This window comes from Coffea eugenioides, chromosome 11 (genome assembly GCF_003713205.1).
Source record: "Coffea eugenioides isolate CCC68of chromosome 11, Ceug_1.0, whole genome shotgun sequence".
Classification (NCBI taxonomy): domain Eukaryota; kingdom Viridiplantae; phylum Streptophyta; class Magnoliopsida; order Gentianales; family Rubiaceae; genus Coffea; species Coffea eugenioides.
The window spans coordinates 32535195-32606070 of NC_040045.1; the positions used below are offsets into that span (position 1 = coordinate 32535195).

Consider the following 70876-nt stretch of genomic DNA (forward strand, 5'->3'; position numbering starts at 1 on the left):
TTTTGCATATTCGTGACCTCTTCAAAGAGTCACTCTTGGACATCACAATTAATGCGATTTGCACCAATCAAACTTTAAAGAGACATATTGACCCTTCGGATAACCATTAGATCTAGGTTTGCATTCATATAGTGACATCTAAATTTGATAAATTTTTAAGTTAAAATAAGAAAACTTTTGACTAAATCACGCAACTAGCTTTAGGCTAGGTTGAAAAGGTAGTTTGGATTTTATCCTTGTCTTTCCTTCTTCAAATGTGACTTCCGAACACTCTTCTCTGATTTTCGAAAACTTGAAGTCGTTTAAAAAGGATTTTTTTACTTTTTTGTTCAAAATTTATTTTAGGTGACTTGGTACACCTTAATTCAATACCAAATGGCGACTCCTATTTTTCATTAAAAACTCTTTTTAAACTATTATTTTTGGGTCAAAATCGTCGCACTTTTTAAGTCCCATTTAGGCCCATTTTTCTTATTTATTGTCTAAAAATCAAAAACTCATTTTTCACACAAAATTAATCAAAATTCATTTTTTATAAAACATGTGATTTTTTTATTTTCTCAAAAAATGGGGCGCGACATCTTGGCGACTCCACTGGGGAGGAATTTGAGAGTCTGAGCATTTGATTTAGTCAATTTTTTTCTTTTTCTAACCTTAGTTTTAGGTTGCATTTTTTTTCCTTTTCGGACTTTTTGCATCTACCACGCACGTAATCACTTCTTGCACACCGTGTATGTGATGAATGGGTTGTTTATTTATTTGCTTTTACTTGTATCGCGCTTGCATCTTGGGAGGGGGGTAGCCACCCTAGAACCTTCACCCGCATTTGATGGTATTATAATCCCTCCTCTCAAAAGAAAGCACCTCATACGTGCATGCATGACTTTTACCCTATTTTTTCTTTTTCTTTTTACTTTTTTTTGACGTTTCTCACATCTCCTTGTAGGATTAGAATCAATTTCCTTAGGTAGGCGGATGGTGTGCTCTGCGCCCATAGTGATACCTAAGGGATCACTCAAGCCACCGATCAAAGGCCTTGGGGTTGATGACCCTTCGCCTCTTGGTCTGAAGGCTTGGGAGTCTAAAGCCATATCGAATCTAGATGCATTAGTAAGCTAAATCTCATGCATCCATATTAGAAATACCCTAGAGTCAACCTTACCCAACTAGGGACACTAGGCATGAGAGGAGGGATTCTACCTGTCTTTCCTAATTTCTCTTTTTGCTTTTTATATCAATTGATTGTCACAACGTGTTATGTGTTGAACTAACATTTCTTTGTTTTCTTGTCTTTTACATTCACAAACGTTAGGAAAAAGAGATCTAGCATGATACTCTTTTAGAATCTACCCTCTTAGATAGGCTATTGCACGTTTAAGATTCCGATGTATTGCATTTGTAGATTAATAATTGCACATCATTTTAGGCCCTACCCTTGGCATACAAAGGGCCCCTTTAGGGCATGTTTTATTGCATATTTAATTGATTTGATAAATTGGCATCATGCATAAACTTTAGAAGGGAATGCCACATAGGAAATCCTGTGTTAGGAATAAGCCACCTTGTGTCTCGGATATGTAATCCAATGAGACTTGCACGTTTATATTTTTGTACCATCCAGAGGGGTAGTGCACAAGATAAGGTAGGATCCAATCTTTCCTATGATAATAGAGCAACTTTTGCACTTTAGAATATAAGCATCTAACAATCATCTTTTGGCTATTTTATTAGAATTGGTAAAAAATCCCTTGCGTAAAGGACATTAATTTGAAAAAATTCACAAATAATTCCTCATTGTTGAGATGGTAAATATATTGAGGCCAAATCTTGATTTTAGAAGGTTCATAGACTAATGCATCGCAATGAATTTTTTACCAATGGACAGACAATTCAATCGATTTTTAAATAAATCATCAATTTCATTCAATCCATTTTATCAATTCATTCATTTTTAGGATAGTCCAGTTATTTTTGAATAAATCATTAACTTCATTTCATCTATTTGATCAATTCATTCACTCTTAAAACAATTTAGTCATTTTTGAATAAATCATTAATTCAATCAATTCATTCATTTTTAGGACCATCTAATTCAATTCACTTGACCAGTTTACCCATTTTTAGGGTAATTCAGTCAATCTTTGAATAAATCATCAATTTCATTCAATTCATTTGACCAGTTTACTCATTTTTAGGGTGATCCAGTCAATTTTCGAATAAATCATCAATTTCATCCGATCCATTTAACCTGTTTATTCTCTCTTAGGGTTTCGGTCTATCGTTCACTATTGTCATTCTTTCAAGAGTAGGCACTTTTAAACATTATTTTATGTGTCGATCAAAGTAATCAATCCGTTCGGATTTTGTCATCATTTTGTTAGGACAAATATCTCCTGTCACTCCAATTGGCCAAATTTTTCAAATTGTTCTATTCAATAAGTTGATCGGCTCCATCGGGTGTTGTACAGTGCCTGCTCTGAAGGATTGCATTTTCATGCTAAGCTAACCCTTAGCATAAAAGGGTTCGCCAATAAGACATGCATCTGAATTACCTCAATATATACTAACTCGTGCCTTTTTCTTTTTCTTTCTTTTCGTATTTTGTCAACAGCTGGTCAAAAAAGAATTTAAATAGGATTTTTTTCTAAATTTTCAGGTAATTGCAAACATAACTACACAAAAAAATTCCATCATTACACGATCACGTAACCGAGTTTTGAAAAATAATGTAAACATGAGTGCACATTCTGAATCATCCAGTAGGCCTGCAACGAAGCCAACAGCGACACCGCAAATTTGGGAGTTCAATTGAGCAAGATGTTAAACATATTCAATGAATTGAACAAAGAAATAACAACCCAAAGGCTCATAATTGATCAGCTGGTTGCTAGCAGTGGCGGTATCCAACACGATCCCATGCCTATCAGCCAACCTGAAATAGAACACCAACCACCTCTTCTGTCCCATATCCAAGTTACATTTGCATCGTCCTTTGCAGACATACCCGAAAAGACTTTCACCCATTGCACTTCCAGTTTTTCATATACTTATCCCCATAACATCCAAGTCAACCCGGCTAGCATTCAAATGCCTCAGAAATACCTAGATTCTCAAGTACCTCATCACACCACCACTAAGCCATTCATGTTGGATGCTGCTATATAAGGGAAGGTGGAAATGGGTGAATCCTCCGCCCCTATAGACAAAAATTTGTTAAAAAGATTGGATAAATTTGATGAATTCATGAGAAAAAGTCAAAGATTGAGCAAGCCTGGAGACTTGGCTTATAATGAGTTGTGTCTTTTTCCAGACATGCAATTGCCTTTGGGTTTTAAAACACCCAAATTTAGTAAGTATGATGGAACTGGTAACTCCAAGACGCATTTAAAACTATTTGCAAATAAGTTGGGAAAGCCAGTAGATGATGAAAATTTGCCAATACGTTTAATCCCCGAGAGTTTGGAAGGCGATGCTCTGGATTGGTATTCCAATTTAAAGCCTGAAGAAATGAAAACATGGTTGGATTTGTCAATTGCCTTCGTGAGACAATACGAGTACAATTGTGAACTTGCTCCAACGAGGACCACGCTTGAAGGCACTGAAAGGAAATCATCCGAAGATCATAAGACATATGCCAAGCGATGGTGAAGATTGGCAGCCAAGGTGGAACCTCCGATGACAGAAAAGGAAATTGTCTGTACATTTATTAAGGCACATGACCCACCATATTTTGAGAAATTTTTTGCATGATCGGGTGTTCATTTGCGGCAATTATCAATAAGTTCGAGGAATATGATGATTATGTCAGGGCAGGAAAAATTGTCAATATATCGGCCTTAAAATCACAGTTTGACGCCTTGCAAGGTCATAATAAAAATGGAAGGGAGCCTCAATTCAAGAAGAATGAAAGAGAAAATGCTTTTGTGTGGGACCAAGGTCCGTCTTCCCGACCCAGATTTTAGCAATACCCCACATATTCATCACCCTATCCATATTACCCAAACCCACATCCTATTTACCATGCCACTATCAATCACCCTTGACGTCAGCCGAACTACGCAAACCTACCTATGCTACCCGTCCCAATTTTTCAACTTAATCTTCAAATTCGATCTCGTTCTCCTTATAATCCAAGACCTGTTCAACCAAACAACCGAACTTATTCTCTGAACAGAAAAATTCGAAAACCAACCCCATATCAAACTTTCACCAACCTGGGCCGACCTATCGATCAATTGTACAAGCAACTTAAGGCTGCTGGTAAAATTAGCATGGTGCCTTCTCAAACCTACCATAGGGGCATGCCTGTTGGTTATGATCCTCAGGCCATTTGTGCATATCATTTTAGAAATTCTGACCACTCTACCGACAATTGTCAGGCACTAAGGCATAAGATCCAAGACATGATTGAAGGTGGGGACATAATTTTAAGGGAAAAAAATGAGTCAGGATCAAGTGTGAGCAAGGACCCTCTTCCTGAATATAAAAACACTTTAGGGGCCATTACCACTGACGAGGAGTTCTGAGGAGCTTGCGAAATACATTGTGGGCGAGAATGAAGTAATCGGAATAGTCCAAAAGCCTTTCGTACTCGAAGGAGCCATTCAAAACTGGACTGCAAATCACGTTCTCTCTCGAAGGAAATTTTGATAAATCTAGGGGATTGCCTTTGGTCAAGAACTATGAAAGAAATCATTCAAATTGATCATCTTTTGCCTTTCAGTTTCGTAAATAGTTTTGAATTAAATGTTTTTTCAATACAAGTCTTATATTAAATAGCGTATTATGACGTTTTGTCCTTCTTTTGAAATGCACAGTATTCATTTTTCAATTGTTTTACTTATGCATTGTTGTATTTATCTCATTCTTTTCAGATGGCCAAAATAAAATATATTGACCCTTAGCATATCACCGTTTCGAAATTTGATGACTTCAACTTCGATATCTCTCACGAGTTTTGGAATTGAAAATTCAAGACGAGAGCGATAACAAGGAAGAATTTGAGTCTTTGTTAAAGAATCTTGAATAGCATGAAGAGAAATACAAACCGAACTTAGAAAAAATAGAAATCATTAATATTGGCACTGGGGTCAACGTCAAGAAAATAAAAATTAGCATTCATTGACAGGTGCCGAACCTGTGCAATAATAATAAAAACCTAACTACCACTAAACGTAGGCAATAATTAATCATAGGTACTGGAGCAGAGACTCTAAGTGTGCAATGGGTTACTTGATTCACGCTATTCCTTAAGAGTTTGCTTAATCCGATATACCAGAATTAATTAATTGATAAAATTTATTAACTAGTAGACAGTGGCAAGCAGGGTCGTCTCCTCAGGAACTGGGGATATTTGTCTCTTTGCAGTTCCAATTGATAAAATGGGGGGTTTTATCGAAATAAAGCTAAAAATGATTAAGCAATTCACTAAAACAAATTATTAACTAGCACGAATGTAAACAAGAATTAAATCAAGAATAGATAAATTCTAGTCAAGAATACAGCTACTCAGACACAGTTCACTCACCCGATTATTGATACAAGGGAGGTTCTCTTAATTTATTAATAGGCTAGTTATAATCGCCGACGAACTCTAACAACCAATTTTTCCTTAATTTATTGATAACCAAGGTACGACCATTGATTACCCCTAACCAGAAAATACTCCTAGATACGACCGTAGGAATTAATTTTCCAATTGCATTAAGAATTAGAAAAATCTAACCCCAATCAATAACACGCTACGAGGGTTACTTAAATTAGATTGCACATTTCCCTAGTGTGTAAACACGCCAGTTGTCACTAATATTAATCAATCAAATAATTACGAATTTAATTAACTAATTTGGCAATAGATTAATAAGTTGCATTGAACATCGGGCCCTTGACATTCAATTAACAAAATAATCCCACGAAATTCAAATAGACAACGTGCAAATATTAACAAATTAAGGAACGCGTGAAAACTAATTAGATCTCACAGATATTCGGGATTGCGCCGTCGAATTGATCCTTGACTAGATGAAAGGTTTAGCCACGCCTCATGAGAAACTCGCCACACAATTCAATTGAGTTCAAAAACATCATATTTCTTCGCTAATAATCAAGAAGCCAAAGCCGTTTTTCTATTCGGGACTATTGTCAAACACAAGGCACGCGTGAAAAGAAAAAGAAAAAAAAACTAAAACATTCCTCAAAAGCTATCCTAGCCTCTGTACGTTTGTTTCTAAATAATTGACTAATGCTTCCTATCTCCGTGGTCCCCGCCGAATTGAGAGTAAAAGTACCAAAAGTGAGGCCCTCCGAATTTCCTCTTGTTTCCTCTTGCTAGTAGGACTCTCGTACCAGCCACTCTTCATCAGCCAAAAGCAAGAGGAAATCCGTTTCTTCCTTCCTTGTGGGCCAGGTCTGTTGAGCTTTTAGGAGTCTTAATTTTCTCCAGAAAGCCCCTCCTTTTTTATATTTTTCTGTTCCACTCCCTGAAATTGAGTCCAGATACCAAATATGAGTAGATGTTAACAATTAATATAATACTTGGCATGGACAAAGGGAAAATTAATAATAAAATTGCTAACAATTAATACCTTATTAATTTTCCCTACACCTGAACCATGCTTGCCCTCAAGTATGAGCACAGTAATCAAACACCAAACATTGACAATGACTATTGCTCCAACTATCATAATGCCAAGATACCAAGAAAAACATATATCAAGCATCATAGGTCAAGATCCAAGAAAAATCACCCCAGTTAGTTTCTAAATCACCAACTCCTTCAAATTAAAGCAAACTAATCTAAGAAAAGGGAATGGTTGCTCACATTCATAAGCAAATGGTCCAACTATTAACCAAAATCTCAATATTAAATTCACAAATCGGCAAGCTGACTTTTTCACACACTAAAACGATCTTCGCCTTTTTATCACGTTTTTCTACTTTTCTCTTTTTTTTCTTTTTTTTTCTTTCCTATAACAATAAAAGACTTAGTCTCTAACCATTAGAGCCTTTTGACGTGAACTCCAACATTTGTTAGATGCAGGGGCTCGGTTACTCAGCTTCAATCGCTATAAGACCACGTGCTCATAGTGATCACTACTTTTTGATGCGAAAATCGACACTTTAGGTGAAGATCCCCATTTATTCAGTAGTAACCACTAGCGGAGCACAGCCAACTCTTATTTACACCCATATAGCACAATAACTAAAAAAAACACAAACATAACAGTAGTTAGCCGCATATTTTCAAACATGGAGATCTAAAGTTAATAACTGGACCAATTCACATGAAAAATGCCAACAATCATTCCCTATGCCTAGACAAGTTAACCAAAAATTAGAGGAGTCAAACAATTATTGATATTCACCAAAGAGATGTCCCTGAACTCAACCACATTAACTTGATACCCTTTTATTATTAAAACTTGGCAAGAGCAGAATTAGAGGCAATAGTCCAACATCAAAACTTGGTATTCAAATAAGAGTTGATCACAAATAAAATAAATAGACGAAAAGGAGATAAATATCAAACTAAAAACAAAGGAAAAACACCTAAAAATCGAAAACTGAAAATACTAGCATCAAAACTGATCCCCCCATACCTAAACCACACATTGGCCTCAATGTGATAATCTAACAGTAAAAGGAAGGATAAGGGCAACGGTACTTCCCTGAAGTCGTCAAAACAAGGGCGGGTCGGGCGGGAATTCAGGAGCAAGACCTGCATGGTGCATAAATGCTGCCAAATTCTGCGCCATGTTATGCAAGTTAATGTTAATGTGGGTCACTCGAGTCTCCAGTCTTTCAACTGTGTTCCGGAGTTGGAGCCAGTCGTCGGCCCTTGGGGTGGGTGGGGAAGGAGCGGAGGTAGATAGGCCGGGATTACCGCCATCAGTGGAGGAGCGGGCAAAAGATGACCGAAGGGGGGCGCGTAGCAGTCCCGGGGAAACAACCTCCCATCCGTCGTCGTCCTCCCGAACCAAACCCATTTTCTCTAGACAAGAAATGTCCAAAGGCTCCATTTGACAGGCAACATGTAAATCATGGTTAGAAAGATCAAGCACATGCAAATTAACAGCCAAATGAGTAATGTATGACCCAAGAATTAGGAGGCGATTCTTTTTAGGTAAAATAGATTTGAATTGAGAAGCGAGCCAGCACCCAAGATTAACTTTAATATTGTTATGCATGCACCAAATAAAAAAAATTCTGACTTAGACAAAACACTCGAGCTATCTCGCCTACCGGAGAAACTATAGGCCAAAAAATAGTGGATATAGCGAGACGCGGGGTCCTTCAGATAGCAACTCTTAGACAGACGAGTGTCATATTTAGCACGGTCTACGGACATATCCTTCCAACTATGTCGATAGCGGGAGAAAAAGGACTGTACGTAGTCACATGCACTCTCAGAATATTCACGAGAGTCGGCATAGGCCTGATCAATAAAACTAAGGACAAGATTGAAATCAGTAATGGAATGGTGGAACTCTTGACCCATTAGTCTAAAACGGATGACATTGGGAGTAGAAACTGTGTAACCCGTGGGGAGATCGAACTCGAATATGGCATGGAACTCCCTAATCAACTCGACAAAAACTGGACGGTCCACAATATAAGTATAGGGACGCCACCCAATGGCATCAATGAATCAGTCAAAATCGACCCAAATATTCAGAAGACCTAAGGTGGCGGCGTCCCGATAACGGCAGGGAATAATTCGCCGTTCACAACAAGCAGTATATCGCTACTTGTCGGCGGCCTTGGTGAAGTTCAAATTACCCCCAAAATGTGCAGGGTCAGAAATATGGATGCCTCTTTGCCTCCCAAGGGGAGCCCTTCTCCCAAAGGAAGAAGGATCGTGTGAGGGGTTAGAGGCGGGAATAAAGTGCTGAGGTGGAGGAGGCTGAGAAGTTCTAGGTGTCCTAGACTTAGAGGAGGATCGTGGCTTCATCATAGGTGGCCGTTATCACTCCAAACAACAAGAAACTAAAGCCACCAATAGATGCAGAAACAACATTCCATATGAGTGAACAATAGCCCCCAAGCAACAAGCAAATGCCCAATAAATATAACTAATGTCAACAATGCAAGGAACCCCGGCAAAGCAAGTAAATTGAATCAACAAGAAAATCACAGCGATGGCCTCCAACAATCACAGAGAATAACAAAATTTTGCTCACCCCAAAAGCTCAACAACTGTCACCAATTGGACAGTCAAATACACAACTCAACCTACTAAAATTAGCAAATGACCCAAGAAAATGGCACTCCAGCAACAGCAGTTCAGAAGTTGGACAGAAACAACTCAACCATAAATGTCCAGTAGTCGATTAGGCAACCAATAACACAGGAGTAACAAATATTATGTAAACTACCCTCACCAGTACCACTGGTGTACGCACAGGGAAAAATTAAATCAAATGGCCAACCCATTGCACTTGATAAATCCAAACACACCAAGCAGTACCAAAAAAAATGAGCAGAAACCAAAACGAGAAGCAAATGGCAACTAACTCCCAAATCACCCCCAAATAATGCACCAATTTTACTCAACGGGACTAGGGACAGTGCTAGTGTTCGAATAAATCAACAAATGTTTCCAATTCAAGAAATCAACAATTCAACTTAACAGCATTGAGGAAGCTCACAACAGCTACTGGAGTATCTCACGTAGCAAATGAACCACAGAGCCTTCAATGGAGCCCAAAAATTGACAACTAAGAATGCAGTAGACTAAAGGGCAACTCGAAAACAGAGGGATTCAGAGATACCTGCCCACTGTCCAACGGTGTCGTTGGTAGCAGTGGGTGACGGAAGCGGCAAGGGGCGGCGGCAGTCCGTGGGTGCGCGCGATCGTGGCTAGAAGAATAGGCGTCGGCGCGTCTCGCGGATGGAGAAGAAAAAACGCACGGGCCTGTGCGCTGGGGAGATGAGCTCGTCATGGGCTGGACGAGCGGCGTTACGGGAGAGGAAGAAGGAGCACTGGCTGCATGCGGCTGAACGAGGGGTGGCACGCACTAGCGACGGAGAGAGAGAGGGGGGGTCAGCGCTCGTCGGTGGTGGGCGGAAGTGGTTGTCGGTGAGCAAGAGAGGGCAGTCGCGCGAGGAGAGGGAGTGATGCGCGATGGCGCGTCGGCTACGGGAAAGGAGAAATGCGGCGCGCCTGATGTTTGAGGCTAGTGTAGTGCGATGGAGGGAGACAATGGCGGCGGACGCGAGCTGGTGTCGGTCGAGTGGAAAGAGGAGAGGGAAAGATTTGGGGGTTGTGGTCGAAAGTACAGAAGGAATAAGAAAAAGCATGGGCAGCGGGGAAGAAGAGGGAAAAAAGGAAGAAGAAAGAAAGAAAAGAAAGAAAAGAAGGAAAGAAAAAGAGGAAAAATAATTTTTATTTTTATTCTTGATATTTTCTTTGTTTTTGGGTTGTCAAATACAGCGTGGGTACGCCAAGATTATAAAACGTCCACTGACCTCAGGAGTCACTAACATGGCGTGGGCACATCAAGATTGCATTTCCTGCCAATGTCGCGAGATGTTGAGATTTGACCAACATGGCGCGGGCACGCCAAGATTGATAAACGTTCATTGATCTCAGGAGTCATTAACATGGCGTGGGCATGCCAAGATTGCATTTCCTGGTCACAGTGGAGGAAAATATTAGGATCGACTACCACCCAACTGAGAAACGACAAAACGAAAGAATTGAGCAACAAAAAACAACAAAGAAAACAATATTTGGATTGCCTCCCAAAAGAGCGCCTTTCTTTAATATTTTTGGCTCGACATAGTCCGAAATTTGCTTAAACTAAGCAAATCGGGTCTTCCAGTTGCACCATCTCCACCCGTTCAATTAGAAACCCTTCATAATACGGCTTGAGACGGTGACCATTCACTACAAATTTCTTTTTCGTTTTCAAACTCTGGATCTCTACTGCATCATAATGAAAAATATTAGTCATAACAAAAAAACCAATCTAACGAGAACGTAATTTGCTTGGAAATAGTTTCAATTTCGAGTGGTACAGTAGAACTTTTTGCCCGCAGATAAATGTCTTCCTAGAGATCTGTTGGTCATGAAATATCTTATTCTTCTCCTTATAAATCACCGCATTCTCGTATGCTTCATTTCGAATATCCTCCAATTCTTGTAATTGCAATTTTTTTTGAATTCTGCCCTCCTCGATATCCATATTACATTGCTTGACCGCTCAAAATGCTCTATGCACGAATTCGACCGGGAGGTGACATGACTTCCCAAATACCAACCGGTAAGGGAACATTTCAATGGGTTCTTTTACACCGTCCTATATGCCCATAGTGCATCCTCCAACTTGATACTCCAATTCTTCCTATCGAGCCGGACCAACTTCTCTAGAATTGACTTGATCTCTCGGTTCGATGCTTCCACCTGACCATTTGTTTGTGGGTTGTAGGATGTTGAGATTTTGTGCAAAACACCGTATTTCCTGAAAACTGTAGCAATCGTCTTGTTACAGAAATGACTACCTAGATCACCGATAATTGCTCGCGGCATCCCAAAACGGACAAAAATGTTAGATTTGACGAATTCTGCAATCACTTTGGAATCGTTAGTGTGGGTGGCCTTTGCTTCCACCCACTTCGAAACATAATCTACTGCGAGCAATATATACAAAAAATCAAAAGACGAAGGAAAAGGACCCATAAAGTAATACTCCAAACATCAAAAATTTTAACAAAAATCATTAGGGTTTGAGTCATTTGATCTCTACAAGAAATATTACTTACTCGTTGACACTTATCATAAGACTTACAAAATGAGTAGGTGTCCTTGAAGAGGGTCAGCCAATAGAATCCGCTCTCCGGCACTTTACGAGTCATTCTCTTTGGTTCAAAGTGACCTCCACACGTAAAAGAGTGACAATAGATTAGTATAGATTATAATTCATCCTCACCTACACATCTTCTGATGATTTGGTCGGCACCCTGCTTCTAGAGGTAAGGATCATCTCAAATGTAAGACTTTGCATCACTTCTCAGCTTGTTCCTCTTTGTCTTAGGCCATCATGTGGGGAACTTGTCAGTGACTAGAAAATTAACAATATTTGCATACCAAGGCAAAGATAAATTAATAGAAAATAAGTACTCATCGGAGAATGCTTCTCTCAGTGGGAGGTCGTCTTCGACGAGTTGCACTCGACTCAAGTGATCTGCTACCAGGTTCTCTGCCCCTTTCTTATCTCGGATCTTCAGATCAAACTCTTGTAGCAATAATATCCACCGTATCAGCCATGGTTTCGCCTCTTTCCTGGTCAACAGATACTGCAAAACTGCATGATCAGAGAAGATAATAACTTTAGCGCCTAGTAAGTAAGACCGAAATTTCTCTAAAGCAAAGACAACCGCCAAAAGTTCCTTTTCGGTGGTTGAATAGTTCAATTGAGCTCTGTTCAAAACTCAAGATACGTAGTAGATGGCGTGAGCTGCCTTTCCCACTCTTTGACCCAGCACCACGCCCACTGCATAGTTGTTGGCATCACACATGATCTCGAACGGCAGGTTTCAGTCGGGCGGTTGGATAATGGGTAAGGAGGTCAATAGCTCTTTCAACCTGTCAAATGCCCTCTTACATGCTTCATCGAACTCGAAGAACACCTTTTTTTGCAAAAGTTGGAACAGAGGTGCTCCAATTTTCAAAAAATCTTTAGTATATCTTCTGTAGAAACCTGCGTGACCCAAAAAAGAACGCACCTCCCGCACGCTTGCGGGGTAAGGTAAAGTAGATATAACATCTACTTTTGCCTTATCAAGTTCAATGCCTCTAGATTACACTACATGACCCAAAACTATCCCGTGTTCGACCATAAAGTGACATTTTTTCTAATTAAGTACGAGATTAGTTTCTATACACCTTACTAAGATTAATTTCAGGTTATCCAGACAATTATCAAAACTTTCACCATACACACTAAAATCGTCCATGAAAATCTCAATAATCTTTTCAACATACTCTGAAAAGATACTTACCATGCATCTTTGGAGGTAACAGGTGCATTGCACAACTCAAATGGCATCATTTGGTATGCAAACGTTCCGAACGGGCACATGAAGGTGGTCTTCTTCTAGTTCTCGGGTGCGATAGTAATCTGAAAATAACCTGAAAATCCATCCAAAAAATAATAGTAAGCTCGACATGCTAATCGCTCTACCATCTGATCAATGAAAGGATGGAAAAAATGATCATTTTTCGTGACGGCGTTCAACTTTCGATAATCGATACACTGCCACCACCCGCTGGGCTTTTGAACTGGTACGAACTCACCCTCTTGGTTTGACTCCACCGTCACTCCTGCCTTCTTCGGAACCACTTGTACTGGATTCACCCATGAGCTGTCTGATATTACAAATATAATTTCGACGTCCAGCAGCTTTAAGATTTCTTTCTTCACGACCTCCATCATCATCGGATTCAGTCGCCTTTGAGCCTGCCAAACAGGTTTAGCACCCTCCTCGAGTCGAATCCGATGCATGCACACCACGGGACTAATTTTCTTAATATCGGTGATGGTCCATCCTATCGCCTGTTTATGTTCCCGCAGCACTCGAAATAGTTTGTCTTCTTGAACTTCTGATAAGCTCGCGGAGATGATCACCGGGAGTGTCTCCCCCTCACCCAAGTATGCATATTTCAGGTGTTTTGGCAAGAGTTCAACTCTAAAACAGGTGCCTACACCACAGATGGAAGTAGCCTTTGATGAGGTTCAGGTATAAAAATGGGTGCGAGATCATACCTTGTTCTTGTAGGCGGTAACGTTCGCAATAATCCAATCACACATTTGACCTCTTCGCTCAACTCCACCCCAGAGGTCGTCGTTGACTCGAGATGCGTGGTCAAGGCGACTTCCAACTCATCCCTGTCTTCAATTTCAAAAACTTCTTGTACAGTAAGGTCAATAATATTTATAGAAAAAATATAACTAGCATGTGATTCTGAAGGATATTTTATGGTTTCAAAAATGTTAAAATGAACAATCTCACTATCAAATTTCATAGACATGGTGCCCTTATTAACATCAATTTTGGTTCGAGTTGTGCTCAAGAAGGGTTTATCTAACAGTAAAGGTGATGGGTCGTAGGAGTGTTCATCATCCATGTCAAACACATAAAAATCAACGGGAAAGAACAATTTATTAATTTTTACTAAAACATCCTCAACCAACCCATCAGGATATACATTGGTTCGATCAGCCAATTGGATTATTATTCCCGTGTCTTTCAAAGGACCAAAGTTCAAAGAAACATATATGGATTTTGACATGACATTAATTGAATCTCCTAGATCCAACATGGCCCTACCAATCAACGTATTACCTATTCTACAGGGAATAGTAAACATACCTGGGTCCCCGCATTTCTGTGAAAGCTTCCTTTGTAAGATTACTGACACGTTCTCCCCCACTATAACTCGTTCATCTCCTTTTAACTGTTTTCGGTTGACACACAAGTCCTTCAAAAATTTTGCATATTTGAGTACCTATTTGATTGCATCCAGCAGGGGTATGTTGATCTCCACCTTGCGAAAAATCTCTTGGACCTCTTTCTCCTTGTCCTGTTTCTTTGATTTTTCCAATCTGTTAGGAAAAGGAGGTGGATTAGTTTTAACTGTAATGATTGGATCCGAGGTTACCTTTGGATCTTTGGTGTCTCTGCCCTCCTCTTTCAACTCTTTCTCAATTCGTTTCTCGTCCTTGTCCTTAGGAATCACCGGGTCAGGTCCGTGGACCTCCTTGCCACTCCTCAAGGTCATGGCGCTCACATTCTTTGGGTTCAACTCAGGTTGAGATGGCAACTTCCCTTGAACCTGGGACTCCAAACGGTTGATCGTGATGGTCATTTGATTCATTTGATTTTGCAATGATTGCACTGTCCCAGTTGATTTCTCATACTTTACAGGTCTGAATCCGTCTTTTGTTGATTCGCAAGTAGTTGCTTCATCATCTCTTCCATGGACGGACTTGAGTTCGAAGGGGGTGGTGGTGGGCGAGGTTGGTACTGCTGCTGGTACCCTTGCTGCCTATTTGGTACGAAATTGGACTGCATGTTCCCTCCATATCTAAGGTTGGGATGATCTCTCCAACTAGGATTGTTGGTGTTTGAGTAAGGATCGTACTGCTTTCTTGGTGCGGGCTCATGACCAGCCATGTTCACCTGTTCTGCAGTTTCTTCCTGAACCAGTGAACACATCTCCGTAGAATGACCCACGGCAGTGCATACCCCACATACTTTGGCTTGTAAGGCACTTCCTACGGCTAGTTGTCGCACGAAAGATGTCAATTCAGAGAGTTGCTGTTGTATAGAGGATGTTTCTACCTCATTCACCTTACGCATCGGGATGTCCTCTCTTAAACCAAACTGTTGTGAGTTCTCAGCCATCCCTTCAATCAACTCCCATGCTACCCGAGGAGTCTTATTCACTAACGCCCCTCCACTTGCAGCATCGATTATGCTCCTGTCCCTGAAGAGTAACCCCTCATAGAAATATTGGATGAGCAGTTGCTCACTTATCTGATGCTGAGGGCATTTGATGCACAACTTCTTAAACCTCTCCCAGTACTCATAGAGGGACTCACTTGGGTGTTGTTTGATACCGCATATCTCTTTCCTTAGGTTTGCAGATCGAAACACCGAAAAGTACTTGTCCAAGAATTTTTTCTTCAGCTGATCCCACATGGTGATACTACCTAGTGGTAGGTAGTACAACCACTCTTTCGTGGAGTCTTTCAAAGAGAAGGGAAAGGCTCTCATTTTTATCTGCTCTTCTGTAATTCTCGGAGGCTTCATACTGTTGCAAACAACATCGAATTCTTGCAAGTACTTAAAGGGCTCCTCACCTGGTAAACCATGGAAAAATGGTAAGAGATGAATTATGCCAGATTTTAACTCAAAAGATGTGTTATCATTTAAACTTGAAAAAGTAATGCACAAAGGCTGTTGAGTTAAATCAGGAGCAGCGAACCCCCTTAATGTTCGTGCATTTGCCATGGTAACTTCCTCTTAGTCTGAATCACTCGAATGGTCACCCCGCAAATTTATTGACTCCATCTCTGGATCCAGTCCTTAAGGTGCAACACTAGGTTGCTCCTCTCTGAGCTATCTAGTTTCTTTCCTAGTTCGGCGTGCAGTCTTCTCTACTTCAGGATCGAAAATTAATTCGCCTGTACGAGAAGAACGAGCCATAAACTAGAAAAAATCAGCCAATTGGATTATTATTCCCGTGTCTTTCAAAGGACCAAAGTTCAAAGAAACATATATGGATTTTGACATGACATTAATTGAATCTCCTAGATCCAACATGGCCCTACCAATCAACGTATTACCTATTCTACAGGGAATAGTAAACATACCTGGGTCCCCGCATTTCTGTGAAAGCTTCCTTTGTAAGATTACTGACACGTTCTCCCCCACTATAACTCGTTCATCTCCTTTTAACTGTTTTCGGTTGACACACAAGTCCTTCAAAAATTTTGCATATTTGAGTACCTATTTGATTGCATCCAGCAGGGGTATGTTGATCTCCACCTTGCGAAAAATCTCTTGGACCTCTTTCTCCTTGTCCTGTTTCTTTGATTTTTCCAATCTGTTAGGAAAAGGAGGTGGATTAGTTTTAACTGTAATGATTGGATCCGAGGTTACCTTTGGATCTTTGGTGTCTCTGCCCTCCTCTTTCAACTCTTTCTCAATTCGTTTCTCGTCCTTGTCCTTAGGAATCACCGGGTCAGGTCCGTGGACCTCCTTGCCACTCCTCAAGGTCATGGCGCTCACATTCTTTGGGTTCAACTCAGGTTGAGATGGCAACTTCCCTTGAACCTGGGACTCCAAACGGTTGATCGTGATGGTCATTTGATTCATTTGATTTTGCAATGATTGCACTGTCCCAGTTGATTTCTCATACTTTACAGGTCTGAATCCGTCTTTTGTTGATTCGCAAGTAGTTGCTTCATCATCTCTTCCATGGACGGACTTGAGTTCGAAGGGGGTGGTGGTGGGCGAGGTTGGTACTGCTGCTGGTACCCTTGCTGCCTATTTGGTACGAAATTGGACTGCATGTTCCCTCCATATCTAAGGTTGGGATGATCTCTCCAACTAGGATTGTTGGTGTTTGAGTAAGGATCGTACTGCTTTCTTGGTGCGGGCTCATGACCAGCCATGTTCACCTGTTCTGCAGTTTCTTCCTGAACCAGTGAACACATCTCCGTAGAATGACCCACGGCAGTGCATACCCCACATACTTTGGCTTGTAAGGCACTTCCTACGGCTAGTTGTCGCACGAAAGATGTCAATTCAGAGAGTTGCTGTTGTATAGAGGATGTTTCTACCTCATTCACCTTACGCATCGGGATGTCCTCTCTTAAACCAAACTGTTGTGAGTTCTCAGCCATCCCTTCAATCAACTCCCATGCTACCCGAGGAGTCTTATTCACTAACGCCCCTCCACTTGCAGCATCGATTATGCTCCTGTCCCTGAAGAGTAACCCCTCATAGAAATATTGGATGAGCAGTTGCTCACTTATCTGATGCTGAGGGCATTTGATGCACAACTTCTTAAACCTCTCCCAGTACTCATAGAGGGACTCACTTGGGTGTTGTTTGATACCGCATATCTCTTTCCTTAGGTTTGCAGATCGAAACACCGAAAAGTACTTGTCCAAGAATTTTTTCTTCAGCTGATCCCACATGGTGATACTACCTAGTGGTAGGTAGTACAACCACTCTTTCGTGGAGTCTTTCAAAGAGAAGGGAAAGGCTCTCATTTTTATCTGCTCTTCTGTAATTCTCGGAGGCTTCATACTGTTGCAAACAACATCGAATTCTTGCAAGTACTTAAAGGGCTCCTCACCTGGTAAACCATGGAAAAATGGTAAGAGATGAATTATGCCAGATTTTAACTCAAAAGATGTGTTATCATTTAAACTTGAAAAAGTAATGCACAAAGGCTGTTGAGTTAAATCAGGAGCAGCGAACCCCCTTAATGTTCGTGCATTTGCCATGGTAACTTCCTCTTAGTCTGAATCACTCGAATGGTCACCCCGCAAATTTATTGACTCCATCTCTGGATCCAGTCCTTAAGGTGCAACACTAGGTTGCTCCTCTCTGAGCTATCTAGTTTCTTTCCTAGTTCGGCGTGCAGTCTTCTCTACTTCAGGATCGAAAATTAATTCGCCTGTACGAGAAGAACGAGCCATAAACTAGAAAAAATACTAGAAAATTAGAGCAAAAACAAAACAAAAGAAAAAAGAGCCCAAAAAGAAATAAATAACTAACGCCGATCCCCGACAACGGCGCTAAAAATTGACAGGTGCCGAACCTGTGCAATAATAATAAAAACCTAACTACTACTAAACGCAGGCAATAATTAATCCTAGATACTGGAATAGGAACTCTAGATATGCAATGGATTACTTGATTCACCATGTTCCCGAAAATTTTGCTGAATCCGATATATCAAAATTAATTAATTGACAAAATTTATTAACTAGTAGACAGTGATAAATAGGGTCGTCTCCTCAGGGATTGGGGATATTTGTCTCTTTAAAGTTCCAATTGATAAAAGGGGGGTTTTATCGGAATAAAGCTAAAAATGATTAAGCAATTCACTAAAACGAATAATTAACTAGCACGAATGTAAACAGGAATTAAATCAAGAATAGATAAATTCTAATCAAGGATACAGCTACTCAGACACAGTCCACTCACCCGATCATTGATGCAAGGGAGGTTCACTTAATTTATTAATAGGCTAGTTATAGTCGCCGACGAACTCTAACGATCAATTTTTTCTTAATTTATTGATAACCAAGGTACGACCATTGGTTACCCCTAACTAGAAAATACTCCTAGGTACGACCGTAGGAATGAATTTTCCAATTGCATTAAGAATTAGAAAAATCTAACCCCAATTAATAACACGCTACGAGAGTTGCTTAAATTAGATTGCACGTTTCCCTAGTGTGTAAACACGCCAGTTGCCACTAATATTAATCAATCAAATAATTACTGATTTAATTGACTAATTTGGAAATAGATTAATAAGTTGCATTGAACATCGGACCCTTGACATCCAATTAACAAAATAATCCCACGAAAATTCAAATAGACAATGTGCAAATATTAACAAATTAAGGAACACGTGAAAATTAATTAGATCTCACAGATATTTGGAATTGCGCCGTCCCGTTCATCCTTGACTAGATGAAAGGTTTAGCCACGCCTCATGAGAAACTCGCCACGCAATTCAATTGAGTTCAAAAACATCATATTTTTTCGCTAATAATCAAGAAGCCAAAGCCGTTTTTCTATTCGGAACTATTGTCGAACACAAGGCACGCGTGAAAAGAAAAAGAAAGAAACCTAAAACATTCCTCAAAAGCTATCCTACCCTCTGTACGTTTGTTTCTAAATAATTGACTAATGTTTCCTATCTCCGTGGTCCCCGCCGAATTGAGAGTAAAAGTACCAAAAATGAGGCCCTCCGAATTTCTTCTTGTTTCCTCTTGCTAGTAGGACTCTCGTACCAGCCACTCTTCATCAGCCAAAAGCAAGAGGAAATCCGTTTCTTCCTTCCTTATGGGCCAGGTCTGTTGAGCTTTTAGGAGTCTCAATTTTCTCCAGAAAGTCCCTCCTTTTTTGTACTTTTCTGTTCCACTCCCTGAAATTGAGTCCAGATATCAAATATGAGTAGATGTTAACAATTAACATAATATTTGGCAGGGACAAAAGGAAATTAATAATAAAATTGCTAACAATTAATACTCTATCATTCATTTGAATAAGAAGCAGGAAAAGTGTTACAAGAAAAAGGGCAAGCCACGACTATTCGAAAAATGAGATAAAGTATTGAAATGGATTTTGTCAGTACAAGAGGAAGCCAAAGGCAAGTTTGCAACAAGTTGGCAGGGCCCTTTTATTGTCAAGAAAATATTGCTTGGTGGAGCATTTGTTCTCGCAGAAATGGATGGACAAGTTTTTCCTTAGCCGATCAATTCAGATACGTGGAAGAAATTCTTCATCTGATAAATGGAAGTTTCCTTTCAGGATTAATGCGAGGAATGGAATGAAAGTCAGGCCTTCTTCCTTCCCAATTAAACATTTTATCCCTAGTTATCCCTTTTTGAACTTTCAGAATAAATTACTTCGTTTGACAACTCCTGAGAATCGCAAACTCCACACTGGGGCAAGTTTAAATTGGAAAGAAAAGTTTCAAGAGGTGAAAAATGTTAGAAGAACGAAAGAAAATAAACAAAAGAAAACCTCAATTAAAAATAGATTGGAACAAATTTTGAAAATTTCAAAAAATGAATGAAAAAAAAGAGAACCTCAGTTGAGAATAAATTGAGACAAGTTTTGATTTAACCCTAAAATAGGGTTGGCGTAACAATGCGATTTCAGATCATTTAAACCACTTTTGAAAATCCGCCTTCAAGCCTTAATCTTTTCTTAGCACCTCACCAGAACCCATTACAAAAACTGAAAGTCCTAACTTCCGTTCTTTGCATCATTTCTTTCAGGAAATTTTCTAAATCACATGACAAATAATGTTAATACACCTTCACCAATTTTACAAGGGAAGGATTGTCGCATTGATATCATCATTTCTTAAAACACATTTCTGAGTTGATAAGGGCTATCGATAGGATTTGTTCATCAGATGAAAACCCAAAATGGCACCTTTAAAAAGAAAAAAAAAAAGAAAGAAAACAGGAAAAAGAAAAAAGAAAAAAGAAGAAAAGAAAAAATGGAAAATGGAAAAATGAGAAAAAGAAAATAAAAAGGTGGAGTGGTAGCCTTAGTGAAAACCCGAAATGGCGCTAAGGTAAGGTTTTATAAGGAGAGGTGAGCTTGGAATGAAATGGCTGGAGACTCAGTTCATTAAAATTTCTCTTCACATTGTGATTCTGTTGCCAACATTGAACTTCGGAGGAACGATATCCAAAGGGTCAAACGTGACATTTTGTTCGAGAATCAAAGCGTTTTGGTTCATCAAACATAAATTTTTATGTGTATGGCTTCATTTCTCTAAAATTAATTTTCTATCAATAAAGGTCAATCGTTGCTTTCATATTACTTGAATTTTCATCATTTTTGTGTAAATAAAATATTTTTCTTGTGTTTTATGGTCTCATTTATCTCTTTGGGTTTATCAAATGACAATTCCTCTGATTTATTGAAATTGCCTGTGTGACGACCCCACCTCCCCCTAGGGCGAACCAGAGGGTTCGGCGGACCGCCTGCCCAACTCTCGCCAGGACTCACTCACTCACTGCAACCTCAATTAGACTACAATATAAATCTCAAATATTACATCAAATTTTCCAAGAATTACATATCATAAGTGAAGCGGAAACTAATTCTAAGCGTGGAACGTACGCATACATCCACTTAAATTCCATACAGTCACACTAGCCCAACTATTACACAAAATAAATCCCAATCTAAATTGTACAAGATATATGCCATCCAGTTACACAAATAATGTAATACAAGTACTTCCTTTGCCTCGATCCCTGTGGGGATAAGAAAACATTTGGGGTGAGCTAGAAACTCAGTGAGTGAACAATAAAATCCAGAAATCAAATAAGCTTTACAATAATGCATGTAAATGATGTCATGAATCAGTGTTCAAAGATACGTATATTGCTCTTTGGAGCCAGTGAAATCCTTGTACTTAAATATCCAACGCTTCCTTAGATCAAGTAATAGATAAACAGAAATAAGGAGCCATCATGCTCCAAAGAATGCGTAAACAGTAATGGAGACGTTGGTTCTAAGCACAAGATCTTCCCAAAAACTCATCGGAGCCAAAATGTCATGGCACACACACATACACAATGATATGCACTCGTGTAATCAATGCAAGAATTATTTCAAAAGTAACTTTTGGGAAGTAGTTGAGAGATCACTCACCAACCACAGCGCAGGAACTATTCATCATACCTCATTGTCATGCTCAAGTCCAAGTCCTAGATTACAATGATCATGTCAAGCAAAAGAAAGTCTAAAACCAACAAGTTCCTATCACCTTTTTGGCATTTTATTCACAAGTAAAGCTACACTTAACCACTTGAAGCGAATCTTATGGCGTTACAAAGCTAAGACGTATCCCAACATTTCCTATGTAGACCTCCAAAACCAAATCATACATTTTCAGGGTCAAAACCCGAAATGTTTTGCAGGTAACCAGCTAACTCATGTATCTACAAGTTCCATGTTTTGAGCAAGGGCCGATTCAGTCTCTTTCAAGGTCAAACGTACGTGCAAAAACAGGACAGATTATATGCACACATAAGTGAAACGGCTATACCATAGCAACTTATAACTTAAACGATCGAATACAGTCGAAAATGGTCAAGAATGACGTTAAGGTCAACAGAATGTCGAAATTGGCCGAAACGGCTGGAATAGTAACAAAATAACAAAAATAATCCTAAACGGTCCAAAATGGCTAAAACGGTTGAGAATTGCACGCGCGCGTGCGCGAAAATGCAAATGATACAACATGGGTTACACGATCTTTGACCATAACTGGAGCCATAGTCAATTGCGCTTCTTAAGCTCTTGGAAACTACTTGAAAATAACATTTGAGTCGATAGTGCAAGGAAAACGAGTTTACATTGGTCATTATGTCTTTTCCTCAAGGGTACAAGTTCGGCTAGGCTTTAATGTATAACCCTCGAACCAAGATAGCCAAAGCCCTGGGTGGTTCAAGTAATACTCATATCAACTTTACCCAAGTCGCAAGTGTATTTTCCTAGTCCTCGAGCGTAAATTTGGACAGCATGCCCTTTGTATTTTCCTATTTTCCAGCCATTTAGGCTTCATTCCTTACTCAATCCAACCCAAAGTCACCTATAACATAATTTCAGTTCAATAGTCATTCCATAGGCTCAAAACAATGCAGGAACAAAATTTAAGCTAAAATCAAGTGCGGAAACAAAGCTTATAGAAGACAGATTTGATGGGTTTTTCCGGAACAGGCACATCCGAGGCTACGCTTATCGGATTGAAGCGAAACTTATGCTATTTCGAAGTTAAGACACAGGGCTACAATGTTCATGAAGATCACTTAGTCAAATTTTCAATGTAACCTGATCAAATTCCCAACTCACATAACCTGGTTTCAACTATTTGGCTAATCAACCGCACTGCATTCAAGTGACCATATCTTAGTCTACCGAGGTCCGTTTAAGACGTTCTTGGTGACGTTTCAAAGCTAAAATAGGGTACTAAAACTTTCATGTTTTGGACAAAGACTAAAACTGAACGGATTACAGTGAATAAATACAACCAACAAGACTAAACTGTCCACGCGGAATTCTGGAAGGTGACCTAGATCAGCGAGGGTATTTTCATCTTTTCACAGTCTACATAGCTCCGATTGGGCTGAAATTTTGTAGGCAACTATAAAATACCATTCTATACAACTTTCATGTTTTAACCTAAGGCCAATTCGGCCTCTAACATGAGGCTACAAAACCGGACAGAAAAGAGGGCAAAATTTTCCAGATTCTGGAATTTTTGGTATTTAATGGAACTTTCTCAAATTTCTTGTTCTAATCACTACCAAAGCCCCTTATATAACCTTAATTACAACATATATTAACCATACACTAAGTTTGGCAGCAAATCATCAAACCCCAATTCATGTGTCTACAAGGAAAATAATACCCAATACATGCTAACAACCGTTAATCACCACAAATTTTTGAGTTGCTAAGCTAATTTAAACAAGATTGAAAGTAAGAATTAGGGAAATCAGCTTCCTTACCTTGATTAGTGTCCAGCAAGTGTAACCCTAGCTTTCCCTTTCCAAAATCTCACCAATACTTCACTAACTAAACACTCAAATGTGAGTTTAATCGGTTTATTTTCTTTGTTTCTTACTTTGTAGCTAGAAATCAAGAGGTAGGATGGTGTTTTCTTCTTGCTCTCTCTCATTCTCTTTGGTTCAGCCAGCTGCTGGAAAAATGAAGAGGAAAGTGCAAAAAATTGGTTTAAGAAGGTTAGTTGCTCACTTGGCCAAGTAACTCTAGGATGGCGACAAGTGTCGCCACCTCCACCTTTCATTTTTCTCTTTCTTTCCTTGCTATTTCTAGCCTCTAATTTTCGGTCAAACAAGCTGACAATTAAGAGGATATTTTGCTCAAATATCAATAAACTTATAGGGTAAGAAAGTGGTGGTCAAGTGGTGCGTTCAAATGGTAGTGCGCGGGACCCGCCGGTTCGCGCCATTTTTCTTAAAAACACACATACTAGGGTTTTTACTTCCTATTCACCAACCTTATATCATTGCTCCTAATCACATATTATTTCTCACTTAAAAGCCACTTTTAATCACCAAATTTGATCCTTGTTCCGTACCGAAAATTCATCCGGCGAAAATCGCAAAAACCCTAATTTTGCTCCAATCTTGAAACCGAAGAGTGAAACCCTACTTTCTAGGTTTATTTACACTTATTGTGGAATAATTGGGTAGTAGGGCTTCAATAAATAGTAATTTCCAAATAAAAGGAATTTTAAGAAAATGTGCGAGATTTTACAATTCCAGTGATTACAATTAGGGTTTCGATTCAAAATGAGAGATTTAAGTAACCTGGTTAGTCACAAGTAAACTAGGGTTTTTTTTTCAACAAAATAGTGTCTCGAAAATATATAAAAATTTTCGGCTTCTCACACTTATTCTTTCGGGCGTTACAGCCTGGATACCAAATGTCATACTTTATTAGCGTTGAAAATGAACAAAACTTGATATAGTTCACAGATCAAGGTTGGGTTTTACAGCATCGAGGGGAAAGTATCAAAATACACATATTTACACGTTTCTTGAAAGTTAGACAGGTCGAATGGTGATGACATTATTTATTTTTCTCTTGCAGGTCCATACGTGTTTCGAATAGCAAAATTGGGGTAAATTTTTTATATAATGTCGCCCAAGAATTGAATATTCATGGTTTGGACCGAGAAAGAGGTGAACCAAAGTCTTAAGGAGAAACAACAATACCATAATGCAAATCAAATGATCGGTTGCACAATAATTTGTTAAAACTGGGGCAAATTATTTTTGAAAAGATTCTTTCGATAAAAAAAAAATCAAATTTAATTTTCTGTTAGTGAGTCTCAACGTTCACCGTGTACCCTTCTACCCCATTTCTTAGAGCGCAACCGCATCTCTCTACACATCTTTTTCTAATTATGTTAATTTACTTTGCTTGACCGTTTTATCGTATTGGATTTGGAATCTCGGCAGACTTAGGTTGTATCCCACTGACCGTTTTATCGTGATTGGATTTGGAATCTCGATAGGCTTGGGTTGTATCCCACTGACCGTTTTATCGTGTTGGATTTGGAATTTCAGCAAGATTGGATTGTATCCCACTGACCATTTTATCGTGTTGGATTTGGAATTCAGCCCATTTTATCTTGTTGGATTTGCAATCTTGGTTGGATTTGAAATCTTGGCAGGTTTGGGTTGTATTCCACTGACCGTTTTATCATGATTAGATTTAGGATCTCGACAGGCTTGGGTTGTATCCCACTAATCGTTTTATCGTGTTGGATTTGGGAATCTTGGCAGGCTTGAGTTGTATTCCACTGACCGTTTTATCATGTTGGGTTTGGGTCTTATCCCACCAATCTCGGCAGGATCGAATTTTTATCCCACTGACTGTTTTATCGTTGGGCTTGGGTCTTATCTCACCAACCTTAGCAGAATCGGGTTTTATCCCACTGACCTTTATATGTTTGCATATTTCAGCACAGCAGAATAAATATAGGTAAGTATTTGGTGCCTACGTCTTTGTCTCGAGTCTCTTCGAAACTCAGATAAAAAGGGGTAAGTTGTAGACACCAAAAATTTCATTTATGCTTTATTTTTTATTCTATTTTATTTTAATGAATTAAATGACAGTTAGTGTTATTTTTACTTATTTTATAAATTAGGTTCATTATTTTTATTTTTGCATTAAATTTTGAAAAACGAAAATTGTCACAAAAATTCAAAAATTTGTTTTTTTATCCTCTTGGATTCAATTTCTTTAAAATAAATAAAAAATTTTGCAATGCAACTTTAATTAGGAATTAACTTTGTTTGTTTATCTAAGTTGATTTTGAAAAATAAAATATAAATAATAATGAAAAAATATATAATAAAAAAGGGAAAATATGTGGATAGGTGGGGGGCTTGCATGTTGGACAAGTGATCAAAGGAGTATTAGACAAGTGTTTTGGGTTTTAGCACAACACATGTAAAGGGAGGGGGCAGGTGTCAAGACACTTGGGAAGGCAGGAAAAATTGGAAGAAAAAAAGAAACAAAAGAAAAGAAAAGAAAAGAAAAGAGCTGGCGGCTGGGGGTTGACGGAAAAAGAAGGTTTTGGGGATAGGCAAAAAGGAGGAGAAACCAAGCAAAGGAAAAAAGCAAGAAAAACTAAAGCTAAGAGAGCTTAGAAAGAGAGGCAGCTATGGAAAAACTAAAAAAAAGGCTTCAGGCAACAGAGAAGCTGAGAGGAAGAGAGGTTGAGAGAAGGGTTGAGCAAACTAGAAGAAGGGGTTTCGGCTGAGGTTTTCAAGGAAGAAAGGGAAGAGAAAAAAAAGGAAGAGAAAACCGAGAGAGGGTTTGGAGATAGAGAGAGAAAGGGAGGAAGAAAAGGAGAAAGAGGGAAAGAAAGGAGGAAAAAGGGAATCTGGGGAGGATTAGAAGAGAAAACTGAAAGAAAAACGAGAGGAAAGAGCAGCAACAACAAGAGAAAAATTTTCTAGAAAAATTTGCTATTCAAGCTGATTTTTCGCCATTTTTAGGGGGAATTTTTGCCACTAAATCAGCTCTTTCTTGGAGATTTTAGGCGATCTGAGACATCTATTGAGGCAAATCTTGAACTTTCGTTCAGGGATTTTTGCAAAATAACGTCAGGAAGATCTCCCAATTGTTACTTAAAGAGGATTGCTCGACAAGGCTGCAACTTCTGCGGCAAAAGTTCCTGATCGCGTTTCTTGGAAGCCGTACACGTTTCTGGGCAAATCTCAAGGTCACTCAACTGTGCTAGCATTCTCAGGTAAAAATGACTCTTGTTTTGTGGATTTAAACATGTTTTTATGAAAGATAAAGCAATCGGATGTGAATCTTTTGAATGTTTGCTGCTGGTTCGAGCTTTCGCTGGTTCTATGACTTTGTGTGACGCCCCCATTTCTCCCAAGGGCGAATCCATAAGCGGGTGTCCTACGGGTTTTAATACAGACCTAATATCAGCAGCAAAATTTGAACGCACAATCTTTTGTAAGAAAATTGGCCGTTGTTGCTTAATTAAGTAAATTTGTGTTAACATGCTAGCTTTACGTAGTAGATGAATATGCAGAAATGGCATAGACAAAGTTCAAAATCAAAAGCATTACACTCACCCAATTCAGACCACGAATTTACCCAAAGGGGTTATACCTATCAAGTATCAACTACAGAGCCCAGCCCCAGCTGTTCACCAGTCAAGACCTACGCTTAGAATCTCACCCAAAAGAGTTACAGCGATCAAATATCAACTTTAGAGCCCAGCCCCAGGTGGTCCCCTCATCAAGTCCTACTCTTAGAATTCTGCATCCTGCAAAGTTGTTGATTAATTATTATTATTACACACGTGGCCTCCCTCTCGCCACTGCCCACAGCCGGGCTCCGTTCCTTTCCCTCACGTGCATTATTAGCAACTCCAGTCCAGTCTTCACAATTCTTAACGTGCCAAAATTCGGAATGAGTATAATTTATGTAGCACGTGTTTTTCCGCATTTTTGCGTCCCTCTCAGCGTTCATTGCGTGGGTGGCCTGTAGATTTGACCCTACCCGGCTACCTTTATGCACTTCTATTTCCGTATATATACTACAAAAAATTCTCTATTAACTTCCCGTGCTTCCACAGCAAAATGAAAAAATCCCTTCACAAGAATAACAGCGGAAACATGGATTTCGAAGGATATCATTCTTCAACTTCACCATCGTCTTCATCTTCATCACCATCCTCTTCTTCTTCTTCTTCCAGTGATGATAACTGTAACGTTACAGCAAAAAGTTGTAAAGAAAAATCAGCCAAGACAAATGAGCAGCAGGGGCCATTTTTAGCGTCACATAAGAGAAAGGCAGGAAGGAGGAAGTTTAAAGAGACTCGCCACCCCATTTATAGGGGTGTCAGGAGGAGAAATGGGAATAAATGGGTTTGCGAAATGCGTGAGCCAAACAAGAAGACGAGGATTTGGTTGGGGACTTTTCAAACCCCGGAAATGGCAGCTAGGGCTCATGATGTTGCTGCCCTGGCTCTTCGTGGTGACGATGCTGCACTCAACTTTACTGACTCTGCTTGGCGTGTGGCACGAGCTCAATCATCCTTAGCTAGCGATATTCAAATCGCTGCACTTCAAGCTGCTCAAGCTTTTAGACCATCTTTGGTTGATGCAAACCCTTCTTCCTCATCTTCGCCAAGTTTGCAACATGGAGATCCTGTAGAGACGTTTGATTGTAAGAATTCATCCGCGAACGATTCTTTAGATGTTAAGGGCCAAGATAAGGTCCCAGAACATCCAATATTGGGATTGATCGATGTTGAGATTGGTGCAGAAAATATTTGTTGTCATTCTGCAACGATGTTCGTGGATGAAGAGGCAGTGTTTAACATGCCAGCCTTAATTGATAACATGGCGGAGGGTATGCTATTAACTCCGCCAGCAATGAAGAAAGGGTTCCATTGGGACAATGGAGAGGGGGATGACATTGAGTTAACTTTATGGAGGGACTGAGGACGGATAAAGAGGCAAGGCCTGACACTGGATGGAAGGTCCATCTGAGTTTCATTTACACTCGCTGTCAAAATTTACATCTTATCTTTCTTTTTCTGGTTTTTGAGTATACAATATTGCTGGACATATTAAATTGCTTTACATATAGCTTTTTTGGCTTTAAAGTCTATGCCTCGAGGATCATGTTTACCTAGGTAACATAAATAGGCAATTAGTAGATCCCTTGGGTTTTCTTTAAAAAAAAATTTCTTACCCACGATCTTTATTTTTTGACGAATTTGGAGAGAAACATAAGTTTTGGCTGAGATTATTGTGGCTGTGGATAGGTTTGCCATCGCGGTCGCCCCCAATCGCAATTGTTCCAGATCGATCATGACATATCGATCTCAAATTGGGTGATATGCATATTATAACATATAAAAATTCAAAAAAAATTACTAAAAATAAAAACATCAAGAATTCTTTTTTTTTTTTGGTTTGATTTCCAATTCAAAACAATATGACTCCAGCGAGTTTTAGCCAATATGTGATGAGTTCAAATTGACTCAATCAGTATCAACTGAGTCACGTCGAGTCATATCCGAAATAGATTCACCAGTGTGTTAGTATCGTATCGAGAGAGCTCGTTCCAATTATGTATCGCCTGAGTCATCTCAGGAAATACCGTGAATACTAGGCTGCATTGAGTACAAATTACAGGTTGTACTGGTAAAATGGAGATGCACAAAGTTGGATCAAAAGATTAATAGTAAGCGTCAATTAACACTTTACACTCTAAAAGTTCAGGTATCTTTTGAAGACTTATTTACCCTTAAAAAAAAAGGATTTTCAATATTTGAAATTACTAATTCTTTTACAGCTATATCTGGCTCGTAACACTGTTTTCAGTTGGCAAGCTAAGCTGTGCATTGGTACATTAAGCACTGTTCGACTAACCCCTTCGTGTGTCAAGTTCAAAAAATAATGGCTTTTGCCGCAACTGATTATGAGCTTTGGAGAGCCAGAAACGATTGTTACTATAATGCTGGGCACCCTTCTTCTCGTCAGATTATGCAAGCCGTTGTGAGGGACATTTGTTTTACTACTGCAGCGTGGAAGAACGTGAGTAGATCTTGAGAGACTTGGGAGTTAGCCGTGGAATTAAGATTACCTCCTTCCTGTTTTGCATAGCAGTTTTTTGTTCCTCGACTAGTTTGGCTAATTAGCACTTATACAGAAGTATAGTGTTCTGGTTTTGGATGTAATTTATTGTTGCCTCTCTTTGTACAAGTATATTCTCCTCATCAATAAAAAGTACTGTGTTAGTGTTAAAAAAAATGTCCTTTTGATACTCAACCAAGGTGCCAATTTTATCACGATTGGCCCAACTAATCATTGAAAAAAAATACTAGTTTAATTGCAAAGTATTTAAACATTTGAAATTACGTGAAACATTAGTATTCTGAAAGAAGTAAACAAATGCTTACATAAACAGCGGAAGAGAGTAGGGTTCCAAAGCATTCTACTTGCTTTTTAGCTCATGCCTATATCTATACGGTCAAGCAGTCATTTTTTACCAATGTGTTGGGTGGAAAACGTCATAATTTTTAACCTCGATGAAATATAGAAGCGTCCTTTGTTAGTGGACAAAGAATTGAATCACAAGCACATAATAATTGCTAATCTTGGATTTACTTCAACTCACAGACCAATCAGCTTGGATTCTCCATGTATGGATGCCAAATAAATAGTAGCAAAACTTTGGATAAGCATGATGTGATTGATTATTCAAATAACAACTTCTACGTTCCCATGATCAATGTGATCGATGTTCCAGATGACTAGATGGGCTGTCAATTTTTTTTTGTTTTTTTGACTTTGCAGTTTACACAATCCTTTTCACCTTAGCAGTGTGCCAATTATGGTTTCATCTGATAGTTGAGTAATGCTTCCAAACAAATAATGATTCAAATCGACAACTTCACGTGTCCATGATCTGTGTTTTTAGACGACTAGATTGGCTGCTAATCTTTTCTCTTTTTTTTTTTTACCAGTTGGAAAGTAATTACAAAAGGATAAATATATCCCCCTTCTTTCCCTGCTTCTCTTGTGCTCCGGCTGCGCAATCTATTCTTGATTTTGCTGTTTGCACGACTCTTTTGAGCTTAGCAATGTGCTAATTATGCTTTATGTCTAATCATTTAAGTTTAAGATTTCAACAATTAATGATTCAAATTGACAACTTCTACACATTCGTGATCGGTGTTTGCAGATGACTAAATCGGCTGCTAATCTTTTCTTGACTTTGCAGTCTGCAGGATTGTTTTGAGCTTAGCAGTAGCGCCAATCATGCTTTGATACTTATGATCTTATCTCTGATGTAATGCTGCCTATGTTGGATTTCATCTATAAATTCTTTACTTACAAGGGGAAGGAAAAAGTTAAAGAGTGAAACGTGAAGATGAGGATGGTGAGAGTCAATTAATGCAGCAAATAGTAAATCACAGATTGGAATTAAGTGTTTAAACAGACACATGATCCAGCTCGACCAAATATCCTACAAGTCCTCCACCCCCTTTTAGTTTGTATTATAATCAACGAAGAGCTTACAACGGCCCACGAAAGTTTGTTCCCAATACCATCACAAGTATTCGAAATGTTTAAGCTATTGCAGGAGAGGCATGCAACGACCCTTTTTGCATGAATTTCAGAGGTGATGTTTTGGATTCTATGTTTATAGGGAAGTGCTACTTGGAGGAATAAGATGACAAGTTTCTTTTAGGTACTGCTGGCATACAAATTAACTTTATCATCAGAAGAACAACAGAAAAACATGCTGATTTTCACTTCAATGACTTGACAGATCATCGTAAGCTTTGGTCTATCCATTATCTTATACAACTACAAGAAGAGATAAGATGCACGTCTTTGTTTTAGGAAATGGAAGAGAAAGTGACTTACAAGATCCATATGACCTTTCCTTCCTAGCATTAAAATCTGCATGTTCATACGAAATATCTCAACATTCATACATGCAATCCTACACCTTCGTCAATTCCTTTATCAAAATGAATACGTCTAGGTTTGACACGATAATCCATGCATATGGCTAGAAATACATGAGAATCCCACTTGAATAGTATATGCATTTTTAGTTATGTGTACCTCACTAATTGGTGCATGCATGGTGGCATTCGTAAAATGCCAAAAGCTTGCAAATGTTGTTTCTATAACTTTTCTTCATTTCTCGGTGTAAATATTGTGGTGGAGGAAAAAAGCTGCTAAAAGTTACAAAGTTTTTTTTTTTTTTTTAATGAAAAGAGAAAAATGGCGATTCAAGGATTTTAACTTAGCTTTGGCCATGGATACATAGACACCCCTGTTGTTTATCTTTCTAAATTTCCCGATATACTTGCTCCAGAAAAACCTAGATTTGGTACATGATTCTTTTCTCGAACTTCTTTACTTCTTCTTTCTTAGTTTGCCAATCTGTTTTGCAACGTTTCTCACCAGAAATATATCTAGATTTCGTTTAATTGTTTGTAAGTTGTACTGCATTAAAAAAAAAAAAAGAAAGAAAGAAAGTTGTACTACATAGAGAAACAAAAAACCAAAGATATTTATTACAACTTTGGACGGAGAATGAATTGCTTAATATATTTCTAGTTCTTGATGGCCGTGGCTTCCTATTCCAACTCCACCCGTATTTCGTTTTCTTGGTTAACATCAAACCAAAATGGAAAACAAGAGTTATTTATTAAAAATGTGATCAAAGCAACATCACCGTCACTGAGATGACAAGCCCAAACCGCGCTAAAACAATTTTGTTTTTTTCTCTATCAAACGAATGCTTGTCACTTTCTTTGACTCAAGCATGAAAATCGGCTAATAGTGTACATCGAGTAAAAGGAGTTGTCAATTTTTCTGGAGAGAAAATTGAACTGAAATTTGTCTAGTCCTTTTCTAAGTTTTTGCAATCCACTGATAAGAATAAATTGGGAATGAGAGAGGGGAAAGTGACTGAAAATGGAAATTGGCATTGACATTTCGTGTTGCAGGTGTCACTTTGTGTAGCAATGCTCTTTCAATTATACGTTTAACTTAAACTAAACCCGAATAAATTACGTTAACTTCCTACCCTTTTTTTCGTACCATTTCAAGTTCAATTTAAGAGTCTTTACATTATGCATTCAACATGTTTAAGATTGAAGAAACACACTGCATGTTTGATGTATGTAGTCTAAAAACTGACCATCTTTGCATGTATGAGTTAATAGTTTATTGGGTGGGACACAAAATGCAAGACTCCTTTTTCGATCTAAAGCAGTAAACAGAGGTATCAAATCATTAAATTGAAGACATATTCGAATATATATATATATATGTGTATATAAGTAGAAAAGCAGCCAAAAACTGACGCAAGCCATGATCAAATATTATCTTAACTTTTCACGTCAACAGAATAATATGTTTTGCGTGGACTGGTATTCATAAAGGGAAAATTTTACAAACCTCTCTCCTGGAGTCTTTGACAATTGCAGAGAGCTCTCCTCAGATGTTAAAAATTACACCTAGTTCCTTTGCTTTTACTATTTAGGTGACAAGATAGACCCATCAAGCTAGATTTTTCCTCAAATACCCTAAATTACCCTTGTTCTATAAAAACCAAAAGAAAATTAGTTTTCTCAACACTTTCTTCCAAATTTGCAACAATACCACCACCAAGCAAACACTTCAAACTCCAACGCCAAATCTAATGATTCCTAAACATGCGACAAACCTACAAAGCAAACAGTGTGAACAGTTCAAGAATTTCAGCAGCTCAAAAAATTCCAACCTTTGTCTTGCAATATCATCTTAGCCTTAAATATTTTTTGAAAAATCAATTCTCCCTTGACAACCAACAACCGAATTCATGCTCTAAATTTCAATTCAATACACAACACTGTCGCAAAACAAATAATAATCTAAGCTACCACCAGTAGTAGAACAATACTCCGACCTCCACAGAAATATATATTAACAGAGTAAAGCCATCGATAACAAAACTAGAACCAATAATATTAATCAAGTAAAGAAAATCAAATGCATTTATTAACATCCTACACAAGTTTTTAGAATAATAATCAACCCAATAATTTTCCCACTAATCCCTCCTCTTCAATGCTTCTTAATTATCAATGAAATTTGCTCTTGTAAGTAAAATAGTATCATATTCATCATAGTAAACAGAGATGGTTATGGCATGATAGGTTATCATTAAGATAAATAGAGTTATGGATAGAGAGAAAAGGTAAGAGGAAAGGAAAGGCAAAAAGACAATTAGATAAATGAAAAAAGAATCGTTGCTTACAAGAGTGAGATAAAGGAAAAAAAAAAAAGAATGACTGTTGACGGAGAATAAAAGAGGTAGGATTTCTTTTTTCTTTTTCTTGGTTTTGTTTAACCCTTGCATCATATTGTGAATTATTTATTAAGTGAAGGACATTATAGTCATATTATCACACCAAGGGTGGTTAATGTAATTCCTTAAACCTAAAAGGAGCTGTGTGAAATTGTCAAAAACCTTAGAGGAGGTTTGTGAAATTATCTCATTCATAAAAGCACTTCCAAGGAACAAATCAGGGGGTGCCAGAAGGGGTAGCCGCCCTCAAGATTCTATCCAAATCTTAAATAGTATGCAATATTTTGAAGGTTTATTCTTGCCCTCTCAAAACTTTTGATTGATGGTAATTATATGTGATCCTCGATATAAGTCTTTCTGATATCCTATGTTGTACGGTATTACTGCTATGCAAAGAAAGCAATTAGTGATATAAGGAAATAAAGTACCACTGAGCTTAGCTCTCTGGCCACCACCTGCAGGAAAAAAAATTCAAGGGAGGTGCCATAGCACCCCCTTGGTATAGTCAGGTATGTATATCTACTAGCCTTTGATACACAAGCCTCCTTAGACTCCCCTTCCTTGTAAATTAGGATAGAATAGGTTAAACATGAAAAGATATAAGGAAAAAAAAAAGATATAAGGAAATAAAGTCAAAAGGAAGTGAAACATGAAAAGAAATACCGCTCCATTATAATCCCCGTTGTGCTACATCAACTTAGAAAAATTAAGAAAACTAGCCAATGAAACTATAAAAGCTATGTAAAATATAAGCTGGTGGACCAACTTTTATGTGTTTGTAATTTGTTTCCGTGTCGATTCTTCTCCAATCCTCCAAACTCCATTGTTAAGTTTTTTTTTTCTTTACAATTTCTTCTATTCTATTTCAAATCTTTATCAATTTTTATGTAAACAATTCTTCTTGATAGACGTAGAGGTACAACTATTCTTTTTTGCCATGTAGAAGACTTGAGGAAAGTTATAAGCTTTCATTTTAATAATGTCATTTTGTCTAATGTCTAGCTTTTTAATCATATGCTTTTGTTAGATTCAATATTGATTTGGAAACCACAAATTCACTGCTATATAATTTGTTTTCAGGCATTTTTCAGTCCCTAATGAATTTAATTTTTTTGAGTTTACTCTACTTTTTCTCATATTATAAGCATTCAATTATTGTGTTACAAGTGTTGAGCATAAATTTTGTTATTGTTTTATTTAATACACTGTTTTTTATTCTATATATATGATTGTCCCCCCCCCCTCCCCTCTTCTCCCCAACAATTAATGTTTGGATTCTAGTTTTTTGAAGAAAAATTTTTAAGTTTTCCGTGAACATATTTTTCAATTATCTTTTTATTTCATATATATGAAATCACTATAGTACATTTTTCTATAAAACAAAAAACTCTAAATGATAGCAACTCAACAGGATTCTATAGTTTCAAACCGTAATCAACACTCGTGAGTCACGACCTGATATTCATTTTTTATGGTGCCGAAAAAGTGTTCATTTTATATGGCTTATGTTAACAGTATCTATTGAGCATGCAATCCCCACAAGTTTAACTTTTGGATTGCCAAATGAGAAAGCATTAATTAGTTAATCTGATGCCAAGCATGATTACATCTTTGACAATATTTATATTTAAGGGTGTCAACGGGTTGGGTTTGGACCCGGACTCGACCCAGATCCGATAAATTTTTTCGGGTTTGGGTTGAAAAATAATTTTGATACACGAATTCGGATCCGGACCCATTTACTCTAGCAAAAAAAATAGATCGGATATGGAATATAGGATTTCGACCAGTATTCGACCCAGATTCGAACAATATATTAATAATTATAAAATATAAATAATTCTAAATATATTCTTTTACCAAACTAACAATTTAGTAATGACTCAGTAGATTGATTTGTAATTAGTTTTGCATTGACTATTGCGAGTTATTTATAATTTAGCTTTGTAATTTGATTTGTTTAAATTTGGAGATTGGATTTGTGATTGATTTTGCATTTAATTTTGAAATATTTAAATTTGAACCTTTTAGATCTGGACCCGACTCGAACCCGTCTGATCGGATTCCAGGACTCTAAGGTCAAGACCCGTCGAGTATACAAGTCGGTTCGGGTCTGGGTCCGGAATTTTCAATTCTAGTCCAAACCCAACCCGTTGACACCCCTATCTATATTGTACTCATCAACTATAAAGTAGTTACCACTACAATTATTTCTTGTCGAATTAGTTTCTAATTTCTAACAATGTGAACACCTCTATATTATGGTGATAGCAGCAGAAAAGTTTGTTCTTTGAAGAAGGAAATATTGCCAGATTTAGGAGGGAAAATAGTGAAGCCAATTCTCAAAAGAAAAGAAAAGAAAAAGCCAGTGTAAATGTTTTTTGCAACTGGCAAATCTAATTGTTTTCATATAAAATGGGAAATGAAAAGATAGTCCAGTCCGATTAAATAATGAACGAAGTACTGAAGATAATGCAGGTTTTATCGAAAAGTCAATTCAATGAAATGAAGCAGAGGAATCGGCACTGAGCGCTAATCCTCAGTTGTTGTACAATCTGTAAAACCTTTTCATCTTCTTCTTGTTCCATCAGCCGTTGATATTGACGGCAATCTTCAGCCATAAAACAAGAATGTTCAATACTCGTGAGTTACGACATGATATTCATTCTTCATCTTGTTTAATATTCTTGTTCCATCAATCGCTATAGTATATTTTTCTTTAAAAAAACTCGATATTGACGGCAATCTTCAGCCATAAAACAAGAATGTTCAATACTCGTGAGTTACGACCTGATATTCATTCTTCATCTTGTTTAATATTCTTGTTCCATCAATCGCTATAATATATTTTTCTTAAAAAAAAACTCTAAAAAATAACAATTCAAGCAAATTCTATAATTTCATAAATACTCGTGAGTCACGATCTGATATTCATTCTTCATCTCACCGAAAAAGTATTCATTTTATTTGGCTTATCTTAACACTATATATTAAGCATGCAATCATCACAAGTTTAACTTTTGGATTGCCAAATGAGAAAGCATTAATTAATTAATCTGATGCCAAGCATGATTACATCTTTGACAATAAAGTAGTTGCCGCTACAATTATTTCTTGTCGAATTAGTTTTCAATTTCTAAGAATGTGAACACCTCTACATTATGGTGACAGCTGCAGAAAAGTTTGTTTTTTGAAGAAGGAAATATTACCAGATTTAGGAGGGAAAATCGTGAGGCCAGTTCCCCAAAAAAAAAAAAAAAGGGCCAGGGTAAATGTTTTCTGCAGCTGGCAAATCTAATTGTTTTCGTATAAAATGAGAAAATGAGAAGATTGTCCAGTCCGGTTAAATAGTGAACGATGCGGAAGATAACGCAAGTTTTATCGAAAAGTCCATACGATGAAATGAAGCCGAGGAATCGGCACTTAGAGCTAATCTTTTTTTTTTTTGTAACCGGAACATGACCGACTCGAATCCTTACGACTCGAGCCGACACACCAAATTGGAGGAGTGTGCCACGGCCCCACGCAACGACCCCGAGCGAGTCACGGGAGTTCAAGTCCAAAATAAGATTCGAATCCTAATCTTAGAGTGCACCACGGCACATCAAATCGGAGGAGTGCGCCACGACCCACTAATCTAAGAGCTAATCTTTGATTATTGAACAAGTCGTAAAACTTTTTCATCTTCTTGTTCCATCCCAAGAATTTTGAGGCCGTTGATATTGATAGGAATCTTCAGCATAAAAGTAGAATGTTCATCGAATTTGGACACGAGATTATTCAAAATATTATTTAAAATAATTACCGTAATATTTTTTATCATGTGATCTAAGTGAAATAAACAAAATTTTTAAAAAAATTAAGAAATTGATTGAAAATTGTAATCATGATACAAGCAAAACAATATTTGAGAAAAATAATATGTTATACATACTTATTAGAAGGTGTCAAAAAAATAATTAAAAAAATTACGTAAGCATACACGTGGCGATGAATAAATTGTAGATCAGCCAATCTACAATTATTAATATGACGGTGGCGCTGTCATATTATGTTTTAGGAGCCCCTCGAATTTGAATAAATTGTAGATTAGCCAAGAAATTTTCGTGAATTTTAAAATTCAAGTAATGATTGCACCTCTGAAATCATATAAAATACCCTTTCCAGCTTGCATGCTCAACAAATCAAAATACAATCGTACAATCAGCCCATCCCTAAAAAGAATTAAACCCATTCAAGAATTCAAAAAGAAGAATAGCACTTGAAAAGCAAAAGAGTTTGAAAGCCTTTGCAATAGATAAATTGGACTTAAACTCTTACCTTTTTTTTTCGCTGAATTTGTGTTTATATAGAATATTACTTTCAAATAATTACTGTAACACTTTCAACGATGCACTACATGTAACATAACAAAAAAAATGGTCAGGAAGATAAAAAAGCAATTGAAGAGCATGTTCGTCATGCAAGTAAAATAATATTCAAAATTAAATAATTTGGGCACCCAACACATAGTATTGTAGACAATGATATGAACTTAAAGAAATAGGTAATGGTTCCCTACAGAAACAGGTCTCGACTCCACCAGCAAGTAATACTACAGCAGGCCGGCTACATTTTGAAGCATTGGTTGTTTCGATTTCGTTGTTTGTCTGAGAGAGAAAAGGATTGCCCGACCCAGCAAACCACCAGGTTAATGCAGTGCGGGATTTTGTAGGCATCAACTGCTCTAAGCTGTAGAACTCTCGACGCTTTTCCGTAGCAAGCAACTGGATTTGCGTTCAGAAGGAGATGAAACACCATAGCATGTTTGAGTAATTTACCTGCACAACGTTGTCTGATTGTCACCCTACAGAGACAGACCTTCCAGACTTTTTAAGCCGAGATACTCGTTTTCGGTGACTTCTGCCCTGTTTATGCTGCTCCCACTCATGTGCCCCTCGGAGTACCCTATTTCCACACGCCTAGCAGAAAATAGAAACCTCAGATACGCACAAGAAAACCAGGGTAAAGGATGGTTGGGGAGGGAAGGCGCAGGGAAGGTTACAAGCTTTGCTGACTACCATTACTAACCTCACATGCATACTGGGTCCAGAGGTCCCTTGGAATCAAATTCATTTCTTCAGAACCATTTCTGGGCTCGTCTGAGCAAGCATTGTCATGAAGAAAAGATCTGATTATTCTGCCAGAGGGTTCAACAACTTGAGTTGCCCATAAATCATCAGAAACACCTGCTGAGCATATGCAATCCAATTCATACTTACGAGGTAAAGTGGCTTTCAGAAAGGCAGAAAAGCAACTTTTGAAACATCAGAAGACGTACAAGATATCGATTCTGTTGCATCAACAAAGTGTATGCTCCACCCAAACAGCATCTGCAGTCGTCCAAGCCTTCTCTTCTGTGGATAACAAGGACAGCATAGTAAGATCTTTAAATTTATATTAGGAAAAATATCCTGGTTATTTTGAGGGATGCTTTAAAAAATTTTAAAAAAAAACCAATTATCACCAAAGGAGCAACTTTGAACTGATTTGGCATCAACTCTTAGCATAAAGAACTAGTGTAATTACTTTTCCCCCTATCCTTTTTCACTTTTAATATGCATGGATTTGTTTTCTTCCAGGTGAAAGCTGCAATAAATTACCTGACAGCAGATTCTATAGAAAATTATTGATGGACCAATAGTTTTACTTTATTAACTAAAACAAGTTTCTAAACTTGCTGCACTACCGATAACGGGACACAACTGGACACATATGTTGAAGATGGCGACCCATTAGAATTTATGATCCAAGATAGAGGTGCAACATGCTTGGTGTGGAAAGGATCATATAAACAGGAAAATTGCCAATCCTGGGGAATCTCCATAAGCATTACTGTGGCATTAACTCGTTTACTTGCTCTATAGAAAGGCAAATACACACATAAATCGGCTTACTTGGCGGCGAACAAGTCTTCTTGTGTTCAATTTTACTCTTTCTATGGCTTCTGTTAGTAGGTCTTGCAGTTGTTGGTTCTTGTTGGTACCATCTAGGATTTGCTGCATATCTGCTTTCATTGACTTATCAGCTGAAATCAGGTAATGGGCATTGCCATGACGACTTTCACATTCAGAAACATAACACCTCAGAAAATCTGCAAACTCACGGACCCCAATTGCCTGCTGTAATCCTCGTGTACAATCCACATGCAACTTATAAATATCAAAAACTTCATCAAGTAGACCAGAATTGACCATGCAGTCAACCCTTTTCCCAACATAGTCATCGAGTACAGGTAGAGATGCATCTACACAAATGAAACAGCAATCATATTTGCAATTATCAACACGACCCCAGTTCTGCCCTGCCACCAGCAGAGTAGGAAAGTTATTCAAAACCACGAGGAGACCTCAATGTATATCATTGCAACTCATCAGATGGCTCTTTCCTGATAGCACTTCTTTTCACACTGTTCTGAAGAAACAACATGCTAACCGTGGAAGGCAACAGCATACAATTAAGCAAAATATCTTACATCAAAAAAAGGGAACATCTACATGAATATCAAAAAAGTTCAACAAAAGGGTCATCATCTATTACAGTAAGATGCCAAAAATGAAAGAACTCAGTATCCATACTATGTAGATCCTCTCTATACAGAGACAACTATAACGATGCAGATATTTCATGCAAAGAAACAAACCTCCATGGCCTTTTCATGTAGAAGTTTGCTTGGAAGAACACCAAACCGTGCATATAAACTTAGGTATTGAGTTATCTGCATTAATGTGAAACAGAATGAAGAGAATCAGGAAATACAAATCCCCCGAACCTTCAGCAAACCAAATTTATCACAATTTTCTCTCTTTTTCCATCCTTTCTTTTACAAAGTGAAATAAGCATTTGAAACACTGAGTTCCCTGCTTATACTTCAAAATCAGTGAAGAAAACAGTGACACATGAGTAGGCAATATACTAACCTTTCTCTGATCATTAGGATGAATTCTATTTGATGCTACAGGGTCAAGTTCTCTAAGTTTCTCATATGTGTAGGCAAAATTCTCTGCTTCATCTGCTTCTTTATCACCTATAAAAAGCAATAATACATATACATAGATTCTACCATTCAGATATTTATCTGGGCCATCTTATACCTTGATAGTATACTATAAATAAAGGATCTACCTGGATTTCCAAATGAAGTGTTTTCTTCCATGTCCTCCCTGGATTCATCTAAAAGGAAAGGACTCACAAGAGCCTAGACATGAGACAAGCGTGGAGAAAACAGGAGTATCAATTGTCTACAAAAAATTAAGACAACAAAAGAATGTTGGAAAACAAATTTAACGCGTGAAAGAACATTTTTAGGATGAAGAATAGCATATATCTCAACTGGACTTCACGTACAATGTAAAATCTTTAAGGAAAAAAAAAAAGCTATTTGGAAGCCTGTCAAGTCAAAACCATCTGGATGCCAGCAGCAGTTTCAATATGGAATAGCAGAAAAAAAAAAGGTAAATTTACCTGAATATAGTAATTAGTTCCTCCAACTATGACTGGCAATCGCTTACGGGACCATATCTCACTGATTATCTAGCAAATCAATCACAAACCAAGTTATACAATGTGATAGCCAAAAAGAAACAGAAAACTGGATGCAATAAAGAAACAATTCCACACTAATATAGCTTTTTGAGACCATTAGCTCCTCAGACAAAGAAGACAAAGTAAAACTATTGAATGATGTACAAAAAGAGAAAGAAAGTGGTAACTTCCTGTTCCTTCTGGTGCACTTTCTTTGTCAGATATGCTTAGGACACAAAGCTTTTGTACATAAAAGATACCATCCCTCAAATTCAGAAAATCACCAAAATGAGATGGTAAAATCTCATGCAGCTGTTTAAGTGTGAAACCTCAAAAAAGCACATGGATCAGCAAAAACATTTTTAAGTGTTTCAGCCTTATTTTGGAAATTCCAAAGTCAGCCAGCAAGCAAAACTAGTTGTAGTGAACCAACAACTCAAAAACTTGATGCATCGTACCAGTTTGCAGCGAACTTCAATATAGTTCCACAAATAAACCAAGCTGCTTGCAAGCAGCTAAGGCTCGATGATGTCAAAAGCTTGACTCCTCTTAGTTGTGGCCAAGTCTGAGCTAGGTCCAGCTATTTGAGTGCATATTGTAACGAAGCTCAAGCTGGATGCTCGGCAAGCAAAGTTGTCAAAGCTACTCTGTTCATTTATTTTATAAATTTTCAGATATTTATTGTACTGGTATACTTGGTAAATTAAGCTCGGTTAACTAATTTACCGGCTCCAACTCAAGTTCCAGTACACTTAAGCACCGATAATTAATTCACTAGTTTGAACTCCAATTTGACCAAGCTCAAGTGCTCATCAATCTTATGCGAGCAGAGCTCAACCTCATCCTTTAACTGGTCTGAGACAAACTCAAGCTCGGCCTAGTGAGCTTGATAGTGCTCAAACTACTTCAGTTTTAGCTGAGCTTGACTCGACAAGCCAGATTCTCAACTTAACTACATTGCACCTCCAACTCAAACTTAAGTACTTGAAACCAATTTAATCTACATACAGACTTTACAAATACAGAACATCAATTACAACCGTCCTTCATAAATCACAATTCGTGATAATCCCACCTTAGTTGCTGTAAATGATATAAAAAATCCAATGAAAGTACCAATCTCTTTAACAAAAATTGAGACATTTCTGAATATATCTTACAGGAATAGCAGCATCCCGAAAATATTTAGCTGTAAATTCAGCAGTCGGGCTGATTGTCCCCAACAAATGATGCGGCACTCCTGCCCAAACATCCATATTAACAAATACACATCAGGCACTACTTCAGCCAACACATTAGCATTCAAATATATTAACTATTCAACTATAAAAAAAGAAAACTGAACAAACCCTTTTGATCTTGGACTGGCACCTTATTGGTAAGAACATCTAATCCCTTGTAAACCTATAAATACACAGCCAAAAAAATAATAATTTTTTGTTTTAAAGCAGACAAATAAATCTGTAAACCTTCAAAAAGAAAAAACCCAGAAATAAAAATTGCAGCTTTTTTAGTTTTGCATTTACCTGCATGGAGTCGGCGTTGATGATTTCGATGGGGAAGTGGGAGGCGAGGTCGATAGCAAGTTTGGATTTGCCAGACCCGGTTGCTCCCATGATTACCAGTACCTTGGGCTTGGAATTTGAACCCAAATTTAAATGTGGGTTCGGGTTCAAATTTGTTGGGGGTTCGGTTTTCGGAGGTTCTGGTTCTCCGCCACTAGCCATTGCTCCTCTGCCGCCGTACAAGATTTTGGAGGTAAAAAAAAGTGAGGGCAGAACCGAAACATTTTTTTTTTTTTTTTGAGGGAGGCGAAACCGGAACTTCACGGGGTCGAAATGCAACAAAAGAGAGAAAAGGTTTTGTATTTTCTTAGTATATGCCCTTTGTTAGGTACTTCTTTTAAGTTTTTACGATATAGGTTTTAATATTTGTTTAAATTATATAATCTCCTCTTCGAGTTTTTTCATTTGAAAGAAAAAACAACTCATATAATATTGTTTAAACTCAATATGACAAATTTTTGAAGCTTTATTTTGAATGAATTCTTGAACCCTTTAATTATACAAGTTTCTATTGTTTCCTTTACGCAAAGTCTCAAATAATTGAGGTACTCTTTTTTTAAGAAAAAATGGATTTGATATGAATTGCTACTAGTAATAGAATGGAACCTTTTGATTTTGAAAAACGAAATTGCACGATTCTTGAGTTGAGGGAAAAGATTTCTACTTTTTTCATACCTTAAATTGCAACAAGCAAGAGAAAAAATATATTGAAGATGTAGAAGGGACAGATACTTAAATTGATGAAGAAAGATGAAATTTGTGCGGACAGAAGCCCAGAGATGAAGATTATGGTTTTAAATGGTAAGGATAGAGTAGGGGAAACTTACTTTAGTTTCTTTTTTTTTTTTTTTTTTTTTTTTTGGACATGATGTAATTTGAACTTCTCCATCTTTAGCAACCTTTATTGGATTTTTAGGTCAAACCATAAAATTCTGGTTTATACTCATCTTAGCAGCATCCATATGTAACTTTGTATTAGCCTATTAGGGGTGCTCATATAATCTCTTTAGGCTAAAGTGAAATTTAACAAAAAAAAGTGGTAAAGTATCATAATTTTTATTGTCTTGCCTGTCAATAGTTTATATGCACAGGGGTTTTGGTGTGGATCTATCTATCCAATTTCCTAATTTCTGTTTGTTTGCATTATTGCATATCTGCACATGGGTTCTGCTGCCAATTACTCTTTTGATTTCCTAATTTCTGGTTGGTTTACCAGTTGTGGAAACCATTCAGTTCTAGATATCACAGGTGCTCTTTTATCAACCTGGCGCTAGCCTAGCCAAGAAACTTACCAGCAGAAATTCAAATTTCCAGGTATATATATGTTCCACCCCTGTTAATTTATGTCCATTTTCAGAATATCTTGCTGAAAAATACAATTATTCTTCTTCGATTCGTTTCGTAGACATTCATTATCTTCCTTCAACCTTAGAACTCCCTCCTAGAGTATCACTCCACCAAAATCCTTCCACCACATCTCTTGCCTGTCCTCAAAATTGCCTTTGATGAAGGAAAAGACTATTTTCTTGACCTTGTAATTTATGATTTTCTACAACCTTGGGCAGCAGCTGTGGCTCGAGAAGAGAGCATCCCATCTGTACTTTTCCTAGTTAGTGCTGCATCAACTTGTGCCTTCTTCGAACACTGCTGATTGTCTCACTTTGGATTACCCGTTTCAGGAGCTGAATTTGCCACAAAAAAAAAACGCATCAGGAGCTCGTGCAAGTCATGTATAATGTGTCAAACGGTCTCACAAACAAGGAAAGATACTTCCAATGCATTGAGAAATCTTCAAATTTTGTACTGGTTAAGACATTAAGTGAGATCGAACAGAAACATATCGATTATTACTCTCTGAAGATCAAAAAAGAGGTGATCCCTGTGGGTCCTCTTGTTCAAGAACCTGAAAATAGATCAAGTGATATGGTGTTCTTGGAGTGCCTGAGCAAAAGGGGTCCTTCTTCTGTTATTTTTTTCTCATTGGGGACCGAATATTTTCTCTCCAAAGAAGAAATTGAAGTGATTGCTTATGGTTTAGAATTGAGCATGGTGAGCTTCATATGGGTGGTTAGATTTCATGGAAGAAAAAATGTCACTAGTTTGCCAGAAGGATTTCAGAAGAGGGTAGCAGAAAGAGGTATGGTTGTGGAAGGTTGGGCGCCACAAGTGAAAATACTGGGCCATCCAAGCATTGGAGGATTCGCGAGTCATTGTGGTTGGAGTTCAACACTTATAGCATTCGATGTTCCAATTATTGCAATGCCTATGCAGCTTGATCAGCCCCTGAATTCAAGATTGGTTGCGGAGCTTGGTGTAGGAATTGAAGTACGAAGGGAAAATGGAAAATTCAGAGAAGAGATTGCATCGGTGATCAAACAAGTTGTCGTGCAAGAAGAAGGGAAAAAAGTCAGAAAAAAAGGTTAATCTCTTTTAAGTAGCAAGATAAAGGAGAAGGTACTTACCCAAAAAAAGGACAAAGAAGAAGGAAGATGGTGAAGAAGCTTCTGCAGCTTGTTAAGGAGCGATCATCAATTTTTGCATTATTCAGTGTAAGACAAGGGATTTGTATGTGTCATTTTACAATAAACTTCATTGCTTTTAATGTCTTAGCAATCTCTGCTCTCATTCCAACCATAACTCTTCAAACCTTCGGAAAACCCCCAAAAAGAGAGACACAATTGCGAACATTATGGCCTGTCAAAAGCAGCATCACACGCGCATAAATTTCACCATTCAGACATATATTTGGGCCATCTGTTAATCGAAATGTAGATATTAAAAGAAAAAGCTTTACCAGGATTACCAAATGAAGAGTTTCCTTCCATGCCCTCGAGATTCATCACAAGGAATGGACATACAAGAGCCCAGACATGAGACAATGGTGGAGGAAACAGGAGTATCAAAGTCTACACAGTATTATGTTAAAAAAAAAACGAATATAACGCTGTGAAATATCAATTTTAGGAGGAAAGAGTTGCATATATATATATCTCCTTGACATGTAATATCTTATACCATGCCAGCAAAAACAAGATAACCGGAAGGCTGTCAGAGTCCAACTGTCTAGACGCTGGATTGAAGAGCAGTTTCAATTTGACATAAAAGTTAATAAAGATTTACCTGAAATAAAGTTTCAATTTGACCATATCACCCTGATTATCTAGAAAATCAATCATGAATGAAGTTATAGAATGTGATGGCCAAAAAGAACGGATGCATAATGAAACAATTTCACACTAATACAGCTTCTTGAGAATAGTAGCTTCTCAGACAAATAAGACAAAGTGAAACTATTAACGATGTACAAAACAGCATTAGAAAGGGGGAAACTTTCTGTTCCTAGTTCCTACTGGTTCTCGTCCTTCGTCAATTATGATTAAGATGTTAAGGCTTTCTCTATAAAAGATTTTCATCCCTTGAGTTCACAAAATCAGTGAAATGAAATTGTATCATCTCATGCGCAGGTTTGGCTTCGAAACCTCAAAGGAGTACATGGGTCGGGAAAAACATAGTAAGAGTTTCTGGCTCATTTTGGAACTTCCAAAGCCAACTAGCAAGGCACTACCAGTTGTAACAAACCAACAACAAAAAAGATTGAAGCATCGTGCCGCTTTGCAGCAAACTTCAGCTTAGTTCCACCGAAAAACCAAGCTGCTCGCGAGCAGCTCAAGCTTGATACACTCAAAAACTTGACACCACTTGACCGTAACCAATCACTTGAGCGCATATTCCAACCAAACTCAAGTTGGATACTCGGCTAGCAAAGTTGTTGAAGCTAATTTCTTCATGTATATTATACATTTCCAAAAAACAATATTTTACTGGTATACTTACTAAATTAAGCTCGGTTAAAAAACAAAAATACTTTACCAGCTGCTCCAACTCAAGTTCCAGTGCACTTGAGCACCCAAGATTAAAAGCAATAATTGACTACTCCGAACTCTAGTTTGACCATGCTCAAGTGCTGATCAATCCTATTCGAGCATAGCAGAACCTCATCCGTTTATTGGTTGAGACACACTCAAGCTCGACCTAACCACATTGCCCCTTCAATTCAAAATGAACTACTTGAAACCAATTTAATTCACATGCAGACATTATAAAAACACAACATCAATTACAACCGTCATTTATAATCCGCAATTCACAATGATCCCACCAAAAATGCTGCAAGTAACATTCACATTGCAATAGAAGTACTAATCTCACAACAAAAATTGATAACTTTTCTAAAAATATCTTACAGGAATAATAGCAGCATCCCGAAAATGTTTAGCTGTAAATTCAACGTTCGGGCTGATTGCCCCCAACAAACAATGTGGCAATCCTAGCCAAACATCCATATCAACAAATACAAAACAGGGAACACTAAAACTAACACATTAGCAATCAAATATAGTAACTATTTAACTATTAAAATGAAAACTAAACAGACCCTGGGCACGTTATTAGTAAGAACATCTAATCCCTAGTATACCTGTTAAAACACGGCCAAAGAACAAATTTCCCAAAAAAGAAAAAGAGACGAGTTAATTTATAAAGCTTTACACGAAACCCAGAAATAAAAATTTAAGCTTTCAGTTTTGTGCTTACCTGCATGGAGTCGGCGTTGATGATTTAGCATGTTTGGAATTGCCAGACCCGGTTGCTCCCCATGATTACCAGTATTGTTTGGACTTTAGACCCGAACTTGAATCCGGGTTCGGGTTCAGTTATATGGGTTGAGCGGGTGCTGGAGATTCTGGTTCTCTGCCACCTGCCCTTGCTTCTGCGCAGCCGGCGCAGAACATTTTGGAGGTAAGCAGTAATGGCGAAAGCGAAATTTCAAGGGGTCGAAAGTCATAAAAGAAAAAAATTAAGGGTTTGTATTTCTAATATTGGCCTTTTTATTTTTATGATGTTGGTTTCAATCTTTACTAAAATTGTACTAATGTCCTCTTTAAGTTTCTCATTTAAAGAAAAAGAAAAGATATCCTTTACTAATTTTATTGCTTATGAAATTGTAGTTGAAATTTGAATGTAAAGGTTTGTCAACTGAAGGCGACTATTTTTTGAGCTTTATTTTGTACGCTTTCTCGAATCATTTTAAAGATTTTCAAGTTTGTAACAGAGTTATTTTACTTAACATTTTACATTATTCAAGTACTTTTTATAAACTCGGATTGTGTTTAATGAATTGCTATTAGTTATAGATTGGAACCTTTTGATTTTCAAAAAAGATACTCGAAGTTCTTTAGTTGAGAAAAAAAAAAAAGATTTCTACTTTTCTATTCGTACATTAATTGCAACAAGCAAGAGAGACATTGGAAAATTGGTAGAAGGGATAATATTAATTTGATGACCGAAAATGACAATTGTCGAGGAGAGAGCGGAAAAAAATAATGAATTTCTGGCCCTCCTTTTTTTGGACATGATGTAATTTTAATTCTGAACTTCAATCTTTTGTGACATTTATTGGCCTTTTAGGCGAAACCTTAATAAGGTTTGTTGTCGATTGATTATTTTAGTTGATTACAGATTTTGATCATGATTAATCAATTTTTGAAATGTTTTCATTTGATATTGTATTTAGACTATAGATTTTTTAATACCAAAAAAAAAAGTTAAAATTTATAATTATCCAAAAAGTAGCTTTTACTTATTCTAATTAGTTTCTATAACAACTTACCAAAATTAAATTTTGCAAAATCTAAAACAACGAGAATAAGGCCATAGTAACCACTAAGCTTAGCTCAGTGGCCACCAGGGAGGGACTTAAGTTCCTCTTTGGACTGTAGGTGAGGGTTCAAATCTTATCTACAGCAAAAAAAAAATCTAAGGGTAGTGCTATAACACTCTCTTGGTCTAGTTGAGTCTGTATACTCACTAATCCCTAACACAAGTCTCTTTAGACTCCCCTTCCCCTAGATTAGGATAAAATAGATTATACAATGTTTGCTGGGAAAAAAAAAAAGGTCATAGTCTTGTTCATAGTCTAATGAGTATCAGCCAATGCCCAATGGCCATGTTCTCTTATTCTATGAACTTCTATGGGTAAATTACAATTTACCAAAATGGAATGACGTGTCATAATTTGCATTGTCCTGGCTGGTCAACAGCACATTGTTTCGGCTGCTGCTTCTGGTTGGTTCACTCCGCCGCCGAACCGAATTGTTAATGCTCATCTATTAATCAATCTGCAGTAGAAGGGGAAGACCATTCTAGAGATCATAGTGGCTATTTTGTGCTACCTTGAAAAGTCCAATCCGAAATTAACCACTTCTCTAAGAAATCATCCATCCCTGCTGAGGTTTGAGATCAAATTATGGACTCAAAAGAGGATGTTATACGGATTTTGATGTTGCCATGGTTGGCACATGGCCATGTATCGCCTTTCTTGGAGCTAGCCAAGAAACTTACCAGCAGAAATTCGAATTTCCAGGTATACATATGTTCCACCCCTGTTAATTTGAGTCCATTTAGAGAGAATCTTGCTGTAAAATATGAGCTGTCTTCTTCAATCCAATTCATAGATATTCTTCTTCCTTCAACCTCAGAACTACCTTCTGAATATCATTCCACCAAAAATCTTCCACCCCATCTCATGCCTGCCCTGAAAACTGCCTTTGATGGAGGAAAAGATTGTTTTCTTGATATCCTCAAGGATCTCAAACCTCACCTTTTAATCTATGATTTTCTGCAACCTTGGGCACCAGCTGCTGCTCAAGAAGAGAACAACATCCCATCTGTACATTTTATGAGTTGTTCTGCATCCATTGGTGCCTTCTTGTTTCACTGCACTGAATATCCTGATTTGGATTATCCAATTCCAGAGCTGAATTTCCCAAAAATTACGCGTCAGGAACTAGTGCAGTTCATGTATAATGTGTCAAATGGTCTTACAAACAAGGAAAGATACTCCCAGTGCATTGAGAAATCTACAAATTTTTTCCTGGTTAAGACCTTAAGTGAGATTGAACAGAAACATATGGATTATTTCTCTGAGATGACCAAAAAAGAGGTGATCCCTGTGGGTCCTCTTGTTCAAGAACCTGAAAATAGATCAAGTGATATGGTGTTCTTGGAGTGGCTGAGCAAAAGGGGTCCTTCCTCTGTTGTTTTCGTCTCATTCGGGACTGAATATTTTCTCTCCAAAGAAGAAATTGAAGTGATTGCTTCTGGTTTAGAATTGAGCATGGTGAGCTTCATATGGGTGGTTAGATTTCATGGAAGAGAAAATGTTACCAGTTTGCAGGAAGTATTACCGGAAGGATTTCAGCAGAGGGTAGCAGAGAGAGGTATGGTTGTGGAAGGTTGGGCGCCACAAGTGAAAATACTGAGCCATCCAAGCATTGGAGGATTCGCGAGTCATTGTGGTTGGAGTTCAACACTTGAGAGTCTAGCATTTGGTGTTCCAATTATCGCAATGCCTATGCATCTTGATCAGCCCCTGACTTCAAGATTGGTTGCGGAGCTTGGTGTAGGAATAGAAGTACGAAGGGAAAATGGGAAATTCAGAGAGGAAGAGATTGCAAGAGTGATCAAACAAGTTGTCTTGCAAGAAGAAGGAAAAGAAGTTAGAAAGAAAGTTAGAGAATTGAGTAACAAAATAAAGGAGAAAGGTGATCAAGAGATTGATCATGTAGTGGAGAAGCTTCTGCAGCTTGTCAAGGAGTGATCGTGAATTTTCGAATAACTCAAAAAATAAAGGAGAAAGGTGATCAAGAGATTGATCATGTAGAGGAGAGGCTTCTGCAGCTTGTGAAGGAGTGACCATGAATTATCGAATAGCTCAATGTACAATAATCGATTTGTGTACACCATTAGCAGATAAACCACCCTGCTTTTAATGTTGTAGGCTTGTAGCATATTCTCTGCAACTCTATGAAACTTCACAGAACACCTCATAAGCGAAACACGATTTTCAATAGGAAAAATTGTCAATTTAGCCCCTCACATTTTTGAAAAAAAAAAAAAAAAAATTTAGTTCCTCACATTATTAACCAGCCAAAATAGTTCCTCAAATATAGAAATTTTACCTGTTTGGTCCTAGAGCTCATTTTTTTCTAATTTTCCAGCCAAAAAACGAGTGCCTAACTTATGTGCCCATAATTGTCAAGGCAAAATGGAACACTCAGATTTTCATTTCAGTTATACGTGTAACCAACTTGTTATTAAGAATGTGGCACAAAAAATTAGTAGAAAAAGAGGTACAATGTAAGAATCTTCATTGGTACGTAAAAGTGATTGTCTATCACCAGTGATACTAGGCCAAGAGCATACCGAGTAAAAACTTTCACAGCCATTTGGTCAAAATGAGGATCCCAATTTGTATGAGCAATAGATCTTATGCGTAAAGAGTTTGTTGGATGAAAATTAAGGGAAAAGGAAAAACTCATTTTTTATTCCCATTTTGGCCTTGAAACTATGAACACGTGAGGTAGGCGTGCATTTCTTGTAGAAAAACTCAGAAAAATGAGCTTTGGGACCAAATGCGCAAAATTTTTATAACTGAGGGATTCTTTTGGCTGATTTTAAATATGAAGGACTAAAAAATTTTTCAAAAATGTTAAGGGCTAATTTGGCAATTTTTAGTTCTTAATATTTTGGGCTTAGACCCCATATTTGAATATGGTTCAAGAAATTTCGTTGGTGGTAGTTTACTATATACTATGTTGATACTCTTGCTGTTGCTCCAATTTTCCTTACCAGTCACCAGAACAAAGAGTCCAAGTCCCAAAATGCTGGTTAAGCTTTGATTCCAATCAACACAAAGATTTATCTTGATCGTTGACCAACTACTATTGGTCAAGCCAAGTAGTTGATAATTGACCAACAACGGGAACGCTCCTAATAGAATTAAAAATGCCTATCGGTAGTTCATCATACACATTTATTTTGCTACTAATTGACGAAGACTTAAACAGTCAACCAGCATTTTGAGAATTAAAGGCATATGAAGATTTATCCAATCCTTAATGCCAGTCAATTTCAATTCATGTTGGTGTCAATCAGAGTCAATCACAAACATTGTGGACTTCACAAAATCGAGCCAGTCAATTAATATACATATAAATTAAAGCCTAACATAAAAGAAAACTTATAAATACATTGAAAGGGCTAATTCCAATTCTAAAGATGTATATTCTCTTGAGAACTATAAGGGGGCACAAACTGAATGTGAGTCCAAAAAAGAGGTGAACCCCGTTGGTCCTCTTGTTTACAATCATGGAAATGAACCTAGCGATGGTTCTTTATTTAATCATGGAGTGGCTGAACAAAATGGATCCTTCTTCTGCTGTTTTTGACTCGTACGTGTTGGGACTTGGGAGTCAATATTTATTATCAAGAGAGAAATTTGAAGAGGTGTGACTAGCTTATGAATTAGAGCTGAGTATGATGAATTTCTTGTGGGTGCTTAAGTTTCACAGAAGGGAAACGCTTGTACCAGTTTGATGAAGTATTTATTACCTGAAGGATTTGTTAAAAAGTATTTATTACCTGAAGGATTTGTTGAAAAGGGTTGCAGAAAGAGCTATGTTGTGGAAGGTGAAGGACCAGAAAATAGTTAATTGACAATTGGAAGTCTTGTATGTAGTTAAAAGGATAAACAATCATCTTACATACATAGTAGTAACTGGAAGCTGGACATTCTGATTTAGAATGACAGAAGACATCTCACATTTACAGAGAAAGCAAAGCGGAGTCCCATGTCATTGTTTTGCATTTCACAACAACACATGTAGGGGACTAAGAGTAATTCAATGTTAAAAAGAAAAAGTTAAGCAGCAGCCCAAAAGGAAAAGGAACAAAACAAAAAAAAAAGCACCACCCATTTTAGAGAACAAATGAAAGACATAGATAAGACCACAATCTATAAACCAAAAATCCAAGAGCAGAGTCACAAGTAGGCTGCAGAGAGGAATCTTGCTTGTAATATTAGCACAATTTTTAATGCAGGGAATTTATGCTCTTGCTCAGCTCCTCCAGTTTCTTCATCCTCAGCTTTTCACTTTCGCTAACCAACTGGCCAAGCAGATAATACAAGAAAGAATAAAGATAAAGCAAAAGCCATTGTACATCTTTAGCTCTATTCTGGTGGTATAAAAATGTTTTGCAGACAAGAAGTATTAAACCTACCTCCATCAGTTTGCTAACCAGCTGAGTCTTTTCCCTACTCTTCTCATTGAAAGCATCAAGGCACTCTTTGTATTCTTTTTCCTGCAAAAACCACACTCTCATTAGGCAGAGAAAAAAATTACAATTTTCTACTTCATCCAGACCTTGATTTGTTTAAGCAAGGAATAGAAACAAGACAATTTCCCCTGTCAAAAACCATGTTTGCAGTTTACTTCCGTAAGATACATGGCATTAGCCCTTCTAGGATTTCAATTTCCCAGACGAAATTCCCCTTAATGCAACATAATTTTCTATAATAAAAAAGTGTCTTAATATCATAATTATAAAAGATGATAATTCTAGAAATTAACTGTAGTCTTTACCTTTCTCTGGCAAGTTTGTCCAAGTGGCTTCAACTCTCGATTAAGCAGATCAACCTTCTTTCGAATTAGCGCTACTTCCTTTCTCATTGGATCGGCAAGAGCTTCAAGCTCCTACTAGATTTTTAGCCATACATGTTCAAAAAGATTGATTTTGTCAATAAAGGAGAAATATATAAATGGAACCATTCTGCTATATGACTAAAAAGTGTTATATGGTTTCATATGCATCAATTTAAGAATCACTGTATACTTTCAATTTTCTTGATTTAACAACTCGTTATTGCTTTCCAAGAAGTGACATAAACAAAAGTTAAAAGGGCAAAAAGGAAAAAAAGGAACAGATGTGTAAGGACGAAAATTTTGGCTTATTCACAAAGAACATCCTCACCAAAGTTCCCATTTGAATGAATCTTAGAATGGTATGGTTCTAACGCTTGTCAAAGAATGCAGATTGAATTATCAAAGTTTCATAGCTGAAGAATGATGTGTTCTTCGGTAAACTATCCAAATATGCATAAGAAGAAAAAAAATCATAAGATCTGAAATTATGAAAAATTGATTAATTTCTTTTGGCTAAGTTATCCAAAACTTACCTCGCGAATTTCAGCCAATTTCTTGGTTTCCTCTTCAACACGGCCCAACTGAGCCTGAACTCTCTCCCTGACCTCAGCTTTCTTCCGCTCAATCTCTTCTTCCTTTGCGCGAAATGCAGACAAGGCAGACTTTGTCATCTCCTCCTCTTTGTCATCATTCAGTGGACTTCCACTGTAATTCAGGACTCCTGAAGTCTTCAAGCGCATCATTTGAGACTGTTGTTGCTGCTGCTCCAACACTGGTATCTGTGTAGACATCAATATTGGCAATGCCAAAAGATCCTTGTTAATCACTCCTAGTTTCTAATCAAATCCTCCCTTTACCTTCTCTTTACTTTGCCTTTTTATGCTTTGAAATGATGTCTAGTTTTCCCTGTTTACAGATGCTAATAAACAAGGCTATCTGTCTCTAAAGTAAGCACCTATATTAAATAGTTCAATCAGAGGGAAATGACCATAGTGCCCAGGATAGATTACAACAAGAACGTTGAGACATTTTCTTTATGCTTCTAGTAAAAAGAAAGTTGCTGCTTTCAGAATTAGGGCCTGCCTAATCATTGATAAGCATCTTCCAAAACAGCCCTTTTCCTTGATAATTTCTCAGCCAAACATGAAACTTAGAGATCTTTCTGGTAAAACAACCGTTTTCCAAAGTAGGTATCTTGGCTAACTCATCTAACTACTGCAGTTCATCTACAGAAATTGGTAAATTTGAACCAAATGCACTTTATACTGCAATATCCAGAGTGACCTTCCTTATATTGACTATTTAGTGACCCTCGTTAGAATTTCTTATTCCATCTAAAAACTATTATATAATCATTATATAAGCTTTTAATTAAACAATTAAGGGTCCTCCAAAAACGTAGGAATATTAGTACTACCATGTCTGATTTAATTAATGCATGCTGCAACAAGAAAGGATACTGAATGCAGTTTATAAATTGTTTGTATCCACTTAAATAATTTAGTGTTCAATGCTAGAAGACTTAATTGGAAATGCAATAATGTTTGGCAGCGATGTGCAATTTTTTAAAGAGTGTTGATGGTTAGGGCTCACCTACACTGAAATAGATGAAATTGAGAGCCTTAGAGGCCAAGAATGTGTAGGAGAGAAGTGAAAATTTGTAGCTCACTTTATCAGGCATCATTACCTTCCAACTTAGCTGGGGCTTGTACAAGAATCTCCAGCACCTTTCCCATTTTCTGCTTTCCTATCCCACTTCATTTTGTATCCCAGTTCAAAATTTTCCCTAAGAGATGCTTGCTTGTACCAAAATTTGTTTGTAAGTTGTAACTCCATATTGGTATTGGCTAGTTATTTTTGGCTTTAATGATAAAGTTTCCCTCCAATTTCCTCGCGGAGCTACTGTCTAAGAAAATCTGATCTTGTTCAAATTAAGTTTCTCGTCAGCAAGAAAAAATGATACAGTTTTTTTTCTTTTTCCTCATTTAAGCTTTTCTTTTGAGGTGGAGACAGGTTTGATCAGTTGTCTAACGTAGACTGAATGCCTATTTTATTCAACACAGCAAAAGTTAAAAGATTGTGTACTCCTTAATTAGATTATGCACCCCGTAGAGAACTTTTTGCATAATGGCCAATTGTATAAATTAACTTCTACTTTGCAATCTTAACGTCTATGGAGTGAATGATTAGTCTGTTTCTTCAGGCCCACCTCGACTTTTTACACAAATGTTTTCCTGCTTGGCTGCTTCAGAAAATTCCTTGATTGCATGCAATCCAAAATTTGATGGTGATGGAGCAGCAGAAAATCCTTTTATGACATTTTCCATTCAACCAACATTCCCGTGCACCTTTTGACTGCTCAAAAACTGTACCAAAATTTCATGTGATTTGCAACGTTTCTTAGGATGTGATGTTTGATTTAGCAACAATTTATACCGTCTATGCAGCAGATTTGGATTTACAGAATTTGCACATTCAATTTGTGGGACAATCTGATTATATTCTTTCAACCGTATTTTTTGTACACTCGATCGAATATGTGTATATTTACAGGGTGAGATGCACTTTTTTTTTTGTAACACTTTTTTCAACGGATGCATATACAATAATGTCCCAGATTACTTGGACCTGAGTTTCTTATTAACTTTCATACAACATTGTTGGCATAGTTTGATGCCTCTTTTTCTGCAGGCCCCATGTCATAATGAGAATTCCTTGTACAGGGTTCTCAGAGCCACTGGAACTGGAAGCGGTAAGCTAAGGCCAGTTCAGTCCAGCAAATTCCACTAGGGTTCTTGGTTGGGCTATGTTCAACTTGATCTGAGTGTTTTTTTTTTAAAAAAGGAAAAAGTTCGAGTGGGTTCGGTTCCGATTATCACCACGGATCAAGACATGACCTCAGTACCATAGGTCGCTTACAGGGTCGTCCACCAACACAGTCCGGGTTTGCTTTTAGTTTAACTAGTCCATCTTGCATCATTTGTCGCTTTTCCTCTGTATCTTTTGTTTATTACTTGAATCCAATAAAAGCTGCTTTCTCTACCTAAGAGTAATTAAATCCCATCCCCCTCTATCTGTCATTATGTCACTGATTCCTTGCCAGCTTCTCTAATGTAGTAGCCCATAGCCTTTTGGTGTGCAACATATGAAAAATAAAATGTGATTGGAGTGTAAGTTTGGTTATCAAAGGTGTAGGACCATTGAAAGTTTGAAACTAGATGGCTGGATGATTTTAAAACCATGTAGTTTGTAGCCTGTACACTTATTGAGAATCAAGATATCTAGATTGATAAGGGGTTTGTCCAATCGGAGATTAGTCTTCTTTCTTTCTTCTTGAGCAAATCAAGGTAAAGATAACACAAGAATTCTAACCACCCCCACCCTCCCGGGGCGAAAAAAAAGGTTATGCAGCGTAACTTCTGGGCTTTATTTCATATTTGCCAAGATTAAGAAAGAAAAGACGTCTTCTATTAAAGAGGGATTAACCAAAACCTAAAACGTTTGCAAAGCCAAAACAGATTAGGACTTTCTAAACAAACGTGGGATTAACCGACACGTAAGATGTTTGCCAAAACCAAAACTGACTAGAATTCTGCACCAAAACAGAATAGGATTCTGCACCAAAACAGAATAGGATTCGGTAAATGTAAGCTATATATGTGTGTGTGCACAGCGTTGTTGATTTGACCTGCTAATCATTATTCATTGCTTATTAAAGGAGTCCGTCATCAATAATTCTGCAGCAAGAAGACTTGAACACCATTGCTATCAGCAAAACGAAGTTCAAGAAGAAGAAGACTTGAAGAAATAAATCTGTTCAGGGATTATAGTTTCAATAGTCAGCATGCAATCTCCTGAAACTATGCAGCGACAGCCAGTTAGTTTTTGCAGCCAAACAAATCCTGACCCTCTCTACTTCAACCGCCTGATGATGGTGCAAGAACGCTACATGCAAGAAAATCGTCCTCACAACCTCCAATCAGCTTGGGACGATGATGATCATCCAGAGTACTACTCAACACCTCGGGTGGATTCCGAATATGGGCGAGAAAACATTCAACCTCGTTTGGAGGATGAGGTTCAAAGGGAAAATTATCCCGCCGAGGATAACCATGTTGAAGAAGAAGAATCCGATGATGATCAGCCACAGCCACAGCCACAGCCACTAGTAGTTCTCTTTATGATGGGTGATGAAGAAGAGTTGGCTAATTTGGATGGAGAGTTCATCAGGATTTCAGAGATATCTTTCCTGGAAGCATCGGAAAGATCTGGCCAATATAGCAATTTGAATGAAGAAACCATATTGAAGAATCTCAGGACCAGACAATATCGAACATCGGCTGATCGTGATGGAGATGAAACGGGTGATATTTGTGTTGTCTGCCAAAGTGGATTCGAGGACGAGGAGATAATTGCAAAACTTGGATGCGGACATGAATACCATTCTGATTGCGTCAACAGATGGTTGCAGCATAGGAACGTTTGTCCAATCTGCAAGCGCACGGCAATTGAAGAAGACAGCAGCTAAGAAGGCTATAGTGCTTTGTCAAACTGATTATTGGAATTCCTACTTCTTTGTGCAGAATTTAAAAAAGATTTTGAATTTCCAATTAGGTATTTGTAAAACAGATTATTAATTTGGAGGTAATAAAACCTCATTGTCTTGATTAGCGTGACAGTAGTTAAACTTTGTCCTCGTTTTAACTTTGAAGTTCATCTTGGTATTTGATTCTAACAGAAATTATTTAGGCTGACCATACTTCTACTGTTGGTTAATTGCTTCTATATTAAAGGTGGTTAGGTCTAGTTTTCCACTTCTTGAAGCAAGTGAACCAATTGAAGAGTATTGCAACAACTGAGTGAGCCTGTCAAGTTCCCATATTTTGGTTAATACAACAATTGCAAGCTTGATAGATTCAACATGGGAATAGATTTCAATGTTTACACCTGTCCATGTATTTCGAATTAACACTAGATTTTGTTAGCTATAGCTTGAGGTGAAACCTAATGGTTTCGTGAAAATAAAAGGCAAACTTAGAACTGAAAAAATAACCTCTTTTTAGTGCAAGTGCATAATTTTCTATACAGTACTGATGTTCATTGGTTGTGCCAACTTAGTTGGTTGGGAAAATATGTGGATTTCTTGATTCATTATTATGCTTGGATTGTAGCTTTCTAACGAAATTTTTTTTACATTTTTCGTGAACCTATTTCTCGATCACTTTTTTAACATACATACATCAAGTTGTTGCACTACATTTTTTTATAAAAATTCAAAAAAAAAAAAAAAGAGCAATCCGAACGGGACTACCAAAAGAATAAGTTGATATGTGACCAATCATAAAATTAAGTCGTTTAATTTGGTTGTAGTAATTAATAATTGTATAGAAAATCACTACTTCACCACCTATGATGAGATTATCCCCATTTTGTCAAAAACTTTAGTTCATGTTTCACGGTCAATTTTTTCCCACAGTGCTTAAAATTGTTATTGCCTTATGTCTCAAAATTTCAGTTTAGCAGAATAACCAATTAATTTTAAACAAAAAAAAAAAAAAAAAAAAGATGTGTAGCCTAAGTAAAATTACTTTGAAAAACTGATTTAATCGTTATTCTCTGATTCATTCAAGGAAAATAATTAGAACCAAGCAGGAAAATGCAATGTTATAAATAGAAAACTTACGCGAGGGGAAGCCATGGATCCCCCTTCTCTCATGTATTGTATAATAGATAGATATCTACTAATACAATAATAAAGTGCAAAAATTCAATCTTTAATATGGAAATTAATACAGTGCTGTCGTGTTAATATCAATAGTATCTTACATTTGGTATCAAGCATCCACTTTCAAAGTCTGTGATAATTCATATAGGGAAAATGACCTATTTCATCCCTCACATTTCGCAAAAATATTCTTTTCGTCCCTCACTTTTAAAATGAAGCAAATTCGTCCCTGACATTTAAAAATTAAAACTATTACATCCCTGAATCTAATTTTCAATCTGAATCAAACCATCCAATAACCCAATAATAAATTTCGAAAATAGAATTGATAGATCATTCGGTCAACTTCATCGTATTCACATGACATTTATTAAACCAAAAAAATAAAAATTATAACATAAAAGGCCATTCTTTGTCTTGGAATAGTAGAGTTTTTTTTTTATAAATCTTTTCATGCACCGTTAGTATATCCGCTTGCGAATCTAGATGTGTATCATAAATATAAAATTTGGTGTTTAAATTTAAATTAAAATGATATGGCGGTACATAAAACCGTCAGTGTATACAATGATAATGTAGAAAAGATTAATCTTTCTTTTTTATATTATAATTTTTTCTTTTTTCTTTTTAGGTTCATTAAATTTTACATGAATATCAAGTTGAGTTAATCAAGTGATCTACCAATTACACCCCCAAAATTTGTAATCAGGTTGATTGGTGGTTTGATTCAGATTGAAATTTGGGTTCAGGGATGTAATAATTTTAGTTTTTAAATGTCAAGGACGAAATTGTTCATTTTAAAAGTAAGGGACGAAAAGAATATTTTTGTGAAATGTAAGGATGAAACCGATCATTTTCCCATTCATATATGGTAGTATAATGCAATTGCTCTTGGAAATTTTAGGAAACTGTCAGGTCACAAACTATAGGACCTTAACGCAATAATGGCTCAATTAGAGCACTAATTGGAGCAATAGTTAGTTAAGTCAGTAGATTAGTAAAACGGTGCAGCTTTGGTTCTCTTAAGTAATGGCAATACGATGCCGTTCCAATTAATAAGGCATCTAGTTGTTAAATTCAGTTGCTAACTGTCTGGCCAGTCGGTTAGGTTGGTTATAAAAGTAGGGCCCACATGTAATGGAGGGATACGGAAATTAATCACAAGTCTTTGCTGCTCCTCATTCTTGCTTTCTTCTTTCTCTCCCCAACTTCCTCTGTTCATTCTTCCAAAACCTCCCAATTTCCCTAATTCTTGACTCTTCTCAATTAACATTCCTCCAATTCTTCCATCATTCCAAAAATCAACCTCGAGGTCGTGACAAAGTGGTATCAGAGCAGGCAATCCTCGGAACTGAACCACAATCATGGCAGAAAGTACCAGATTCCGCACCATAGAAGAACAGGTGAGGAAACAAGAAGCTAAGCTCCAAGAGCTAGTGGAGGCCATACAGGCGACTAAATCCGAGCACCAGCAGGACAAGGAGGACTTGAAGATGGAGCTTGAAGAGAATAACAAGCGTATGGAGAACCTGATATCAGGAATGGAGCAGAATTTCAATCTAGTCCTTGAGCAGAAATTTAACGACCTACTGTCTAAGCTGTCCTATGGAAAGGAGAAGGCAACCGAAGGAGGCGGTAGGATGATAGACCAATCACCACTTCTACCAACACCACCAGCTCATCAGAGGCTATCAGTGGAGTATGAGACTCAGAGGAACTTCAAGAAGGATTGGAGTAAGTTTCACATTCCGAATCCTCCTAAAATTGATTTGCAAATGTTTGCTGGGGAGAATCCTAGGGAATGGCTGCGTAAATGCAACAAATATTTCCTGAATTATCAAGTTCCTGAAGAACATAAAATCGATGTAATCGAAATGTACTTAGAAGGCAAGGCTGATAGGTGGTTCCAAGGGGTCAGAATTGAGAGACCTAGACTTGGTTGGGAAGAATTTGGGGAATTATTGTGTCTCGGATTCAATGACAGAACTGGTAGAGATATAGTAGAAGAATTTAATAAACTTCAACAAGTAGGTAGTGTGGAAGAATACCAGGAGAAATTCGAGGAATTAAAGGCTTTGATGATGATAAGGAATCGAAATCTGGACGAAAAGTACTTCATATCTAGCTTTCTGAGTGGACTGAAGGAGGAGATCAAGCCTATGATTAAGATGTTGAAACCTGTAACTCTGGTTGAAGCATTTGAACTGTCACAATGGCAAGAGTATTCCTTGAAACTGCAGCATAAGAGCTCTAAGGAAAATGTCAAACCTATAGGAGAAAACAGGCTGGGGTTGTCCAGAAGTACTACTACCACCCCAGGGGCTGTTTCATATAAACTTCCTGTCTACAACAGCAAAAAACCTTCTAAGTTGGAAGGTATGCAGGAGGGCACTAAAGACCCTAGGAGGCTTTCTGTACAAGAAATACAGTACAGAAGGAGTAAGGGATTATGCTTCAAATGTAGGGAAAAATATGGAGTGGGGCATCATGTAAGGGTGGCCACATGAACTGCTTGATCATGGAGGAAGAGGAGGAAGTTGCATTTGAAGATGCTTTGGGGGAACAGGATGAACAAACTGGAAATCCTGGCCAGACGATGGAAATGTCCTTGCATGCCCTGTCTGAGGCACTGAAAAGAAAAACCATTACATTAACAGGAGTTTTGGATGGGGAAGAGGTGCTCATCTTAGTGGATACTGGAAGTTCTGACAGCTTTATCAGTAGTGAATTGGTCATTGGGATGGACCTCAAATATCAGTGGGTGGATCAACCTTTTTCTGTGGTCATGGGGGATGGAACCTGTGTTACCAGCAAGGCTGTCTGTCCTGGAGTGCAATGGAGTATCAACCAGCATCAATTCAAGTTCAATCTCAAAGCCATGGAGTTGGGAGGATGGGATATCATATTGGGAGTGGACTGGATGACACACTTCAGTCCCATCACCTTTGATTTCCAGCAGCTTAGAATCTCATTACACCATGAAGGAGGGGAGATCCACCTGCATGGCCAAGCAAATAAGTGTGACATGGACTTGATCAGGGGAAAGGATTTGAGGACCTTCATTGAATACAAAAGACAGATGTGCATGGCCATGAGCTCGCATCAGAGTAAGGAGAGCATACCAGAGTCCATACCACAGGCAGTGCAGGAACTACTGCAGGAGTTTGAAGATGTATTTCAAACTCCCAGCTCATTACCCCCTACCAGGAGTGTGGATCATGAGATACCACTTAAACCAGATGCTCAGCCCTTCAAGCTCAAACCTTACAGGTACCCTCACTATCATAAGGAGGAGATAGAGAGACAAGTGACTGAAATGCTACACAGAGGCATTGTGAAGCATAGCAACAGCCCCTTTGCTTCTCCTGTGTTGTTGGTCAAAAAAAAGGAAGGAACTTGGAGATTCTGTGTGGATTATAGGAAGTTGAATGAACTTACTGTCAAGGATAGATTTCCAATACCCAATGTAGACGAGTTGCTGGATGAGTTAGCAGGAGCAGTGTTCAAAACTAAACTGGACCTGACAGCAGGCTACCATCAAATCAGAGTTAAGCCGCAGGACACCTTCAAGACAGCTTTCCAGACCCATTGTGGACACTTTAAATTCCTGGTGATGCCTTTTGGTCTCACGAATGCTCCTGCCACTTTTCAGTCATTAATGAACCAGGTTTTTCAACCTTATCTCAGAAAGTTTATCCTAGTTTTTTTTTATGATATTTTAGTGTACAGCCCCACAATTGAGGAACATCTCCAGCATCTGAGAATTGTAATGAATATATTGCGAGAGAACCAGTTATATGTGAAGAAGTCCAAATGTGCATTTGCTCAGGAAAGGATAGACTATTTGGGGCATACCATTACTGATCAGGGAGTGAGAATGGATGACTCCAAGGTTAGCAGCATTTTGCAGTGGCCTGTACCTAAAACTGTCAAGGAGTTGAGGGGGTTCTTGGGACTAACTGGCTACTACAGGAGGTTTGTAAGGCAATATGGACAGGTGTGCAAACCTTTGACTGAACTGCTCAGAAAGGATAACTTCAAATGGAGTATACATGCACAAGCAGCTTTTGAGCACTTGAAGGAATTAATGTGTTCAGCTCCAGTCCTTAGTTTACCAGACTTCAAGAAGGCATTTGTGGTGGAAACAGACGCCAGTGGAGGGGGAATTGGGGCAGTCCTAATGCAAGAAGGGCACCCCATTGCCTTCTTGAGCAAGGCCCTATCACCTAAGAACTTAGGACTATCAGTCTATGAAAAGGAACTTCTTGCCTTGGTCCTGGCAGTCACAAAATGGAGGCATTACTTGGTGGGGAGTCACTTTGTAATTAGAACAGACCATCAGTCACTAAAATACTTGTTGGATCAGAAACTGCACACTGCTCTACAGCATAAGTGGATGACGAAACTAATGGGGCTGGATTATGAGATACAGTATAGGAAGGGCTCTGAAAATCAAGTTGCAGACGCCTTATCTAGGAGGCATGAAGCTGAGTCAGTTAATACAAATGGATCCTGCCTAGCTATTACTGCTGTTAGGCCAGGCTGGTTGGAAGAACTGCAGAAAAGCTATGAGGAGGATGATCACTGCCAAACAATCATGGCTCAGCTACTGTTGGACTCCACTGCTCACACTGATTACAACTTGGTGGATGGAGTGCTGAGATACCAAGGGAAGATATATGTGGGAAGTGCCAATAACACTAGGACCCAGATCATTCAAGTACTTCATGGCTCAGCAGTTGGGGGGCATTCAGGACAGAAGAGTTGTTGGCAGAAGATTAAGTCACTGTTTTACTGGCCAGGCATGAAACAAGAAGTGATCACATTCATACGAAACTGTGACACATGCCAAAGGAATAAATCTGAGCATGTACCTTATCCTGGCCTGCTGCAACCAATTTCCATTCCTACACAGGCTTGGACTCACATTTCCATGGACTTCATTGAGAAGCTGCCTAAGTCTCAAGGGTATGACACCATACTAGTGGTGATTGACAGATTCACTAAATTTGGTCATTTTATTAGGCTCACTCATCCTTTCACTGCCAAAGTAATAGCACAAGTTTTTCTGGACAACATATTCAGAATACATGGGTTGCCTGAATCCATCATCACTGACAGAGACAAGGTCTTCACCAGTGGATTTTGGAAGGAATTATTTAAGGTACTGGGAACAGACTTGCATTATACGTCCTCTTACCACCCACAATCTGATGGTCAGAGTGAAATGCTCAATCAGTGTGTGGAAAGCTACTTGCGATGCATGACAGGAGAAATGCCATCACAGTGGAGCAAATGGCTACCTATGGCTGAATGGTGGTACAATTCTACCTATCATTCCAGCCTCAAGATGACACCCTTCGAAGCACTGTTTGGATATAAGCCAGTACCTCTACCATTGGGGCCTTACTTAGACTCTGTGGTACCTGCAGCTGCCAACCTGCTCCAGGAGAGAAATAGAATCTCAACTTGCATCAGGGACAACTTAGCTAAGGCTCAGCAAAGAATGAAGTACTTTGCTGATCAACACAGGACCGAGAGGGAATTTGCTGTTGGGGATTGGGTGTTTCTGAAACTTCAATCATATCGACAACAAACAGTGGCAGTACGGAAGTGTCTCAAGCTATCTGCAAAATACTATGGACCATTTGAGGTGGAGGAGAAAGTTGGTTCAGTGGCTTACAAATTGAAGTTACCAACAGGCACGAGATTGCACCCTGTGTTTCATGTCTCACTGCTCAAGAAGAAGCTGGGCACACTGCGAGGAAGCTCTATCAATCTGCCAGAATTAGATACACAAGACCAGTGTCCATTACAGCCCGAGGCAATCCTGAGTAGAAGGGTCATTTTGCGCAATGAGCAACCTGTCATTCAGTTCTTGATCAAATGGAGTCAATTGGAGGCAGAGGAAGCTTCTTGGGAGGATAAGTCCTTCATCGAGCGATAGTTTCCTGCATTCCAGACTTGAGGACAAGTCTGTTCTTAAGGGGAAGGGATTGTCAGGTCACAAACTATAGGACCTTAACGCAATAATGGCTCAATTAGAGCACTAATTGGAGCAATAGTTAGTTAAGTCAGTAGATTAGTAAAACGGTGCAGCTTTGGTTCTCTTAAGTAATGGCAATACGATGCCGTTCCAATTAATAAGGCATCTAGTTGTTAAATTCAGTTGCTAACTGTCTGGCCAGTCGGTTAGGTTGGTTATAAAAGTAGGGCCCACATGTAATGGAGGGATACGGAAATTAATCACAAGTCTTTGCTGCTCCTCATTCTTGCTTTCTTCTTTCTCTCCCCAACTTCCTCTGTTCATTCTTCCAAAACCTCCCAATTTCCCTAATTCTTGACTCTTCTCAATTAACATTCCTCCAATTCTTCCATCATTCCAAAAATCAACCTCAAGGTCGTGACAGAAACCCATCCTAAGAGTCACATCATGACTCGAGATGGATCAAGAGCTTCTACAATTACGGGTGACAATAGATATTAAGACAATGACATGCAAGAAAAACAAAAATCAATTGTGAAATTTGTGTACCAAAAATTCAGTGCCAATCATCAACTTCAAAATTTATTCTATCTCCCACTATCAACTACTAGCCACAGAGAAAAATTTTAAGAAAAGAAAGAATACGATTCTGAAACTAGAAAAAAGTCAAAAACCTAGAATCCTCCGAAGTTTCTAAGAGTAGGCTTTATTGAGATTTGAAAATTCTAGAATTAGTATTTCATCCTAAACTTTTTCCGTTGGTGACGATTTAATCCCTAACTTTTATTTCTAATCAATTTGATACTTGAACTTATTTTGCCATACTAATTAAGGATCTCTGTGGTGGCACCACTACTTAAAACCGATTTGATTCTTAATTGACTAATTAAACAGGGGTATTATGGAAACATCACTCATGAAATTGTAATAAAACAAGTAAATCGTGTTAAAAATACCAGATAAAACTTTTAGATCGTATAAAAAATTATCAAATAGAACTTTTTTAAAATTTAATCTTGTGATTTTTTATATGATTTACTTGATTTATTTATGGTCTTGTGAGTAATATTTCCAAAATATTTCTATTTAGTTGATTAATTAGGAATCAGGCCAGTGTTAAGTGGTGGCGCGGCTACAAAACTCCTTAATTGGAACCGCAAAATAAATTTACATATCAAATTGGGTATGAATAAACGTTTGAAACTAAATTGACACAAGTAAAAAAATTTATGGGCGAAATTGGGCTCAAGAATTCATAACCTAAGGAAAAAAGAAATCCGTAACTGAACAAGGGCAAAGACAAATTTAGCCCAAAAAAAAAAAGGAATATAGTTGACTAATTGGACAAGTAGAAAAGCAACACGTGTACATAAATAGCCCACTCTAGCTCTTCCTCCCCCGCATCACCGGGCCACGACCACCAGCAGCGGCTATCCAAGCTATCAAATTCTGCAAAGCCAAAAAAAGCGCTCTCAAATTCGCCGGCTACAATCCAAATTTTGCCGATGATTTGAAGAATTTCCTTTTTCTGCTTCCATTGATTCATCACTGGATTACAACCTTTATAGCTAAATTCCCCACAAAAACCAAACAATTTCAAGCTACAGAAATGATTTCTACTTCTTCCTCTTCTGCGATTTGTACTGGCTCCTTTTGCTTCTCTAATCAGAGTCCTCCAATTCAAGAGGTCTGAAAATCTACTATTGCTACTGTTTAAACTAATTTAGTTGTATTTGCAGTCCGGTTTCGCGAAATTCGCTCCCTTTTTTTGTCTCCTTTTCTATTTTCTAGGGCTTATTGTTTGTTATCAGTCACAAAAAAGAAAGAAATATGAAAAGGAAAAACTGTTTAGCACTTGGATTGTCGTTGTAGACTTGGGTGTTTGTCTTTTATTAGGGTTAGGGTTTTGATGTTTATGATCATTTGCTGATTGCTCGCTGGTCGTTTCACAATTAGACTTGCAAAGCTTTTCGCTTTGATTATCAGTAGCTATTGCTGATTGCTAGGAGAAGGGAAAATGATGAGGGATAGGAGATACGGAGGGGATAGGTTTCGGTCCCCAACACCTCCGCCTCGGAGACTATCTCCGCCCCGGCCCCCAGCGAGGTTGCGGGACCGCAGATACTCTCCTCCGCCACCACGGAGGCGGCACAATATGGATGTGGAGGATGAGAGACGTGATGGAGGAGGACATTCAAGGAGAGATTATGATAGATACCATGAAAAGAGTTTTGATCGTGGAGGAAGGGAGTATGAGAGGAACTTCAGTCGTGGAGATAGAGGGAATGAGAGGGAATATGACAGGAATTTCAGCCAAGGGGATAGAGACAAGGATAGGAGTTTCAGTTGTGGAGGTGGTGATGGAGGTAATGGTAGGAGATTTAGTCGTGGAGATGGGGATGGAGATAACTTTAGGAATTTTAGTCGTGGAGGTCGAGGGATGAGGATATCAGATTACAGTGGTGGTGGAGATAGGGATAGAGTTAGAGATTATGGTGATAGAGAAAGAGATAGAGATGATGGGCGTTCAAGGAGTATGCATCAGTCAAGTGGCAGTGGGGAGTACACACGGCGTGTGTATGAATCCAATGAAAGAACTTCCTCCAAGTTCAGATGGGATCCTCTCTTCAGTGAAACCAGAAAATCAGATGGCTTCAAAAGTTCGTTGGATAATGGGGTTGTTGGTAGAGGAGTAAGGACTGATCTGGAGTACGATTATAAGAGGCATAAGTACTTTGACAAGGGGTATGATGGATTGGTACTTGATTCCAAACCTCTGTTGGTGGAAGCTGAAAGGGGAAGGGATTATTCTAGCTCCACTTATCCTATGAACATCAGCTTTCCAACCAAAAGTTCTGGCCATGTTGATACATTTGGAAGTGGCATGTCAACATCATCACATTATTCAATTAATTGTCTTCACAAAGGTGAAGACTTCCATTTTCACGCCAAGTTTGATTCAGAGAAGTTAGTTAAAGATGGGCCAGTCTTGAGGGATCCATTGGCAAGGGAATCATATAAAGATAAGCCCTTGACCTATTCAAACATGGATACTGATTATATGGTGCCATCATCACGGTTGAAGGATTTTGATCCAGTGCATCTTGGGAGTTTCAAAGAGGATATCCCACCTGCATTGAGGGATGAACTTCGCATTCCTTCTGGTGGAATTAGAATCACCACTGGAGTTGAGACTAATTCTATTGGCTATGATGGGCGTCGACAGAAGTCACGAACCAGGTCTCCTGTGGATCATGAAGGGAGATTAAGAGAGTTTAAGAGTTATTCAAGGTCATATCTTGGTGCTGCTGAAGAGAGCCGCATGGACAATGCATACCCTCTAGTTGGCAGCAGCAATGGAGGTGGTACACTTCCCAGGTCAATTGACTCTTATGGAAAGAGTCTTGGCATTGGAGAAGACTACAGGTCACAAGATTCATCAAGGTTGGGCATTTTGGAAGGTGATGAATCCTCTCATCAAGGATATTCTAGAGGGAGCAGGATGTTGGACCACCATCCTGCTTCACTTGGACACCCCATTTCTGACCATTATGATGCACAGCAATCCTTCCATGCAAGAAAGAAGGATGTGGATGATCAAGGTTATGGAAGTGCTCAACCTAAGTATGAAAGGGAAATTTATCATGGCCTCGAAAGTTCCAGAGTAGGAGAGCATAATCATGATCTTGAGATAGCTCATGGTCCTCGGTCTCATCACAGGCGATCAGATGTATTACCATCTAGAGAATATGATCCACTCTTAGATGATACTGATGGTGGATCTCACGAGAAATTGGTCTTGGGGAATATGAATTTGTCTAAACCGTCCAAGAACAGGCTCAAGCGGAAACATGCAGAAAAGCAATTCATTCAGCATGGAAGTACGAGTTATGATCTAGGGGATGCCCGTGAACCTTGGGATGATAATGTGGATTCAAACATACCTTCAAGGAGTTTGAAAGTGGGTAACTCCGGATATGGGAAGTCTAGAAGGACATTAAATATGGCAGCCCACCATCAATCACCCTCTGGCACAAATACATTCTCTTCATCCGTTCATACAAGAAAAACCCAGATTTCTGGCCCTAGAGATATAAAGAAACGGCTTGGGCCAGTTGCTGAGAAAGTTCATGTTTCCCAACGTCTAGCAAAGAAGTACAAGCCTTCACTAAGAAAACGGTTAGGACCTGGTCCTCAAAAGAATCGTGTTACTCTCCCATGGCTGAAGAATCTGAATGCTGCCAATCTGCCAAGAATTCAAGATGGTTCAGGTGGAAGCGATCATGATCAAGGGGAAGATCCCCAGGCAGAAAATGTTACTCTTGCAAAGCCCGAACCTCCTGAAAAGTCCGAGGATTTTAAACAGCTGGTGAATATTGCATTCTTCAAGTTTGTCAAACAATTGAATGATACTCCGGCTAAAAGAAGAAAATACAAGGAGCGGGCAATTTCTGGTAGTTTGAAGTGCATCGTGTGCCGCAGGTCTGTGTTTTACATCATGAAATGTTATTACAGATGGAGAAACTCTTTCCTGTCTTTCATTGAACTTTTTCTTGCTCTTATGCTACAATGAAGTATCCTGCTACTGATTTCAATCATCAGCTCATGAGGAAGTGACAAGCAAATGTTTACCAGAATATGTTGCTAGCTCCTGGATTTTGCTGTCCTTTACTGGTCTCATGCTTCCATGACTTCAAAGAGAGTGTGATATGTAGACTTCTGTTCAATATTATGATAGTCCCCTTGGAGATGGTTTGGAAGAGTTTAAACTTTATGATATTGCTGCTCAAATGGAGGGCTTGTCATGATATTCTTATATTTTTCCGCAGATTGTGATTTTTGACATATGAGTTACATCAGGTGAACAATTCTCACGAAAAGAATCATGAGAAAGGAACAGAATAAGGACAAAGATAAAAATTCATTGTCACTTTTTTGAGTGGCTTGGGACAGAAGAATGAAGAAGATAAATCTTTTAAATGTGTTGGTTGTGCTATTGGAGCATTAGCTAAATCCTCAGATGTGGTTTTGGTCTGATGGTCTTGGTTTTCTGATATAAGAGTATTGCTGAAAAGGAAGTTACAGTTCTTTCCATAGTTACTTGAAGTAATTGTCGGTGTGTAGAATTAATTTCAAAAATGTTTTTCAAGTTATAGGAGAAGAAATCAGCTATCTAGGTGCCTAGTCTAGCTTTATTAGTTTTTGCCCTGAGAGAAGTTTCTTTTGCAATGAAGAGTAGAAGAATTTCTTGTATGAAAGTTTAGGTTGATGAGGATTAGAATCAGTTCTCATGAAGTTTTTGGTTTGGTAGTTG

General features: G+C 38.0%; 7 protein-coding genes, 2 non-coding genes and 1 pseudogene across 12 annotated transcripts in view; 7 read left to right on the top strand and 3 right to left on the bottom strand.

The window, feature by feature from the left end:
• The first annotated feature begins 15538 nt into the window (after nucleotides 1-15538).
• LOC113754549 lies at nucleotides 15539-15645 on the top strand. Its single transcript, XR_003465232.1, has one exon. It is a non-coding gene; the product is annotated as a small nucleolar RNA R71 (small nucleolar RNA).
• A 1283-nt stretch (nucleotides 15646-16928) lies between these two features.
• Nucleotides 16929-18023, bottom strand: LOC113752296. Its single transcript, XM_027296417.1, has one exon. It carries the CDS (start codon nucleotides 18021-18023, stop codon nucleotides 16929-16931), a length of 1095 nt encoding a protein of 364 aa, XP_027152218.1.
• On the top strand, nucleotides 17545-17651 carry LOC113754550. The gene has a single exon (XR_003465233.1). It is a non-coding gene; the product is annotated as a small nucleolar RNA R71 (small nucleolar RNA).
• A 9945-nt stretch (nucleotides 18024-27968) lies between the features above and the next one.
• LOC113754401 (dehydration-responsive element-binding protein 1A-like) lies at nucleotides 27969-28799 on the top strand. Its single transcript, XM_027298804.1, has 3 exons — nucleotides 27969-28080; nucleotides 28129-28485; nucleotides 28621-28799. The coding sequence occupies exons 1-3, from the start codon at nucleotides 27969-27971 to the stop codon at nucleotides 28797-28799; spliced, it is 648 nt and encodes a 215-aa protein (XP_027154605.1).
• A 9844-nt stretch (nucleotides 28800-38643) lies between these two features.
• Nucleotides 38644-43524, bottom strand: LOC113751073 (tRNA dimethylallyltransferase 2). 4 transcript variants are annotated; one of them, XM_027294932.1, is made up of 12 exons: nucleotides 43272-43524; nucleotides 43095-43149; nucleotides 42906-42985; nucleotides 41686-41754; nucleotides 41347-41419; nucleotides 41142-41248; nucleotides 40865-40939; nucleotides 40119-40520; nucleotides 39503-39578; nucleotides 39253-39413; nucleotides 39003-39143; nucleotides 38644-38913 (listed from the first exon to the last, which is right to left on the bottom strand). In XM_027294932.1, exons 1-11 carry the CDS (start codon nucleotides 43470-43472, stop codon nucleotides 39024-39026), a joined length of 1419 nt encoding a protein of 472 aa, XP_027150733.1. In that variant the 5' UTR covers nucleotides 43473-43524; the 3' UTR covers nucleotides 38644-38913; nucleotides 39003-39023. The 4 variants fall into 4 exon arrangements, with proteins under 4 accessions (XP_027150733.1, XP_027150734.1, XP_027150732.1 ...); XM_027294933.1 differs by having other exon boundaries at nucleotides 38644-39143; nucleotides 39253-39410; XM_027294931.1 differs by having other exon boundaries at nucleotides 38644-39143.
• Nucleotides 43525-44050: 526 nt separating this feature from the next.
• Nucleotides 44051-46184, top strand: LOC113752297 (annotated as a pseudogene).
• Nucleotides 46185-49451: 3267 nt separating this feature from the next.
• LOC113751075 (flavanone 7-O-glucoside 2''-O-beta-L-rhamnosyltransferase-like) lies at nucleotides 49452-51180 on the top strand. The gene has a single exon (XM_027294935.1). It carries the CDS (start codon nucleotides 49615-49617, stop codon nucleotides 50965-50967), a length of 1353 nt encoding a protein of 450 aa, XP_027150736.1. The 5' UTR covers nucleotides 49452-49614; the 3' UTR covers nucleotides 50968-51180.
• Nucleotides 51181-52946: 1766 nt separating this feature from the next.
• LOC113753804 (ankyrin repeat domain-containing protein 30A-like) lies at nucleotides 52947-54761 on the bottom strand. Its single transcript, XM_027298049.1, has 4 exons — nucleotides 54385-54761; nucleotides 53792-53902; nucleotides 53430-53510; nucleotides 52947-53315 (listed from the first exon to the last, which is right to left on the bottom strand). The coding sequence occupies exons 1-4, from the start codon at nucleotides 54640-54642 to the stop codon at nucleotides 53241-53243; spliced, it is 525 nt and encodes a 174-aa protein (XP_027153850.1). The 5' UTR covers nucleotides 54643-54761; the 3' UTR covers nucleotides 52947-53240.
• Nucleotides 54762-57695: 2934 nt separating this feature from the next.
• Nucleotides 57696-58379, top strand: LOC113752298 (E3 ubiquitin-protein ligase BIG BROTHER-like). Its single transcript, XM_027296418.1, has one exon. It carries the CDS (start codon nucleotides 57696-57698, stop codon nucleotides 58377-58379), a length of 684 nt encoding a protein of 227 aa, XP_027152219.1.
• An 8878-nt stretch (nucleotides 58380-67257) lies between these two features.
• The window catches only part of LOC113753279, a 6499-nt gene continuing 2880 nt past the window's right edge, over nucleotides 67258-70876 (top strand). Inside the window, exon 1 of the mRNA XM_027297394.1 lies at nucleotides 67258-70044. Within this exon, the coding sequence (XP_027153195.1) occupies nucleotides 67580-70044 (2465 nt within the window). The 5' untranslated portion in view covers nucleotides 67258-67579. The remainder of the gene's footprint in view (nucleotides 70045-70876) is intronic.

Bases quoted from the DNA above. Each gene is read 5' to 3' on its own strand.
- LOC113752298 (XM_027296418.1), top strand. From the start codon at position 57,696: ATGCAATCTCCTGAAACTATGCAGCGACAGCCAGTTAGTTTTTGCAGC.
- LOC113754401 (XM_027298804.1), top strand. From the start codon at position 27,969: ATGGATTTCGAAGGATATCATTCTTCAACTTCACCATCGTCTTCATCT. The intron at 28,081-28,128 runs GTAAAGAAAAAT...GGCCATTTTTAG, and splicing joins TAACGTTACAGCAAAAAGTT to CGTCACATAAGAGAAAGGCA. The intron at 28,486-28,620 runs GTTTGCAACATG...AGATTGGTGCAG, and splicing joins TTCTTCCTCATCTTCGCCAA to AAAATATTTGTTGTCATTCT.
- LOC113751075 (XM_027294935.1), top strand. From the start codon at position 49,615: ATGGACTCAAAAGAGGATGTTATACGGATTTTGATGTTGCCATGGTTG.
- LOC113753804 (XM_027298049.1), bottom strand. From the start codon at position 54,642: ATGTCTACACAGATACCAGTGTTGGAGCAGCAGCAACAACAGTCTCAA. The intron at 53,903-54,384 runs GTAAGTTTTGGA...AAAATCTAGTAG, and splicing joins AATTGGCTGAAATTCGCGAG to GAGCTTGAAGCTCTTGCCGA. The intron at 53,316-53,429 runs GTAGGTTTAATA...CTGCTTGGCCAG, and splicing joins TGGTTAGCAAACTGATGGAG to TTGGTTAGCGAAAGTGAAAA.
- LOC113751073 (XM_027294932.1), bottom strand. From the start codon at position 43,472: ATGGCTAGTGGCGGAGAACCAGAACCTCCGAAAACCGAACCCCCAACA. The intron at 43,150-43,271 runs GTAAATGCAAAA...GTGTATTTATAG, and splicing joins TCAACGCCGACTCCATGCAG to GTTTACAAGGGATTAGATGT. The intron at 40,940-41,141 runs GTTAGTATATTG...ACATTAATGCAG, and splicing joins ATCCTAATGATCAGAGAAAG to ATAACTCAATACCTAAGTTT.
- LOC113752296 (XM_027296417.1), bottom strand. From the start codon at position 18,023: ATGGCAAATGCACGAACATTAAGGGGGTTCGCTGCTCCTGATTTAACT.